Source organism: Hevea brasiliensis, chromosome 1, assembly GCF_030052815.1.
Source record: "Hevea brasiliensis isolate MT/VB/25A 57/8 chromosome 1, ASM3005281v1, whole genome shotgun sequence".
Classification (NCBI taxonomy): domain Eukaryota; kingdom Viridiplantae; phylum Streptophyta; class Magnoliopsida; order Malpighiales; family Euphorbiaceae; genus Hevea; species Hevea brasiliensis.
In genome coordinates this window covers 13,285,479-13,357,567 of record NC_079493.1, presented here as the reverse complement: position 1 = coordinate 13,357,567, position 72,089 = coordinate 13,285,479, and positions in this window count along the sequence as shown.

Genomic DNA, 72,089 nt, shown 5'->3' with positions numbered 1-72,089 from the left:
TACGTGTGATCTTATTGCTAGCATTTTGAAGTTGATGACTATGTCTAAAATACCAAACAAGTAACAGACAAATAACTTTTGCAATTAATGCGCTTATGCATCGCACTAACATTTTATTATGTTGATTATTTTGATCAACCATTTAAAATAAAATTCAATTAGCATCACAAATAATAATTAATTCATATATATTAACACAAGAGTCAAGAAATATGTGTGTGTGTGTGTGTGTGTTAGGGTCACAAGCATAAAACCATATTGGTCCCGGAAGTATCAAATAAGAAATTCAAACAAAAAAAAAAGGCCAAAACAAGTACATAAAATATACTAGAACTGAATTAAAAAAAAAAAAAACACACAGAATGGTATTCCTGGACTCTACACTCATTGGACTTTAGATCTTAAGAAGGAAGCTCAGCTCCATTCTTTCGTTAAGCCTATCAAATCTAGCCCAAACTATAGATAAAAATGCAGAAATCAATTCTGCCAGTACATAGGTTGGTATTTTAGGGGTAATTCTTTATAGAAAATTCAAAAATGAATGATCTTTACATTTCCAGAAACCTTATCCATAGTGCTACAACTTTCATAAAGACACCTAAGGCTGATTATTTTGTTAAGCTAAATGAATTTTGGTCTGAAGATAGAACTCAAAATGGGCAGGGCTGACTGAACCAAATTCCATTTTTCAATGATAACTCACAATCTACTGATTAGATTTAAGTCTATGATAACAATATGGAAAGAGGATAGAATTTCCTATAACTCTCATGAGACCACCAGACCTAATTGTGTAGATTTACTAGGATTAAATGAGTAGGAACGCATACTGTATGACAGACTCAGGTGAAGCAGGGCTGACTGAACTAGATTTTGTTTTTCAGTGATAATACACAATTTACTGATCAGATTTAAGCCTATCATAACAATTTGGAAAAAGGATAAAATTTCCTACAACTTTCATGAAAACTGTCATGACCCAACCTATGGGCCGGACCGGCACTAGGACCTGGGCCAGCCTAAAGCCCCCGAGGCCCGTAGTAAGCCTAACTATTCCTTAACCCAACTCTGAGGCCCATTTGGGCCCAATTTCAAAAAATCAACCGGACAGAGTCCGGTCATAAAATGGACCTACTAACGGGGAGTTTTTGACTCACCCGACCTGTAAACACAGTAAATACTCAATTGGGGAGCTCAGCTCACCCTCCACATACTCATCAGCATAAAAATAAATGGGAGCTCAGCTCCCTCATCCAATCCATCAAACATGCATATAATATTAAGATTACAGGTCCAAAATAATAATTTAGTTTACAGACCCATATCAAATAAACATTTTTAACACATGTGGAAATTCTAAGATTTAACAAGTTTATACAAACATTAATAATCGACTTGCGAGGAAGAAAGCAGGTTAACCTCAAAAAAAATATCCTCCTCTGGCCTGGAAAAATATTGAACAGGAGTGAGCGTTCGACTCAGAGAGTAAAATATCAATTTTAACCATAATCTCTATAACAATCTAAAACTAATGCACCCTGTGGAGTGAAATGCAGCATCAGCAATAAATTCACATCATGATATCAAAAAGGTCATTTGGAGCACTCACGCACCCGGTAACATCAATCATAATATATATGGGAGCTGATCCCCTAAACAGCTCTCTTAATTCCAACTGTGCCAGCGAAGAACTCAGCTCGGACTTCCACTTAATAACCAAATTGGGGTCCCAGCGAAGAACTCAAGCCGTGTTTACCCCGAAGGACTGAGTCCCAGTGAAGATCTCAAGCCGTGTCTACCCGTCCTATCCATAGTCCACACCACATCACACGCACGCCAACGCACGCACACTGCTCCAAATTACCACAATAACATACATGGCACTTTCACAGTTATGAATGCAACATAAATCGTGCCTAGAGTTTAACTACATAGATACATACATATAGGTGATGCATGGGCATGCCTGAACATATAATAATATCGAAATTACAATTAAAATTAATATTTTACTCACAGACTTGACAACGGTCACTGTGGCGGCTGGGCGGAGGAAGAAGGCTGTCCCGGCTCACCTGACAATTACATTACAATTATTTAATACAAATGACTCAATACAAATCAAGAAAAGACCAAATTCATCCTAAGTCGTGCCGAAAATCCGGTAGAGTCTCCCCTATACCTAGGACCTACTCAACTTGCAAAAGGGCTCAAAACACACTTCTATATTCACAACCCATATATCCACAACTCAATCTCATCACACAGCCCCTCCTGGGCCCATCAAATCAATCATCCATCACAATATGTAAAATTTCAATTTAGTCCTTATAATTAATATTTTTGCAAAAACTACACAAACAAGCTCTAAAAATTCTAAAACTTTGCCCCGCGGTCCTTAGCAATATTACTAGTCTATTGCAAAAAGAATCATAATTTTCTGAGCTACCACGAATATTTTATGGATTTTTAATTCTATTTAAGCACTAGAAAATTACGAAAAAGCAAGGTTCGGGTTTACCTTTGCTGATTCCGACTCTGGGGACGCGCTCGGGACGTCTGACAATGGGGGGGTAGCCAAAACCTCGGTCCAATTCGGAGACTTTTCCAGAACGTCTGTTTAGCCAAAAATTCACGGACTGAGCAACAGCGTCGAATTTCTGCGAATTGAAGATACCTACACGAAGCCCACAACACGGGGGTTAGTACATAAATTTTTCAAAATTTTCTAAGCTCATTTTATGCTCGGAAAGACACTGCGAAGTTCCGTGGGACCCACCGAAAAACGGTGTCGGAAAAATTTGAAATTTATGTCGCCGAGAAGCTCTCGACGAGTGGAGCACTCTGGTACTCTCGGTTTTCTCGTGAGGTTTACGGTTTGTGAGAAATCTAGCCCGAAAGTCAAAATAGGCTAAAACTTCCCAGGCAAAAATTGGACAAATCGCTCAATGGATTTCGGTGTTCTTGGTGTCTATGGAAAGCTCTAGACGAGTAGATGAGTTTAGACACAAGACCCGGTCCGATTGGTGGCTGGATCGGCCGGATTTTGGCCAGGAAGATGAAAGGTCGCGTGCGCGTGTCGCTTCTGGAGCCATTTTCCGGCGTTCCAGGCGGCGGCCGGCCGTGGGGGAGGGCTGAGGAGGCGCGCCGGCGAAGTGGGGTGGCAGGGGAGGCGGCGGCGCGGCAAGGGGAGGAGGGAGGAGAGAGAAAAAGAGAGAGAAAGGGAGAGGGGTTGGGCCTTGGGAGGAGAAAGAAGAAGACCGTCCGATTCGGCCAGTCCGATTCGGTCGGCTAGATTCGATTCAGGATATAAAATTTTGAATTTTTACTCTGCCTCGGGACCGAAAACGAGGTCCAAAAATTCTGAAAAAATTTCAGAAAACTCAGAAAAATTCGTAGACTCCAAATATATTTTTAGTTTTGTCATGTGGTCTTTAAATTAATTTTTTAAAATCATCTAAATTTATATTTTTGGAAAATCGAACCCGATTTTTAAAATCCGAAAAATCTCAAATAATTTCTTAAAATTTAAATAAAATTAAAATATCAATAATACTCATAAAATAATAAAATTTAAAATTTTTGGGGTGTTACATTCTTCCCCCCTTATAGAAAATTCGTCCTCGAATTTTACACAAGGCAGAATAAAGTACAGGATTACACATTGAACAGATAAGGGTACTTGCTACGCATGTCCCATTCTGACTCCCAGGTGCACTCTTCCACTGACTGACTCCTCCACAAAACCTTAACCATAGGGATTTGTTTTGATCTCAGCTGTCTCACTTGGTAGTCCACTATGGCTACAGGTTGCTCCTCAAACGTCAAGTTCTCTTTTAGCTCTATTACATCCGGCTGTAGTACATGAGAAGGATCTGGAATGTATTTTCTGAGCATGGAGATGTGAAATACGGGATGAACGTGAGAAAGGTTGGGTGGTAGCTCCAACCGGTAGGCAACTGCTCCAACTCTATCAGTAACCTCAAAAGGTCCAATATACCGAGGTGCCAACTTGCCCTTCTTTCCAAATCTCATCACTCCCTTCATCGGAGAAACCTTCAGGAATACATAGTCACATACTGCAAACTCCACATCCCTCCGTCTGGGGTCTGCATAACTCTTCTGCCTACTGAAAGCTGTTTTCAATCGTTCCCTGATTAAAGGAACTACTTCTGAAGTGTACTGCACTAGATCTACATCATGCACCTTCGCTTCTCCCATTTCCGTCCAACACAGAGGAGACCTACACTTCCTTCCATATAATGCCTCATAGGGTGCCATCCCTATGCTGGAATGGTAACTGTTGTTGTAGGCAAACTCCACCAAAGCTAGCTGATCATCCCATTGACCTCCAAAATCCAAAACACTCATGCGAAGCATGTCCTCCAGTGTTTGGATTGTCCTTTCGGACTGTCCGTCTGTCTGAGGGTGGAAAGCCGTACTAAAGTTCAACTGTGTGCCAAGTGCCTCCTGCAACTTCCTCTAAAATCGAGAAGTGAACTGGGGCCCTCTGTCAGATATTATGAAAGCCGGAACTCCATGCAATCTGACTATTTCTCGACTGTAGAGTCGGGCATACTGTGCCACAGAGTACGTAGTCTTCACAGGCAAGAAGTGAGCTGATTTGGTTAGACGGTCTATAATTACCCATATCGAATCATATCCTCGCGTGGTACGAGGCAACCCAGTCACAAAATCCATAGTAATCATTTCCCACTTCCATTCTAGGATAGGGAGCTCTTGCAGCTTCCCTAACGATCTCTGATGTTCAAACTTCACCTTCTGACAAGTCAAGCACTTGGACACAAAGTCTGCTATGTCTCTCTTCATGCCATTCCACCAGTAGTTATCTTTCACATCATGGTACATCTTGGTGGAGCCTGGGTGGACACTGTACAGTGTATAGTGTGCCTCTCGCATGATTTCATTTCTGAGATTGTCCACATCGGGCACACATATCCTAGAACCCTGTACTAGGGTGCCATCATTGGCAAATCCAAACTCACCACCTTCACCTTGTTGTACTCTTTCTATGATTTTTATCAATTGTTGGTCTCTGTGCTGGGAAACTCTAACTCTGTCTCGCAAGTCTGGCCTCACTGAAAAATGAGCCAATAATGCCCCCTCATCAGAAAGATCTAGGATTAAACCTTGATCCATTAACTCATGTACTTCCCGAATCAACGATCTTTTCTCTGCTGAAATGTGCGCCAAACTGCCAGAAGATTTTCTACTCAAAGCATCTGCTACTACATTGGCCTTCCTAGGGTGGTACTGGATAGTGCAATCATAATCTTTCAGAAGCTCCATCCATCTCCTCTGTCTCAAGTTTAAATCCCTCTGTTGGAAGATGTACTTCAAACTCTTATGGTCGGTGTATATCTCGCACACTTCACCATACAGGTAGTGTCTCCAGATTTTTAGTGCAAAGACTACAGCCGCCATTTCCAAATCATGGGTGGGGTAGTTCTACTCATGCCTCTTCAGCTGTCTTGAAGCATAAGCCACTACTTTTCCATTCTGCATCAAAACACACCCTAGGCCAACTCTGGAGGCGTCACAGTACACGGTGTATCCTTCACCACTCATAGGTAGTGTCAACACAGGGGCGGTGGTTAGACACTCCTTAAGCTTCTGGAAGCTCTTCTCACAGTCATCTATCCAAATGAATGGAACATTCTTCCGAGTTAACTTAGTTAGGGGAGCCGCTATCCTGGAAAAATCTTGCATAAAACGCCTATAGTAGCCAGCTAGACCCAGAAAACTTCGCACCTCAGTGACTGTTGTAGGCCTAAGCCAATCAGTTACAGCTTCAATTTTCTTGGGATCCACTTGAATACCTTCACTAGAAACCACGTGTCCCAAGAATGAGATGCTTTCTAGCCAAAATTCGCATTTCGAAAATTTGGCATACAGCTGGTGCTCCCTCAAAGTCTGCAACACCATCCTCAAGTGCCACACGTGTTCTTCCTCTGTCCAAGAGTATACCAAAATGTCATCTATGAATACGATGACAAAACGGTCCAAAAATGGCTTGAACACCCTGTTCATCATGTCCATGAAGGCTGCTGGTGCATTAGTGAGTCCAAAAGACATCACCAAGAACTCATAATGACCATATCTTGTCCTGAATGCCGTTTTGGACACGTCCTCATTCCTGATTCTCAACTGATGGTAGCCTGATCGCAGGTCTATCTTGGAAAAGAATCTAGCCCCTTGAAGCTGATCAAACAGATCGTCGATCCGAGGAAGTGGATACTGGTTCTTCACAGTCACCTTGTTCAGCTGTCTGTAGTCAATACACAACCTCAATAACCCATCCTTCTTGCTCATTAATAGAACAGGAGCACCCCAAGGTGAAGTGCTCGGACGTATGAAACCTTTGTCCAACAGCTCCTGTAGTTGCTCCTTTAACTCTTTCAATTCTGCTGGGGCCATCCTGTAAGGTGGCATTGATATGGGGCTTATACCCGGAACAACATCAATGCAGAACTCTGTTCCCCTTTCTAGTGGCAACCCTGGAAGCTCTTTAGGGAAGACATCCATGAATTCTTTGACAACAGGAACATTTTCCATGTTGACACCTTTTACAGATGTATCTCTCACCAATGCCAAATACCCTTGGCATCCACGCCTCAACATTTTTCTAGCACTAATTGCTGACACCAAGTTATATGGAGCCACGCTCCTGTCACCATCAAAGCTAAACTCTTCCACACCAGGTATGTGGAAATGCACCTTTTTGTTCCTGCAGTCTAAAGTGGCATAATGAGTTGCCAACCAGTCCATTCCCAAAATTACATCAAAATCAATCACTGGTAGAGGAACCAAGTCAGCTGGGAGGATCTTTCCATCCATCACTACTGGGCTACCCGGAAAAACCATATCTACATCTATGTTGTCACTAAGTGGGGTAGTTACCGACAAAGGACATTCTAAGGTTGTAAGGTTTCTACCCAACCTCATGGCAAACACAGGGGAGACAAATGAGTGCGTAGCACCCGGATCTTCAAAACATGAGCCTCATAGGAACAGACAAGAAGAATACCTGCCACAACTGCATTTGAAGCTTGAGCATCCTGGTGGGTCAGGGTGAAAACCCGAGCTTGACCCCTACCCTGAGTGGCGTAACTCGACATCGACTTCTACCTCTGACCGCCTCCAAATCCATGCCCCCTTGTCCTCGGCCTGTTGAATCGATCACTGCCATCTTTGGAAGCACCCGGATACAACTGATGAGGAACATTTGCAACAGAACCCTGTGACCCCATCTGTGGCTCACTGAACACGGGGCATTCCCTAGCAAAGTGACCTGGTTGGCCACACCTGAAGCATACTCCTAAACCCATCACACAAGGTCCTGAATGTCCTCTTCCACACTATGCACAAGGTGCCAAGGAGGATCCTGAACCAGACCCAGAACTGCTGTACCCCGAACTGTGACCACTGCTGGATCCGTACCCTGGTCTGAACCCTCGGGATTTGTGTCTAAAACCACTCCTCTTATTCCTGCTTCTTCCTCTGTAAATAGTCTGGCCACCACTATCCGTAGTACCCATGTGGGGAACACCTGAAGAACCCTCTGCTCTGTTTTTCTTTGCTCTTCCGCTGTCATCCACAGCATAGCTAATCTCTATCTGTCTGGCTCGATCAACCACCACATCAAAAGACTGATCCGACATCATGGCCAGGTTTGCATACCTCCTGTCAAGCCCCTTTAGGAATCTCTTCACCTTCATAGTTTCTGTAGCTACTGCTGTAGGGGCATACCTGCTCAACTCAAGAAATTCTGTAGCATATTCATCTACAGACCTGCCATTCTGTCTTAAGGCCTCAAAGGCCCACTGCTTTTGATCCCTGAAGCTTTCTGGCACAAACCGATTGATGAACAGTTCCACAAACTGAGTCCACAATAAACCCTCCATCCGAGGTAATATGTAGTCATTCATCCACTGTCTAGGCATAGGCCCCATGACATGCTGCATACACTCTACAAGTCTTCTATCAGTCAACTGCAACTCTGTTCCTGCCTGTCTGCAGGAATCCAAAAACCGATATGCATCGTCTGACACATCATAAGTACCAGGCACTAACTTCTTGAAATTTATTATCTGTTTGTAAGGTTCCCCTCTTAGTGCGGTGGACTGCTGCTGCTGTGGAGGGTAGACCATATATTGCGCCATCATATCGATGGTTCTCTGCAACCCAGCTAGAGTAGCTGCCATGGGGTCCATGGGACCCTGTGCCATGAAAGACTGATCTCGAGCGTTGGCGTTGCTCTTCTACTTGAGCGACTCTAGGCCTCTACCTCGCCCCTGGGCGGCGCCTCATCTGTCTGACACCTCGTCAGCACATCCAGTTACAGTGCAGTGCGGCTCTCACCTTCTACGCATTTTCCTGAAATTCAGCAGCATTAGCCCACAAAATTCAAAACTAGTCATTACACAGCTCTATAGACTCATATTTACACACAATATATAAAGCAGAAACTAGAAGCAAAGATGACAATGCAAGAAAAATGTGGACCCTATTCTATTTTTTTTTTTCCGCATGTGACTCCTAGTAGACTCTTCCCAACACTTAGACAATTTTTCCCTATGAATCTGGAGCCTAAGCTCTGATACCACATTTGTCACGACCCAACCTATGGGCCGGACCGGCACTAGGACCTGGGCCAGCCTAAAGCCCCCGAGGCCCGTAGTAAGCCTAACTATTCATTAACCCAACTCTAAGGCCCATTTGGGCCCAATTTTAAGAAATCAACAGGACAGAGTCCGGCCATAAAATGGACCTACCAACGGGGAGTTTTTGACTCACCTGACCTGTAAACACAGTAAATACTCAATTGGGGAGCTCATCTCACCCTCCACATACTCATCAGCATAAAAATAAATGGGAGCTCAACTCACTCATCCAATCCATCAAACATGCATAGAATATTAAGATTACAGGTCCAAAATAATAATTTAGTTTACAGACCAATATCAAATAAACATTTCTAACACATGCGGAAATTCTAAGATTTAGCAAGTTTATACAAACATTAATAATCGACCTACGAGGAAGAAAGCAGGTTAACCTCAAAAAAAATATCCTCCTGTGGCCTGGAAAAATATTAAACAGGAGTGAGCGTTCGACTCAGAGAGTAAAATATCAATTTTAACCATAATCTCTATAACTATCTAAAACTAATGCGCCCTGTGGAGTGAAATGCAGCATCAGCAATAAATTCACATCATAACATCAAAAAGGTAATTTGGAGCACTCACGCACCCAGTAACATCAATCATAATATATATGGGAGCTGATCCCCTAAACAGCTCTCTTAATTCCAACTGTGCCAGCGAAGAACTCAGCTCGGACTTCCACTTAATAACCAAATCGGGGTCCCAGCGAAGAACTCAAACCGTGTCTACCCCGAAGGACCGGGTCCCAGCAAAGATCTCAAGTCGTGTCTACCCGTCCTATCCATAGTCCACACCACATCACACGCACGCCAACGCACGCACACTGCTCCAAATTACCACAACAACATACATGGCACTTTCACAGTTATGAATGCAACATAAATCGTGCCTAGAGTTTAACTACATAGATACATACATATAGGTGATGCATGGGCATGCCTGAACATATAATAATATCGAAATTACAATTAAAATTAATATTTTACTCACAGACTTGACAACGGTCATTGTGGCGGCTGGGCAGAGGAAGAAGGCTGTCCCGGCTCATCTGACAATTACATTACAATTATTTAATACAAATGACTCAATACAAATCAAGAAAAGACCAAATTCGTCCTAAATCGTACCGAAAATCCGGCAGAGTCTCCCCTATACCTAGGACCTACCCAACTTGTAAAAGGGCTCAAAACACACTTCTATATTCACAACCCATATATCCACAACTCAATCTCATCACACAGCCCCTCCTGGGCCCATCAAATCAATCATCCATCACAATATGTAAAATTTCAATTTAGTCCTTATAATTGATATTTTTGCAAAAACTACCCAAACAAGCTCTAAAAATTCTAAAACTTTGCCCCGCGGTCCTTAGCAATATTACTAGTCTATTGCAAAAAGAATCATAATTTTCTGAGCTACCACGAATATTTTATGGATTTTTAATCCTATTTAGGCACTAGAAAATTACGAAAAAGCAAGGTTCGGGTTTACCTTTGCCGATTCCGACTCCTAGGACGCGCTCGGGATGTCTGACAATGGGGGGGTAGCCAAAACCTCGGTCCAATTCGGAGACTTTTCCGGTAACGGGTCTGTCTGGCCGGAAATTCACAAATCCGGGCAACTGTCGAATTTCCGTGAATTGAAGATACCTACACGAAGCCCACAACACGGGGGTTAGTACATAAATTTTTCAGAATTTTCTAAGCTCATTTTATGCTCGGAAAGACACTGCGAAGTTCCATGGGACCCACCGAAAAACAGTGTCGGAAAAATTTGAAATTTATGTCGCCGAGAAGCTCTCGATGAGTGGAGCGCTCTGGTACTCTCGGTTTTCTCTTGGGTTTACGGTTTGTGAGAAATCTAGCCCGAAAGTCAAAATGGGCTAAAACTTCCAGGGCAAAAATTGAACAAACCGCTAGATGGATTTCTGTGTTCTTGGTGTCTATGGAAAGCTCTCTACGAGTAGATGAGTTTAGACACAAGACCCGGTCCGATTGGTGGCCAGATCGGCTGGATTTTGGCTGGGAAGACAAAAGGTCGCCTTGTGGCCGCGCGTCGCTGGAGCCGTTCAGCGTTCGGTGGCGGCCGTGGTGGGGAGGCGAGGCGGCGCACCGGCGAGGTGGGGTGGCAGGGGAGGCGGCATCGCGGCAAGGGGAGGAGGGAGGAGAGAGAAAAAGAGAGAGAAAGGGAGAGGAGTCGGACGCGCGTGGGGAGGGGGAGAAAAATAAGAAGACCGGTCCGATTCGACCGGTCCGATCCGGTCCGGTTCGATTCAGCCTGTTCGATTCAAGATACAAAATTTTGAATTTTTACTCTGCCTCGAGACCGAAAATGAGGTCCAAAAATTCTGAGAAAATTTCAGAAAACTCAGAAAAATTCGTAGACTCCAAATATATTTTTAGTTTTGCCACGTGGTCTTTAAATTAATTTTTAAAAATCATCTAAATTTATATTTTTGGAAAATCAAACCCGATTTTTAAAATCCGAAAAATCTCAAATAATTTCTTAAAATTTAAATAAAATTAAAATATCAATAATACTCATAAAATAATAAAATTTAAAATTTTTGGGGTGTTACAAAAACCATTAACCTAATTCTATAGATTTACTACGATAAAATGGGTGGAAAAGTAGACAATGTGATAGACTCAAGTGAAACAAGGTAGACTAGACTAAAATGTCAATAACTCCTCCATCCGAAATTAAAATTCGATTCCACAAAGTGCTACAAACTCAACCTAACTAACAAGAAAAGGCCAAACTCAAATTCACCCATTTGTTGGTATGGAACTCTAACGAAGAGAAGGTACCACTAAGTGACTTTATTTTTCTAAGTGAGAGGTTTGGTATGTTTTTAAAGCATACCCTCTTCTGTTGGTTTCCATACTCAAATTTAATATTGAGGACAAATCTTATTAGTATAATTCAATGGGAAATTGACCTCAATCATCTCATCAAATTCCCTTAACCCAAAGGCACCCCAATCACACCCCTAACACACATACTCATGAATATGTTACCATTCCCCATGTACCAATAATGAAATATTCAAATTAGGAATGCCACAAAAACATATGCTATAGTTTTCAATAGTTATAGATAAATAGATGTCTCAAATCAAGGAACTTTCATGTATTATAACAATATTTTTCACTATTTCTTTATTTACAAATGCTTCGTTAAGATAGACAAGCTTATCCTAGGCTCCTAGCTAGTGTGTGCAATGGAACCTATAGACTTCAATGTTTTGATTCCAGTGGAAAATGTTAGCAAAGTTAAAAGGGTCTCAAGTTAAATTTCCACATCAAAATTTCAAAATAGAAACACCAAGATGCATAATATATATACAAAGTCAAATTTCTTTGACAAGCATTATATTGACAAGATGAATAATATATTACAATTACCTTTAAGAGGAAAGGAGAGTGAGGCAGCAAATTCTTTGAAAATTCTAGCAAATTTTTATTAACTTCACTACACAAAAAAGAAGAAAAAAATGAAAATAATTACAAAAGAAGACTGGCCCGAAAAATAGCATATTTTTGTGGTAAATAAAAAGATACAGAAATCAAAATAAAAAAGGAAAGAAGAAAGAAAATTACCTAGAAGAAGAGGAGATCCAGTCGATAAATAGAAAGGTAAAAAAAATGAAGAAGAGGGGAGGCGAGAGATTGGGGTAGAAATTTGAGAATGAGCAGTGAAGAAGAGAAGATTCAAGAAATTGGGGTGGAAATTTCAGAGTGAGCAGTAGCCGATAGATAGGGTTTCAAGGGACAAAAAGATAATTTTATTAATTATGTATGGGTAATTTTGGAACAAAAATATATGAAACCATGCTTACCTACCGACTTGGTGGTTTCAAAAACTTAGCAAATCTCATGGTTTTTAAATAATGGAAAAACCATAAAATACCATGACCATGACTTGCCATTCTTCCCAAACACAACTGAGAACCATATCCTACATTAATAAACCTTGGCTTACCATGATCCAAATAGGGGGTTAATGATTAATCATAGGGCATTTCACTCTTTTCACAAAACTCTAATGACAAATCTACTTTAAAATAGATGGAGGGACTATAATGTTAACAGAGAATAATGTTTACAAATGCTTCATTAAGATAGATAAGCTTATCATAGGCTCCTAGTTAGTGTGTGCAATGGAACCTATAGACTTCAATATTTTAATTCCAAGAGAAAATGTTAAGAAAGTTAAAAGGGTCTGAAGTCAAATTTCCACATCAAAATTTCAAAATAGAAACACTAAGATGCATAATATATATACAAAGTCAAATTTCTTTGACAAGCATTACATTGCACAAGATGCATAATATATTACAATTACCTTTAAGAGGAAAGGACAGTGAGGCAGTGGACTCTTTGAAAATTCTAGCAAATTTTTATGAACTTCACTACACAAAAAAGAAGAAAAAAATGAAAACAATTACAAAAGAAGACTGGCAAAAAAAAAAAAGCATATTTTTGTAGTAAATAAGAAGATACAGAAATCAACATAAAAAAGGAAAGAAGGAAGCAAATTACCTGGAAGTATAGGAGATCCAGTCAGCAAATAAAGAGGAAAAAAATGAAGAAGAAGAGAGGCGAGAGATTATGGTAGAAATTTGAGAATAAGCAGTAGAAGAGAAGATTCGATAAATTGGGGTAGAAATTTCAGAGTGAGCAGCAGTCGATAGATAGGGTTTCAAGGAATAAAGAGATAATTTTATTAATTATGTGTGTAATTTTGGAATAAAAATGAGTAAAACCATGCTTACTTACCGATTTGGTGGTTTTAAAAACTTGACAAATCTCATGGTTTTTAAATCATGGAAAAATCATAAAATACTATGACCATGACTTGACATTCTTCCCAAACACAACTGAAAACCATAGCCTACATCAATAAACCATGGCTTACCATGATCCAAATAGGAGGTTAACGATTGATCATAGGGCATTTCAGTCTTTTCACAAAGCTTTAACGACAAATCTACTTTAAAATGGATGGATGGACTATTATGTTAACAGAGAAAAATGTTAGGGATGTTTTAATGAGTTTTTCAAAATACGAGTATTAACTTGTTAATAATGGAAATACCTAGGGAGTAAATCATAAATCTCCCAAAAGTCATTTTATCCTATCAACTTTAAGTTCATCTTTTTACCCCCTAAACTTTTAAATTATAGAATAATTTAACCCCGGCAATTTGTGTACCCATGGGCCTAATATTCACACACATCCACGTGGACCTAAAAGCTGACATGTGCCAGTACTAACTATCCATGTGTCATTCCCAATAATCTTATTTCTCTCTCATTCCTTTCACCAAAAACGACCATCTTTTTAAGCAAGGGTGGTCGCATCTAAAAGCATAGAGGGAGGAGAGTCGGAAGCATGTAGTTTCATCGAGTTGGGTCACTAGACAACACCGGAATGGTCGTAAGAAGTTCCTACGTTGATTTACTTCCTCATGTCACTCCAACCACTGCCAACCATCGAAAATGCTACTCATCATTACCTGCTTACACCTTAGTCTTCAAAGTCCTCTAATCTCACTAATGGAAGGCACTTTGGCTGGAAAAATATGAACAAAAAAGGAGATGGAGGAAGAAGGTTGTTGGGGAAGTAAGCATAGTAAAAGGGGTTCTCACACATAGTGCTATTAAACTTGGAATAATGAACCAGATAATTGAACCAGTGAATCATTGAATTGGACCCTTAACGGGTCTAGATTTCTAGTTGAACTAGTTAGGAAGTGACCTGATTGAGCCGGTCGGTTGGATCGGTGTGACCCAGCTAATTCAACTAATCAATAAAACAAAAAAAATTTTTTAGTGCTGGTGAAAAGAATTAAACCGAAAACCTCATAAGAGGTCTTTAAAATCACAACAATTGAGCTAACTCGATAATTGTATGTTTATTATTCAAATATATATATATAGCAATAATAAGATAATAAATTTTATAAAATAATATGTTTATTTATTTTTTTAATATAAAATTAATATTTTATAAATATTAAAAATATAACTACACATTTATAAAATTTTATTTATTACTCGTAAATATTAAAAAATAATTATAATATTTAAAATTAAATTATTAAAACTTAATTAATTAGATTTATTTATATTAATATGTGTTATATTAATTAATTTTTAATTATTATATATATTTAATTAATTTTCATTGGCCCACTAATTGAGCTATTGACCTATTAGTTGAATCATTGACCTGTCCAGCCGGTCATTTCATTGGGTCAATCCTGAGCTGAGTTTAATAACACTGCTCACATGTGATTGGCTGCTTTCTCATGTTACTCTCGCCACTGCCAGCCACTAAAAACGTAGCTGCCCCATACTTGTATTACGCATGGGTCTTTGAAGTCCTCTTGTCCCACCAGCAAAAGGCACGTTGGCTAAAGAAACATGAATTAAAAGGAAGAGGAAGGAAGAATGCTATTAGGGAAGTGGACACAATAAGGGGTTCTCACACATTATTGGTCGAAATTCAAAATTTTTCCTTTTTTTCCATATCATTATGTTTAATCACCTTCATTCCCCTAATGGCGCATACCATGACCTGTTTTGTTTACTAGGAATATAGGGATTAAATTATTCCACAATTGAAAAGTTTAGAAGTAAAATAGATGAACCTAAAGTTGAGGGGTTAAAATGAATTTTTTTTTAACAAAAAAAAAAGGTAAGGGGACAAATTATGCATTCAATCAATTCTTTTTATTTTAGAAAAAAAAATAAATTTATTTTGTCCAGTATATTTTATTTTTTAAATAATTTAATCTTTATTTTTTTAGGCTATATTATTTAGGTCCACATAAAAAAGGAGTATTTGTAGAATTAGAATTTGTTATAATAGGATGTTTTTATAAGAATTTTATGTAAATTATAAATTTATTATTATAGATTTTCATAAAAGTTTTATATGCGTTAGGAATATGATTGATAAATAAATTTAATCTTTTATTTCATATATTTTCATGTATAATTTTATAAAACATGGAATCACTATTAAAAAAAAAAGCTAAACTTAAAACACATTTGTTGTTTAATTAGAGTTTTTGGCCAACAATTATTAATTTATTAAAGATAAATAATACGTAATGTGCTGTTGATCACATTACTTTGTAGGAATATTCAATAATTATTTTATTATTAATTTACTTAGACTTCGTTTATTTTATAGAAAATATTTTTCTGAAAACTATTTTTTATATTTTTTAGTGTTTTGAAATATTTAAAAAAATAAGTAAGCGAAAAATATTTTTTTAATTGAAGTAAAAATTAGAAAATGAAAATTTCTTTATAATCATTATGTGCATTAATTATGTGTTAAAAATAGTGTATAAATAATTTACAGTTACCTTTAATATTATTATAATTTTATATTATTTATTATTTTAATTATTAAAATTATATATAAAAAAATATAAAATTATATATGTACTTATTAATAAATTATGCATAGACATATTTTTATTTTAAGAAAATATAAAATAAGATTAACATATAATTAGTCTAAATATAAAATAATTAATTAATAAAATTACATTTAATGCTATTTTATATTTAGTAGTCAGAAGCACTCGAAATTTATGTAATATCTATCTTGTGTTGATATTATATAAAATTTTTGTCGCGATAACAATAGTTAAATATCAAAACCATTTATTTTTGTTAGTATTTTATTTAAAAATATAATTTAATATTTAATAGTTTTAAAATCATACTATAAAAATTATACTAACGATAAAATTTTTTCAATTTCTGAGATGTTATTCCTATTTTTTTTTTATTTTTCAATTTTAATTTTTCTAAAAATATAAATAATTTTAAGTATTTTAAAAATATGCAAATTGATATTTTATTATTAAAATATTAAAAAAAACTATTATTTTAATTATTTTGATAAAAAATTGAGTTGATTTAAACTAAAATTAAATGTTTCTTATTAATTTGAACAAAAATTTAAAGATGTGTTTTATGTGGACATATGCTAAAAGTTTAAGGGTAAAATTAAACTTTCTTCCATTGAATTAATATTATATGTCTTTGCTAGGCCTTTAGAAAGTTTTATTTTTGTAAAGTATATCTAGGAACTCTTTGAAATTGAGATTAAAGAATTTTAATAAAAAGTTTTAAATTGCAATTTTCTGCAAATGAAAAATGCAAGTGTTCATTCAACGCTAACCTTGCAGGCTTTTCTTGAGCGTTTTGGTTTGAATATTTGAGGAGGCTGTGAAGACCCAAACCGACTAAGGTAGATTTGTTTGGTTTTAATTTTCATTTTGGCCAAAAGCTATCTTGAGTTTTGATTAAACGTTTCTATCTGTCTCATTTCTTTGAATATGAAAACTTGGCCGTGATAGTTATATTTTACAAGGTTTTCAAACTCGGATCCGTAATAGAACCAAGGAAGGTTGATGATTAAAGGCTTAAGTGAGCAAGGGTTCCCACATCATGGACGGGTGTGGGTAAAGAAGTTAGTCTATAGGACAGATGGTAAAATAGATAGTGAAACAAAACATAAGATAGACATAGAAAACAATAGAATATATCATAGAAAGAGACCAATTAGGAAGGAGCAAGTTAGGAGGAGGATCAGGGTTGGTACTTGGAATGTTGGATCACTTACATGAAAATTAATGGAGCTTGTGGATACTTTAGAAAGGAGAAGGGTGAATATTGCTTGCATTCAGGAGACTAAATTGGTAGGAGAGAAAAGTAAGGAAGTGGGTAATTCAGAGTATAAACTGTGGTTTACTGGAAAGGAGAGAAATAAGAACGGAGTGGGCATAATCATAGACAAGACATTGAAAGACGCAGTAATAGCTGTGAAAAGAGTAGGAGATAGAATTGTACTAGTAAAGCTAGTACTAGAAGGAGAAACAATAAATATAGTTAGTACTTATGCCCTACAAATAGGACTAGATAGCGAGAGTCAACAAAGGTTTTGGGAAGATATGGATGATTTAATACAAAGCATACCGAATGAAGAGAATGTTTTCATTGGTGGAGATTTGAATGGACATGTAGAAAGTGATAGACAAGGTTATGAGAATGTTCATGGAGGTTTTGGTTTTGGAAGTCGAAATGAGGAGGGAAAAAGCATCCTGGATTTTGCTATGGCATACGACCTAATGCTAGCAAATACCTACTTTATAAAAAGAGAGTCACATTTAGTGACTTTCAAAAGTGGGCAACATAGAAGCCAAATTGACTTTCTCTTAACCAGGAAGACAAATAGAGCTTTATGCAAGGATTGCAAGGTCATTCCAGGAGAGGCTTTAACAAGTCAACATCGGTTGGTGGTCTTGGATGTCAAGTTTAGGAACAATTCAAGTAAGGTTAGAAGAAATAGTGTAGCTCGAATAAAGTGGTGGGAGTTCAAGGGAGTAAAGCAAGTGAAGTTCAAAAATGAGCTTCTCGAGTCCGAAGCATGGAAGCTGGATATGGAGGCTAATGATATGTGGATACAGATGGCATCAAAGATTAGAGAAGTAGCTAGAAAAGTAATTGGAGAGTCTAAAGGACATGGACCACCCTCAAAAGAGAGATGGTGGTGGAATGAGGAAGTACAAAAGGCAGTGAAGAGAAAAAGGGAATGGTATAAGAAATTACCTAAATGTGATAATAATGAGGCATATGAACAGTACAAGATAGCAAAGAAAGAGGCAAGAAAGGCAGTTAGTTAAGCAAGAGCACACGCCTTTGAAAAGTTATATGAGAAACTTAGAACTAAAGAAGGGGAGAAAGATATTTATAGATTAGCAAGGAGGAGAGAAAGGAAATGTCAAGATCTCAATCAAGTTAGGTGCATTAAGGATAAAGAAGGAAAAGTGTTGGTGAAAGATGAGGACATTAAAGAAAGATGGAGAAATTATTTTAATGATCTCTTTAATAATAGTCAAAATGGTAATAGTGTGAATATAGATTATAGAACAATAGAAAAGAATGTGAATTATACTAGAAGGATTAGATATTTAGAAGTAAAGGAAGCACTTAAGAGAATGAAAGTGGGTAAAGCCTGTGGATCCGATGAAATACCAATTGAAGTGTGGAAGTGTTTGGGAGATATGGGAGTGACATGGTTAACTAAATTATTTAATAAAATTCTAAACTCAAAGAAAATGCCTGATGAATAGAGGAGAAGTATCTTAGTACCTATTTTTAAAAATAAGGGAGACATACAGAGTTGCTCAAACTATAGGGGAATTAAACTCATGAGCCATACTATGAAGTTGTGGGAGAGAGTTGTGGAGTATCGACTACGTCATGATACTTCTATATCTCTCAATCAATTTAGTTTCATGCCCGGTCATTCAACTATGGAAGTGATTTTTCTCATTAGAAGCATGATGGAGAAATATAGAGATTTGAAGAAAGATCTGCACATGGTTTTTATTGATTTGGAGAAGGCTTATGATAGTGTTCCAAGAGATGTCTTATGGAATGTGTTAGAACAAAAGAGGGTATCTATTAGGTACATACAAGTGTTGAAAGATATGTATGAAGGAGCAACTACTATTGTACGTACGGTGGGAGGGGACACAAGAGATTTTCCGATCTCAATTGGATTACACCAAGGATCACCCATAAGCCCTTACCTTTTTACATTAGTTTTAGATGAATTGACGAAACATATACAAGAGAGTATTCCTTGGTGCATGATGTTTGTGGATGATATTGTTCTGATAGATGAGACACGAGAAGGAGTCAATAGAAAGTTAGAGCTTTGGAGAAGTGCTCTAGAGTCAAAGGGTTTTAAGTTAAGTAGAACGAAGACAGAATACATGCATTGCAAGTTCAGTGAAGGCCAAACTGGTGATAGGGAAGGAGTTAGTTTGAATGGAGTGGTACTGTCCCAAAGTAATCACTTTAAATATCTAGGCTCAGTCCTTCAAGTAGATGGAGGATGTGAGGAAGATGTTAGTCATAGGATTAAAGCCAGATGGTTGAAGTGGAGACGTGCCATGGGAGTTTTATGTGATCGTAAGATTCCCAATAAGTTGAAAGGAAGATTTTACCGTACAGCCATACGACTGGCTATGTTCTATGGTAGTGAGTGTTGGGCACTGAAAGAGTCATGTGCGTCTAAGATAAGAGTTACGGAGATGAGAATGTTAAGGTGGATGAGCGGCCATACTAGATTAGATAAAGTCCGTAATGAGAGTATTAGAGAAAAGGTAGGAGTGGTACCAATTGAAGATAAGTTGAGAGAAGGGAGATTGAGGTGGTTTGGTTATGTGAAGCGTAGAAATACGGAGGCTCCAGTTAGACAAGTAGAGCACATTAGGTTAGAGGATAGAAAGAAAAAAAGGGGTATACCTAAATTGACTTGGAGGAGAGTAGTATAACATGACTTAGAAGCATTACACATTTCTGAGGATTTAACCCAAAATCATTTAGAGTGGAGAAAGCGAATCCATATAGCCGACCCCAAATTTTTGGAATAAAGGCTTAGTTGAGTTGAGTTGAGTTAATAATATTTCATTGTAATAATACTTTTATATATTTTATAGATAATTATTAAAATATTTAGTTAAATTTAATATGTAATTTTTTAAAAAATATTTTAGATATTTAATTATATTTTTAAATAATAACATTTAATTATTAACAACCAAAAAATTTTAAAATTGAAAATTTTTTATAATAATTTATTCATACTAATGAAAAACAAAATTAATAAATTAATTATTATTATTTTATATATATATATATATATATATATATATATATATATATATAACATTGGTGTGGTTTAGTGACTTGTTTGTGAGAAAATGATTGTTTTGTCCTTTGTCACCCATTGTAAAAAAATTTTGGCCTGATTTTCAAAACTATGCTATTTTATTTTAATCATAAAGTTTAGTAAAATGTACCTTTCAATATATCAAACTTTAGTGTCCATTAGTTGAAAAATTATGAATAAAAAAATAAAATTTTCAATTTTTTTTTACTCTTATTATTTTTGGATGCTTGAAGAACTTCTGCCTGTTTTTTTAATAGGAAAGTGAAAATTAAGAGAGACAATAATAATAAAGAGTTGAGAGATTTTTAATAAATTTGACAATAAAAATTTATTTGTTATTTATAAGCAAACTAGAAATGAGTCTGCGTGCGATAGATGATGGGCAATCATTTGAAGAAAGAATGATGCGCCATATCAATCAGATCAACACATAACTAAGTGTTTGTAGCAACATTCAAATGAAACTATTAAGCATTGGCATTTTTAAAAGTTGGAATTTGTTCCTTGGACAAATAGAAAGGGAGTGAAAAAACAAAGCAGAGTAGTTTTGAAAGAAAGATAATGCAATCAAAGAACAAAAGCACCCTAAAATGAATCAAGTCTTAGTTAAACAAAATTAAAGGAGCATCCAAAACATGCAATGCAAACTAACATAAAAATAACAAATCAAACTAAAGATAAAAATATAAATTTCTAAAAAAAATAAAACAGAAATAAAATTACCTAAAGATGACTTAACACAAAACAAAATAGAGCATTACATATTAGCTTTTCTTTCCCTGTTCTGTCTCTTCTCAATGCCCTTTTGGATGTTTTGTATGTTATAAATATCTTTGTTAGTATAGGAGCAAAAGTATGAAAATTATCAGATTAGAATATTGAATTCAAAAATTTTCTTCTAGGGTCTCATGCATCATGTAAGATTTCAATATTCAATTGCATATTAAATTAATTTGTTAATTCTAAAATCTTAAATGACAAATATAGGTCCTAATAAATATTAAAACCCTTTTAATATGTATTAGGATCTATATTTGTCATTTAAGATTTTAGAATTAACAAATTAATTTATTAGAATCCTAGATTAATTCAAGAACATGTACACTAACCTTTTGATGCACTGTTGATGTGTTTGGTACCTTTGTGAGGCACCTAAGACCCCAGATGTTGTCCCTCTAGCTTGTCTACACCAAGATCACCAATGGCAGCCCCTTGAATAGCTTCTCAAGCCTTGCCAACCAATTAGAAATTAGGGATTTGCCTTTAGAGAGGTTGTAGATGTATACAGGACACTAGAAATAATTTCTAGCAATTTTAATTCAAGAGAATATGGGCAATTCTCTTTGAATTGATTAGAGAAGAAGAAGAAGAAGAAGAGAGGAAGAAGGCTTCAAGGGTGGCAGCACATTTTGATAAAAATCAGAATGTTCTTTCATTCTTTCATAACATCACATTATATAATTAGGTCATCACTTCAAACCCTTGCCACATGTCATCTTCTGATTGCACCTTAATTTTAATTGACCTAATCACATTAAGCCAAGTGTCAAAGCTAGGTTTAATCTTGACTTTGATCATCTTACGTGATTGGAAGACAAATGGCAAGCTTATATGGTGCCGTGTGTCACCATCTCATGGTGCCACATGTCACCCTGTGAAATGACCAAATTACCCTTGTGTTTCAATTTTGAGTTCTCAACCCAAAATAATTATTTCTCCTCTTCTAATCAATTTATATCAAATATAAATTAATTAATTAATCTTTATTAATTAATATCTCATAATTAAATTCATATTTAAACACTTTAAATATAAATTTAACTTATACTATACATCCAATAACCTAGATTTGGTTTCAAGCCATGCTAGGGACTTTGCAATCTAATTGCAAACCAAACCTATTTAATTAATCAATTAAACTCTTTAACTAATTAATTAAATCACATTTAACTTGGTGATTACTTGTGTGTGTGTGTGACTCACTAGGCTTATCACTAATTGGCAATGAGATATGATATTAGCTCTTAATATTATCGGAACTCTTTCTTACCATAAATGATTTCTCTAAGTCATTTTAGGCATCTCATAGACCATGGTTAACACCTAGCATAGCATGCCATGGCCACCCATTAAGTAATAAGGAATATCTTAAATGAACATTTTATCATATGTTACCATGCACTAGAATCTCTCTGTTACAAAATCTCAATTCGAGCTGGAGTCATGGTTTATGTCAAACCCCATTTGCTATGAATATTATGTTCTCTTTTAATTTTAATTCTTGATTAAAAATATTTTCTCATCAGAAACTCTTTTCTGAATAAATCTATCTGTCCTGGCTAAGAACTTGAAACATCAAGAATAATTAAATGAACATAGGATTTTATCCCTATTTACTTAGGGTAACAGATTCCATCTTGATCAACACCTACCTCCATATATAACTAGTAGGAGTCAACACATGCCTATATACCCATACATAGTACAAGTATGAAGGCAGTATCAAACTCAAACCACCTATATACAAGATAACTGTGTTATCTCAGGTCTAAAGATTATATGCACTAATATGATTTATGACAATACATTGACAAGAGTAAACTCCACGTGCATGTCATAAGTGTCACTGGTTCGGCCTACTTATCATGCATAAGTGCCTATCATGTTTGTTATATGGCATGAGACTCGCCATTCCATCTTATTTATATCTCATATAAATAACTTGGGAACAAACATGATTACAATCTTTCTGGATAAGTCATGTCCTTATTATGAAGTATCCTCGATTGTGAACCACGTTATGATACTTTATACTAGAAATACTGTCACTCATATTCTGAAGAACTTAAGAATAGAATTTCTAGCAAAATATCAATAGACCTTTTCTATTACACATAAATATATTATGTAAACGGAAAAGTGAAAATGCCTTTTTATTAATAAAACATGTACAAGATACATACTAAATGATATGCTCTAAGGCATACTACTAACAATCTCCCACTAGCACTAGAGCCATTCATTACAATATCTTAGACCCATCTTCTCAAGATGTCAGTCTAACTGAGCTTGTGACATACGCTTAGTGAATGGATCAGCTGGATTTTTAGCTGATGCTATTTTTTGCATAGCTACATCGCCTCGCCCAACTATCTCTCTGATAATGTGATAGTGCCTTTCTATGTGTTTGGATTTCTGGTGAGACCGGCGTTCCTCAGCCTGTATGACTGCTCTATTGTTGTCACAGTGGAGTGAAACTGCTGACTCAATGGAAGGAACTATTGCAAGTTCTGTCACAAACTTCTTTATCCAAACAGCTTCCTTTGCAAAGATCTCGATGCAAAGAATATACTCAAATTTCGGTAGTGGAATCTGCAGTCATACTCTGTTTAGAACTTTTCCAACTGACTGCACCTCCATTACAAATGAACACATACCTAGAGGTAGACTTTCTATCATCGATATCTGATTGGAAATCATAATCAGTATAACCATCCAATTGCAAGTCACCACCTCCATATATCAAGAATAAATCCTCAGTTCTTCTCAAGTACTTAAGGATATTCTTGACAGCTATTCAGTGTTCCAAACCTGGATTGGATTGATACTTGCTAGTCAAACTAACAGCATATGCTATATCCGGCCTAGTACACAACATTGCATACATCCAACTTCCAATAGCCGAAGCATATGGAATCCTGGCTATTTTATCTCTTTCTTCAGGTGTCTTTGGAGACATCTCTTTAGAAAGGTGGATACCATGTCTCATTGGTAATAATCCTCTCTTGGAATCAAATATGTTAAACCTCTTTAACACCTTTTCCAAGTATAGACTTTGGGATAAACCAATTATTCTTTTCGCTCTATCTCTATAGATGCGAATCCCAAGAATATAGGTTACCTCCCCTAAGTCTTTTATGGAGAATGTATTTGACAACCATACCTTTACAGCTGTCAACATACCTGTGTCATTACCCATCAACAAAATGTCATCCACATATAAGACAAGGAAAGTGATAGCACTATCACTAACCTTCTTATATACACATGGCTCATCCTCATTTTTGAAAAAAATCAAATGACTTAATGGCTTCATCAAAACAGATGTTCCAACTCCTCGAAGCTTGTTTTAATAAATAAATGGATCGTTTTAGCTTGCATACTTTGGAACCATCTTGGGATTCAAAACCCCTAGGCTATTCCATGAAAATGTTTTCTTCAATGTATCCATTGAGAAAAGCTGTTTTGACATCCATTTGCCAAATCTCATAATTATAGTATGCAACAATTGCTAATAGAATCCTAATTGATTTAAGCATGGCAATAGGCAAGAAAGTCTCCTCATAGTCGATTCCTTGCCTTTGGTGAAACCCTTTCGCTACTAGCCTTGCTTTATAGGTCTTTACCTTTCCATCAGAACCAATTTTCTTCTTGAAAACCCATTTGTTCCCTATAGGTACAATACCTTCAGGTGGGTCAATAAGATCCCAAACTTGATTCTTATACATGGAATCAATCTCAGATTTCATAGCATCAATCCATTTTGAAGAGTCTATATCTGATATAACTTCTTCATAGGTAGTGGATCATCTCCATGATCTACTTCTTCATGAGTAAACAACTCTTGTTCTTCTTCATGAAGAAAACCATATCTCACTGGTGGGTGAGATATCTTGGTTGATCTGCGAGGAACAGCTGTAGATGTTTCATCAATAGGTGTAGGTTAACTAGATGGATCTATATCTATTTGATATATTGGTTGGTCAGAATTCTCCAATTCTAACTCTATTTGCCTTCCTTTGCCTCCTTCTTGAACAAACTGTTTTTCAAGAAATGTGGCCTCTCTACTTACCACAACCTTTTGTGATGTATGCAAATAAAAATAATATCCAAAACTCTCTTTTGGATATCTAACAAATCGACTTTTTTCTGATCTAGTTTTCAATTTATTAGTGTTTAGCTTTTTGATATAAGCTGAACAACCCCAAATCTTAACATGCTTAAGACTTGGTTTTCGTCCATTCCATATCTCATAAGGTGTGGAAGATACTGATTTTGATGGAATCCTATTCAGAATATGTAAAGCTGATTCTAATGCAAATCCCCAAAAGGAGATTGGTATATCAGTATAGCTCATCATACTACATACCTTATCCAATAGGGTACGATTTCTCCTTTCAGATACACCATTCAGTTGTGGTGTCCCTGGAGGAGTTAGTTGGAAAACAACGCCATGCTCTTTCAAGTATTCATCAAATTCAGTAGTCAAGTATTCAGCTCCACGATATGATCGAAGAGCTTTAATACTTTTTCCTATTTGATTTTCTACTTCAGATTTAAATTCTTTGAACTTTTCAAAGGATTCATATTTATATTTCATCAAATACAAATACCCAAGCTTTGATTTATCATCAGTAAACGTAATAAAGTAATGAAAACTGCCTCTAGCCATTTCTTTAAATGGACCACATACATCACTATGTATTATCTCTAAAATATTTTTAGCTCTTAGTCCTTATCCTACAAAGGGTGATCTAGTCATTTTGCCTTGAAGGCAGGATTCACAAGTTGGAATAGGTTCAAAACCCAATGAGGATCTCCCCATTTTCTCTAGTTTTGCAATCCTATCTTCTGCAACATGACCTAACCTTAAGTGCCAAATATATTTTGAACTTAAATTGATTTTCATCATGGCGTTGCATTCTTTTAGATTGCTTGCATTCATTTTGTGTTTATCATTATTATCCAAATAATAAAGACCATCATGCATATAACCCGAGCCAACATATTTATTTCCAAAATAAATATTGCAAACATCATCTGTGAACTGAAATTTATAGCCATTTCTAGTCAAACTAGATATAGAAATGATGTTCTTAAAAGCATAAGGTATATATAAGATATTATTCAAACACAAAACATATCCAGACATGTAAAAATATTTAGATCCTATGGCTAAAGCTTCAATAGTTGAGCCATTACCAATCCGGAGTCTAACATCTTGAGAACGCAAGCTGCTATTGTTTTCTAGTTCCTGCATATCATAAGAAATGTGAGAACGGACACCAGTATCTATGTAACACCCTCCCCGTAGCAACTCCGTACATTCTACTGTTCCGGTGACCGGTGTCGGTCCGGACAGCTAAAACGTCCGGAAAAATATTTAAACTAAAGTCAGGAACCATAATTAACTCAAATATTAATAAGAAAAATTTAGTAAAAATTTTAGAAATAAAATACAACCAAGTAAAACGAGCCGGTGCCCAAGCGATGGGTAACCGTAGGGAAGTTGTGGTTCTCGCAACGAGGAGCCCTAGACCCGGGGGAAAAATTATGAAATAATTTTTGGGACTCCAGAGAAGGGTTATTGAGGTTCCCATGGCATTAGAATGCCAAGAAAATACCTAGAAAAATTTTTCTATCTAAGACACAATTTTGGCCCGTTGAGCCAAGCGGATGGCATTTTGGTCATTTCGCCTGAGAGGTGATTTTTGGCCGACTTGTCCAGTTAAGTAAATAATTATTATGATCTAAAATGTGAATAAATATTGTTGAAAATTGAATTGAAAATGATTAGAAAAGAAAAGGAAAGAAAAATCCATAAAAAGCAATTTATGACATCTTTATGATGTCACTTACAAGTCCCCACCAATTGCATTCAAACAAGCATTTTTAAAACACTTAAAAGAGACTAAAAAATGGACTAAAGGGAAAGAAAAAACGTGAGCAGCAGCCATTCTTCTTCTTCTTCACCAAAACGTGACTTTCCCCTCCCTCCATTGATGAGCTTGGCAAGCTCATGAAGCCCTAAACTCCCACCATATTTCCTCAAGTTCTCAACACAAAAATTTATTCTAGAAGCTTGCTAAGGTGTTTGGGAGCAAAAGGGAGAAGAGAAATTAAAGTTGGCAAGCTTGGAGATTCTTCAAGTTGAGGTTAGTGCAACTATAAACATAAAACTCTTAAATTTCATGATTTTGGACTTGAAATTTAGTAAGACTTGTAATTTAAATGAACAAAAACCTATGTGTATGAGCTCTTGAATGTTGGCTGCCCTAGAAAAGGAATATGTAGGAGTATTTGATGAGCTTAGAGTGAAATAGAAACCATGTTGAAGTTATAAACATATAAGCAATGCATTGGTAGTTACTAAGATACATGGCATAAACCATGAATTTGAATTAGGGTTTGGAAAGGTGAAAATGTGACTTGGCTTAGGAAATTATTAGAGAGCATTTTAATGGTCAATTAGTGACCATTTTAGGTAATTTGAACAACAAATGGACAGAAAAATGAGATTGCAAAGTGAGGATTGCAGTCGCCCTAGAAGAAAGATAGGGACTGAAAATTCAGTCCCTTTGCACTGCCATAACTTGGGCTGTGTTAGTCCAATTGATGTTTGGCCAATTGGACATGAAACTAGGCTTATAATGGCACATTTTTGCTGAAGAAACCATGCCCAAAAGACCAAAGCAAGAGGACCAAAACTTGGCCCCAATCCGAACCACAGAACTGCCTCTCTGAAATGACCAAATGAATAGTAACTGTTCATTTGGCCATAACTCACTGTAGATTTGGTCAATTGACCTGAAATTTTTACAGCAACAAGTTAAGACATAGACAAACAACTTTCATGAAGAAACCTACCCCAAATTATGACCAGAACCTAGCCCAAATGGCAGTCACGATTCTGTTCAAACTCGCAACTCTGCAGATTTTCATTTGAGCAGCAATGTTTGGAGGACTATAACTCTCTCTAGAAAACTCGGATTTAGGTGATTCTTGAACCGATAGAAACCTAAGGTATGGTAGAACATTTCATAAGAAGAAAGTTAGACCAAATTATGAACTTAACTTGATCATATTATCGACCAAAGTTGGACCAAAAATCTGCGGACCAAAATCTCAAAGATGAATTGCGTGAGCAAGAAACTTATTTTAGCCATAACTTGAGCTACAAAACTCCAAATGGAGTGATTCAAAAGGAAATTCAACTAGACAAAATAAGGAACAACTTTTATGTTTTACATTTCTTTAAATTCCAACAAGAATGATGTCTAATGGAGCAGTGAAGTTGACTCACCAAACCGAAAATTCGCTTGTGTTGGTTTAAACTTAGAAATGGTATTAACACTTAATGCCAATAAGTTTTGAATGCCAAATGTGGTATATTGGGAGTGCCAAAGTCAATGTACATATTTTCTATCAAAAATTCAACTTTCTTGTTGACCAATGAGGTGAATAGTGACACCAAAACCAAAAATTGGCAATTTTGCCAAAATGACCTAAGCTTTGAGAAAGTGACCAAAACTAACAATTTATAAATGCAAAATGGTGTACATTGGGAGTGTTAAAAACAATGCACCTATGTTCTATGCAAAAGTCAACTTTTGTTGACTATTGAAATGAATAGTGACATAAAAACTTGAAATTCAAATTAATTGAAGAATTCAAAAGTATCAAATGCCCTAGTAGGCCTAATGTGATTGGTTTGGATAGGTTGGCATGCCAATAGGGTTACGATAGCGATCTGCGTATGATATATGGCTTCATTGCCATTCGTGATGTGATAGCCTATGGCTATACCGATTATAATGTTTTACTTGGCTTTATGCCTTATTGCTTATATGGCTTATTAGCCATTCTGTTTGCACACCGGAGACACATTGTGACCGATGGTGTGACGTACCCGAGGTACTGTACCGGTGCTAGTTTACCCGTTTATCCATCGGTCAATTTGTATAGGTTACTTGGGCATGGAAAAGTATAAGCGTAATTGAACTGATTGTTAAAGAAAATACGAAAACTAAATATCGTGAATGATTACGATAGAATACAAAGAAACTTAAAAGTCATGAAGAAGTTAATATCATAAAACAAGATTAGCCCTCGACTAAACACTAAGTTGGTAATTATTTAGTTCTCATGAACACAATGGCTAAGAAATTATGATTTTTATTTGCATATTATTTCTTTCTATTTTATTATTTGCACCACTAAGCTTTATGCTTAGCGTCGCTTTGCAACGCTGTAGTCTTGAAGATTGGACAGAGCGCCAGTAGACTACAGATTCGGTAAGGCAGTTCACAGTTCTGCATAGTGTCTGTGTCACCTCACTGTCAGCAGTGCATTGGTAGGACCCTAGATGTCATTTTGGTATTTTGTAATTGATTTTATTTTCTCATATGTATTTGAAATTATGTAATATATTTTGATATTCATGTAAATAATGAAAAGTGTGGTTGTAAATGGAAAAGTGAATGTTTATCTATGATATATGCATGGTATCATATGAGATGGATGAATGATTGAGAAATGAATGGTTGACAAATGTTGAGAACTGAAATTGAGAAATATTGATGAGATTTTGATATTGGAGTTTGGAAATGATTGAATGTGAATATTGGAAGTGTTTTTCACAGTTCAAGAACTGCTTTTTCTCCATTTTTAGCGTACTCACGGATTTTCCATAAAATTTTGAACCTCAAATAAATTACAAATTCAATAAATGAATTATATTTCATAAGTTATATTCAAAAGGAAAATAAAAATGAATTAAGATAAAATAGAGTGTTCGCATAATCGAGTGGCATAACTTGCTTGGCTACACCGTAGTCGGGTAAGGGGTGTCACATTTAGTGGTATCGAGCACGGTTTAGGCATTCTGGCCTAGATTGAGTCCATACCATGCATTGCATTTGTAAGAGTCGAGGTGACACTAACGCAGATCTGTTTATCTTTTATTTTGAATAGGATATGGATCCTCCATCTCGAGAGCCGTTGAGGAGGAAGTGGAGAGTCATGCTCCACTGCGGCGGTGAGGCCCGGGGCATGAGAGAATCTGCTCACGACTCAAGCGAGCCTGCTCAGCCTCCACAGCCATGTTTCACAAATGGCCGATTTCTTTAGACAAATGGCGGGGTAATGCCAAAGACCACCACCACCACTCCACACAGTAAATCACACTGGAAAGGCTAAGAAAGTTTGGAGTGTGGATTTCTATGGCAAGAGAGAAGATGACTCATTGCGGTAGAATTGGTTGAGCAGGCAGAGTACTAAAACAACTTCACCGCACTCGAGCAAAACCTGAAGTCGCCATATCTCTTGCAAGATGATGCTTATGAGTGGTGGGACACCGTGTCGATGAAGTGCAGCCGAAGTTATGACATGGGACTTCTTTCTCCGAATTTAAGAAGAAATATGTGGATCTGTATACCTAGAAGAGAGAAGAAGGAATTCATCAACTCGAGGCAGAGACAGGTTGTCGATGGCAAGTATAAGAAGGAATTTGTTCGATTAAGTCGCTATGGAAGGGAGATAGTCCCTAATGAAGCTGAAAGATGTAAGAGATTTGAAGAGGGACTAAATGACAACATCAAGATCCAGCTCACTGCCTTGGGAATCACTGACTTCACTAAGTTAGTGGAAGCTGCATTAAAACTGGAGAAAGTGATAGTAAATGAACAATATAGGAAAGAAAGGCAGCCTAAGAGAGAATATGGACCAGGACAGTCAAGTATACCAACTGATAGTAAGAAGTTTAAGGGTCCCGATTCACAAGATCGGATCTGAGAGGCCACAGAGGCGGATGGGAATATCTATAGCTAGTTCTCCGGACACAATAACAAGGGGATCAACCCCAGTGCCTGAATGTATGCATTGCGGTAGGAGACACAGAGGGGAGTGCCGACTGTTAACTGGAGAGTGTTTTAAGTGTGGGGCTACGGATCATTTCATAAGAGATTGCCCTCAGAGGAGTGGTTCAATAGCTCCGGTACAAATTGATAGACCTTCCCCTGTAGTTTAAAGGGGTAAAAGATCGGGTAGAGCAGAAACGGCTGATATTTCACAGAAGATTATTTCTGAGACCATTGAAAAGCCCGAAGTCAGGGTGGCACCACAAGTATATGCAATGGAAGCTCAGGTAGAGCCAAACCCAGACACTGATGAGGCGATACAAGGAAGTGAAGAAACAAGGAGGTAGCAATTCCTCGATTACTTAAGTTAGGTAAATTTTGAGGACGAAATTTAAATAAGAGGGGAAGAGTTGTAACACCCTCCCCGTAGCAACTCCGTACATTCTCTTTAGGTGGATCGGTGTCGGTCCTGACTAAAACGTCCGGAAAAATATTTAAACTAAAGTCAGAACCATAATTAACTCAAATATTAATAAGAAAAATTTAGTAAAAATTTTAGAAATAAAATACAACCAAGTAAAGCAGTAGGTGCCCAAGCGATGGGTAACCGGAGGGAAGTTGCGGTTCTCGCAACGAGGAGCCCTAGACCCAGGGGAAAAATTATGAAATAATTTTTGGGACTCCAGAGAAGGGTTATTGAGGTTCCCATGGCATTAGAATGCCAAGAAAATACCTAGAAAAATTTTTCTATCGGTACAGACAATTTTGGCCCGTTGAGCCAAACGGAGGGCATTTTGGTCATTTCGCCTTCAGAGATGATTTTTGGCCGACTTGTCCAGTTAAGTAAATAATTATTATGATCTAAAATGTGAATAAATATTATTGAAAATTGAATTGAAAATGATTAGAAAAGAAAAGGAAAGAAAAATCCATAAAAAGCAATTTATGACATCTTTATGATGTCACTTACAAGTCCCCACCAATTGCATTCAAACAAGCATTTTTAAAACACTTAAAAGAGACTAAAAAATGGACTAAAGGGAAAGAAAAAAACGTGAGCAGCAGCCATTCTTCTTCTTCTTCACCAAAACGTGACTTTCCCCTCCCTCCATTGATGAGCTTGGCAAGCTCATGAAGCCCTAAACTCCCACCATATTTCCTCAAGTTCTCAACACAAAAATTTATTCTAGAAGCTTGCTAAGGTGTTTGGGAGCAAAAGGGAGAAGAGAAATTAAAGTTGGCAAGCTTGGAGATTCTTCAAGTTGAGGTTAGTGCAACTATAAACATAAAACTCTTAAATTTCATGATTTTGGACTTGAAATTTAGTAAGACTTGTAATTTAAATGAACAAAAACCTATGTGTATGAGCTCTTGAATGTTGGCTGCCCTAGAAAAGGAATATGTAGGAGTATTTGATGAGCTTAGAGTGAAATAGAAACCATGTTGAAGTTATAAACATATAAGCAATGCATTGGTAGTTACTAAGATACATGGCATAAACCATGAATTTGAATTAGGGTTTGGAAAGGTGAAAATGTGACTTGGCTTAGGAAATTATTAGAGAGCATTTTAATGGTCAATTAGTGACCATTTTAGGTAATTTGAACAACAAATGGACAGAAAAATGAGATTGCAAAGTGAGGATTGCAGTGCCCTAGGGCATGACATAGGGGAAAATTCAGTCCCTTTGCACTGCCATAAGTTGGGCTGTGTTAGTCCAATTGATGTTTGGCCAATTGGACATGAAACTAGGCTTATAATGGCACATTTTTGCTGAAGAAACCATGCCCAAAAGACCAAAGCAAGAGGACCAAAACTTGGCCCCAATCCGGAACCCTGAAACTGCCTCTACAGAAATGACCAAATGAATAGTAACTGTTCATTTGGCCATAACTCACTGTAGATTTGGTCAATTGACCTGAAATTTTTACAGCAACAAGTTAAGACATAGACAAACAACTTTCATGAAGAAACCTACCCCAAATTATGACCAGAACCTAGCCCAAATGGCAGTCACAGTTACTGTTCAAACCTGCAACTCTGCAGATTTTCATTTGAGCAGCAATGTTTGGAGGACTATAACTCTCTCTAGAAAACTCGGATTTAGGCGATTCTTGAACCGATGGAAACCTAAGGTATGGTAGAACATTTCATAAGAAGAAAGTTAGACCAAATTATGAACTTAACTTGATCATATTACTGACCAAAGTTGGACCAAAAATCTGCCAGACCCAAAATCTCAGCATGAGCGATTGCGTGAACAGTAAACTTATTTTAGCCATAACTTGAGCTACAAAACTCCAAATGGAGTGATTCAAAAAGGAAATTCAACTAGACAAAATAAGGAACAACTTTTATGTTTTACATTTCTTTAAATTCCAACAGTAACAGTGTCTAATGGAACAGTGAAGTTGACTCACCAAAACTGAAAATTCTGCTTGTGTTGGTTTAAACTTAGAAATGGTATTAACACTTAATGCCAACAAGTTTTGAATGCCAAATGTGGTATATTGGGAGTGCCAAAGTCAATGTACATATTTTCTATCCAAAAGTCAACATTTTTGTTGACCAATGAGGTGAATAGTGACACCAAAACCAAAAATTGGCAATTTTGCCAAAATGACCTAAGCTTTGAGAAAGTGACCAAAACTAACAAGTTTTAAATGCAAAATGGGGTACATTGGGAGTGTTAAAACCAATGCACCTATGTTCTATGCAAAAGTCAACTTTTTGTTGACTATTGAAATGAATAGTGACATAAAAACTTGAAATTCAAATTAATTGAAGAATTCAAAAGTATCAAATGCCCTAGTAGGCCTAATGTGATTGGTTTGGATAGGTTGGCATGCCAATAGGGTTCTGATAGCAGTACTGCGTATGATATATGGCTTCATTGCCATTCTGTGATGTGATAGCCTATGGCTATACTGATTATAATGTTTTACTTGGCTTTATGCCTTATTGCTTATATGGCTTATTAGCCATTCTGTTTGCACACCGGGAGACACATTGTGACCGATGGTGTGACGGCCCGAGGTACCTGGTACCCAGTGCTAGTTTACCCGTTTATCCAGTCCGGTCAATTTGTATAGGTTACTTGGGCATGGAAAAGTATAACTGTAATTGAACTGATTGTTAAAGAAAATACGAAAACTAAATATCAGGAATGATTACGATAGAATACAAAGAAACTTAAAAGTCATGAAGAAGTTAATATCATAAAACAAGATTAGCCCTCGACTAAACACTAAGTTGGTAATTATTTAGTTCTCATGAACACAATGGCTAAGAAATTATGATTTTTATTTGCATATTATTTCTTTCTATTTTATTATTTGCACCACTAAGCTTTATGCTTAGCGCGTCGCTTTTGCAACGCGTAGGTATCGAAAGATTGACAGAGCGCTTGATAGACTACAGTTCGGTAAGGCGATTCACGATAGTGTCTGTGTAATTATCATGTCACCGTATGATGCATTGGTTGGACGCTAGATGTCATTTTGTTATTTTGTAATTGATTTTATTTTCTCATATGTATTTGAAATTATGTAATATATTTTGATATTCATGTAAATAATGAAAAGTGTGGTTGTAAATGGAAAAGTGAATGTTTATCTATGATATATGCATGGTATCATATGAGATGGATGAATGATTGAGAAATGAATGGTTGACAAATGTTGAGAACTGAAATTGAGAAATATTGATGAGATTTTGATATTGGAGTTTGGAAATGATTGAATGTGAATATTGGAAGTGTTTTTCACAGTTCAAGAACTGCTTTCTCCATTTTTAGCCAGACTCTGCGGATTTTCCATAAAATTTTCGGAACCTCAAATAAATTACAAATTCAATAAATGAATTATATTTCATAAGTTATATTCAAAAGGAAAAATAAAAATGAATTAAGATAAAATAGAGTGTTCGGCACACTGAGTGGCATAACTTGCTTGGCTACACTGTAGTCGGGTAAGGGGTGTCACATTTAGTGGTATCAGAGCACGGTTTAGGCATTTCTGGGCCTAGATTGAGTCCATACCATGCATTGCATTTGTAAGAGTCGAGGTGACACTAACGCAGATCTGTTTATCTTTTTATTTTGAATAGGATATGGATCCTCCATCTCAGAGAGCCGTTGAGGAGGAAGTGGAGAGTCATGCTCCACCTGCAGCAGCTGAGACTGGGGGCATGAGAGAATCTGCTCCGCCAGCTCAAGCGAGCTGCTCGGCCTCCACAGCCATGTTTCACAAATGGCCGATTTCTTTAGACAAATGGCCGGGGTAATGCCGGACCACCACCACCACCACGGCTCCACAGTAAATCACACTGGAAAGGCTAAGAAAGTTTGGAGTGGATTTCTATGGAAAGAGAGAAGATGACTCATTGCGGTAGGAATTGGTTGAGCAGGCAGCGAGTACTAAAACAACTTCACTTGCACTCGAGCAAAACACGGAAGGCGCCATATCTCTGTTGCAAGATGATGCTTATGAGTGGTGGGACACTGTGTCCGATGAAGTGCGACGGAAGTTATGACATGGGACTTCTTTCTCTCCGAATTTAAGAAGAAATATGTGGGTACTGTATACCTAGAAGAGAGAAGAAGGGAATTCATCAACCTGAGGCAGAGACAGTTGTCAGTAGCCGAGTATAAGAAGGAATTTGTTCGATTAAGTCGCTATGGAAGGGAGATAGTCCCTAATGAAGCTGAAAGATGTAAGAGATTTGAAGAGGGACTAAATGACAACATCAAGATCCAGCTCACTGCCTTGGGAATCACTGACTTCACTAAGTTAGTGGAAGCTGCATTAAAAGTGGAGAAAGTGATAGTAAATGAACAAAATAGGAAAGATAGGCAGCGTAAGAGGGAATTTGGACCAGGACAGTCAAGTATACCAACTGATAGTAAGAAGTTTAAGGGTCCCAGTTCACAAGATCGAATCTGAGGCCACAGAGGCGGATGGGAATATCTATAGCTAGTTCTCGGACACAATAACAAGGGGATCAACGATTGCTGAATGTATGCATTGCGGTAGGAGACACGAGGGAGTGCCGATTAGCGGAGAGTGTTTTAAGTGTGGGGCTACGGATCATTTCATAAGAGATTGCCCTCAGAGGAGTGGTTCAATAGCTCCGGTACAAATTGATAGACCTTCCCCTGTAGTTTAAAGGGGTAAAAGATCGGGTAGAGCAGAAACGGCTGATATTTCACAGAAGATTATTTCTGAGACCATTGAAAAGCCCGAAGTCAGGGTGGCACCACAAGTATATGCAATGGAAGCTCAGGTAGAGCCAAACCCAGACACTGATGAGGCGATACAAGGAAGTGAAGAAACAAGGAGGTAGCAATTCCTCGATTACTTAAGTTAGGTAAATTTTGAGGACGAAATTTAAATAAGAGGGGAAGAGTTGTAACACCCTCCCCGTAGCAACTCCGTACATTCTCTTAGGTGGCCGGTGTCGGTCGGACAGCTAAACGTCGGAAAAATATTTAAACTAAAGTCAGAACCATAATTAACTCAAATATTAATAAGAAAAATTTAGTAAAAATTTTAGAAATAAAATACAACCAAGTAAAAGCAGGTGCCCAGCGATGGGTAGCAGGAGGAAGTTGCGGTTCTGAACGAGGAGCCCTAGACCGGGGAAAAATTATGAAATAATTTTTGGGACTCAGAGAAGGGTTATTGAGGTTCCCATGGCATTAGAATGCCAAGAAAATACCTAGAAAAATTTTTCTATCTATGCAGACAATTTTGGCCCGTTGAGCCAAGCGGAGGCATTTTGGTCATTTCGCCTTCAGAGATGATTTTTGGCCGACTTGTCCAGTTAAGTAAATAATTATTATGATCTAAAATGTGAATAAATATTATTGAAAATTGAATTGAAAATGATTAGAAAAGAAAAGGAAAGAAAAATCCATAAAAAGCAATTTATGACATCTTTATGATGTCACTTACAAGTCCCCACCAATCGCATTCAAACAAGCATTTCTAAAACACTTAAAAGAGACAAAAAATGGACTAAAGGGAAAGAAAAAACGTGAGCAGCAGCCATTCTTCTTCTTCTTCACCAAAACGTGACTTTCCCCTCCCTCCATTGATGAGCTTGGCAAGCTCATGAAGCCCTAAACTCCCACCATATTTCCTCAAGTTCTCAACACAAAAATTTATTCTAGAAGCTTGCTAAGGTGTTTGGGAGCAAAGGGAGAAGAGAAATTAAAGTTGGCAAGCTTGGAGATTCTTCAAGTTGAGGTTAGTGCAACTATAAACATAAAACTCTTAAATTTCATGATTTTGGACTTGAAATTTAGTAAGACTTGTAATTTAAATGAACAAAAACCTATGTGTATGAGCTCTTGAATGTTGGCTGCCCTAGAAAAGGAATATGTAGGAGTATTTGATGAGCTTAGAGTGAAATAGAAACCATGTTGAAGTTATAAACATATAAGCAATGCATTGGTAGTTACTAAGATACATGGCATAAACCATGAATTTGAATTAGGGTTTGGAAAGGTGAAAATGTGACTTGGCTTAGGAAATTATTAGAGAGCATTTTAATGGTCAATTAGTGACCATTTTAGGTAATTTGAACAACAAATGGACAGAAAAATGAGATTGCAAAGTGAGGATTGCAGTCGCCCTAGGGCAAAGATAGGACTGAAAATTCAGTCCCTTTGCACTGCCATAAGTTGGGCTGTGTTAGTCCAATTGATGTTTGGCCAATTGGACATGAAACTAGGCTTATAATGGCACATTTTTGCTGAAGAAACCATGCCCAAAAGACCAAAGCAAGAGGACCAAAACTTGGCCCCAATCCGAACCACAAATCGCCTCTGAAATGACCAAATGAATAGTAACTGTTCATTTGGCCATAACTCACTGTAGATTTGGTCAATTGACCTGAAATTTTTACAGCAACAAGTTAAGACATAGACAAACAACTTTCATGAAGAAACCTACCCCAAATTATGACCAGAACCTAGCCCAAATGGCAGTCACGATTCTGTTCAAACCTGCAACTCTGCAGATTTTCATTTGAGCAGCAATGTTTGGAGGACTATAACTCTCTCTAGAAAACTCGGATTTAGGCGATTCTTGAACCGATGGAAACCTAAGGTATGGTAGAACATTTCATAAGAAGAAAGTTAGACCAAATTATGAACTTAACTTGATCATATTACTGACCAAAGTTGGACCAAAAATCTGCCAGACCCAAAATCTCAGCATGAGCGATTGCGTGAACGATGAAACTTATTTTAGCCATAACTTGAGCTACAAAACTCCAAATGGAGTGATTCAAAAGGAAATTCAACTAGACAAAATAAGGAACAACTTTTATGTTTTACATTTCTTTAAATTCCAACGATACTTGTCTAATGGAGCAGTGAAGTTGACTCACCAAAGCTGAAAATTCGCTTGTGTTGGTTTAATCTTAGAAATGGTATTAACACTTAATGCCAACAAGTTTTGAATGCCAAATGTGGTATATTGGGAGTGCCAAAGTCAATGTACATATTTTCTATCCAAAAGTCAACATTTTTGTTGACCAATGAGGTGAATAGTGACACCAAAACCAAAAATTGGCAATTTTGCCAAAATGACCTAAGCTTTGAGAAAGTGACCAAAACTAACAAGTTTTAAATGCAAAATGGGGTACATTGGGAGTGTTAAAACCAATGCACCTATGTTCTATGCAAAAGTCAACTTTTGTTGACTATTGAAATGAATAGTGACATAAAAACTTGAAATTCAAATTAATTGAAGAATTCAAAAGTATCAAATGCCCTAGTAGGCCTAATGTGATTGGTTTGGATAGGTTGGCATGCCAATAGGGTTCTGATAGCAGTACTGCGTATGATATATGGCTTCATTGCCATTCTGTGATGTGATAGCCTATGGCTATACTGATTATAATGTTTTACTTGGCTTTATGCCTTATTGCTTATATGGCTTATTAGCCATTCTGTTTGCACACCGGGAGACAAATTGTGACCGATGGTGACGGCCCGAGGTACCTGGTACCCAGTGCTAGTTTACCCGTTTATCCAGTCCGGTCAATTTGTATAGGTTACTTGGGCATGGAAAAGTATAACTGTAATTGAACTGATTGTTAAAGAAAATACGAAAACTAAATATCAAGAATGATTACGATAGAATACAAAGAAACTTAAAAGTCATGAAGAAGTTAATATCATAAAACAAGATTAGCCCTCGACTAAACACTAAGTTGGTAATTATTTAGTTCTCATGAACACAATGGCTAAGAAATTATGATTTTTATTTGCATATTATTTCTTTCTATTTTATTATTTGCACCACTAAGCTTTATGCTTAGCGTCGCTTTGCAACGCTGTAGGTACTCAAGATTGGACAGAGCGCCGAGACTACAGATTCGGTAAGGCGATTCACGATTCGCATAGTGTCACCTCACCTCCGTCAGCATGCATTGGTAGGACGCTAGATGTCATTTTGGTATTTTGTAATTGATTTTATTTTCTCATATGTATTTGAAATTATGTAATATATTTTGATATTCATGTAAATAATGAAAAGTGTGGTTGTAAATGGAAAAGTGAATGTTTATCTATGATATATGCATGGTATCATATGAGATGGATGAATGATTGAGAAATGAATGGTTGACAAATGTTGAGAACTGAAATTGAGAAATATTGATGAGATTTTGATATTGGAGTTTGGAAATGATTGAATGTGAATATTGGAAGTGTTTTTCACAGAGTTCAAGAACTGCTTTTCCATTTTTAGCCAGATCACGGATTTTCCATAAAATTTTCTAACCTCAAATAAATTACAAATTCAATAAATGAATTATATTTCATAAGTTATATTCAAAAGGAAAAATAAAAATGAATTAAGATAAAATAGAGTGTTCGGCACACTGAGTGGCATAACTTGCTTGGCTACACTGTAGTCGGGTAAGGGGTGTCACATTTAGTGGTATCAGAGCACGGTTTAGGCATTTCTGGGCCTAGATTGAGTCCATACCATGCATTGCATTTGTAAGAGTCGAGGTGACACTAACGCAGATCTGTTTATCTTTTTATTTTGAATAGGATATGGATCCTCCATCTCAGAGAGCCGTTGAGGAGGAAGTGGAGAGTCATGCTCCACCTGCAGCAGCTGAGACTGGGGGCATGAGAGAATCTGCTCCGCCAGCTCAAGCAGAGCTCGCCACCTCCACGTGCCATGTTTCAAAGAAATGGCCGATTTCTTTAGACAAATGGCCGGTAATGCCAGCACCACCACCACCACCAGCTCCACAGCAGAAAATCACACCTGGAAAGGCTAAGAAAGTTTGGAGCTGTGGACTTCTATGGCAAGAGAGAAGATGACTCATTGCAAATGAGAATTGGTTGAGCAGTAATGTGCAGAGTCCTAAAACAACTCCACTGCACTCCAGAGCAAAACCTGGAAGCTGCCATATCTCTGTTGCAAGATGATGCTTATGAGTGGTGGGACACTGTGTCCAGTGAAGTGCAGCCAGAAGTTATGACATGGGACTTCTTTCTCTCCGAATTCAAGAAGAAATATGTGGGTACTGTATACCTAGAAGAGAGAAGAAGGGAATTCATCAACCTGAGGCAGAGACAGTTGTCAGTAGCCGAGTATGAGAAGGAATTTGTTCGATTAAGTCGCTATGGAAGGGAGATAGTCCCTAATGAAGCTGAAAGATGTAAGAGATTTGAAGAGGGACTAAATGACAACATCAAGATCCACTCATCGCCTTTGGGAATCACTGACTTCACTAAGTTAGTGGATTCTGCATTATAAGTTGAGAAAGTGAGAGTAAATGAACAAATTAGGAAAGATTGGCAGCGTAAGAGGGAATTTTGACCAGATACCAAGTATACCAACTGATAGTAAGAAGTTTAAGGGTCCCAGTTCACAAGATCAGATACAGGGCCACAGAGGCCAGATGGGAATATCTATAGCTAGTTCTCCGGACACAATAACAAGGGGATCAACCCCAGTGCCTGAATGTATGCATTGCGGTAGGAGACACAGAGGGGAGTGCCGACTGTTAACTGGAGAGTGTTTTAAGTGTGGGGCTACGGATCATTTCATAAGAGATTGCCCTCAGAGGAGTGGTTCAATAGCTCCGGTACAAATTGATAGACCTTCCCCTGTAGTTTAAAGGGGTAAAAGATCGGGTAGAGCAGAAACGGCTGATATTTCACAGAAGATTATTTCTGAGACCATTGAAAAGCCCGAAGTCAGGGTGGCACCACAAGTATATGCAATGGAAGCTCAGGTAGAGCCAAACCTGCACAATCGATGAGGCGATACAAGGAAGTGAAGAAACAAGGAGGTAGCAATTCCTCGATTACTTAAGTTAGGTAAATTTTGAGGACGAAATTTAAATAAGAGGGGAAGAGTTGTAACACCCTCCCCGTAGCAACTCCGTACATTCTACTGTTCCGGTGACCGGTGTCGGTCCCATACCTAAAACGTCCTAAAAATATTTAAACTAAAGTCAGAACCATAATTAACTCAAATATTAATAAGAAAAATTTAGTAAAAATTTTAGAAATAAAATACAACCAAGTAAAGCAGCCGTGCCCAAGCGATGGGTAATCGAGGGAAGTTGCTTTCGCAACGAGGAGCCCTAGACCCAGGGGAAAAATTATGAAATAATTTTTGGGACTCCAGAGAAGGGTTATTGAGGTTCCCATGGCATTAGAATGCCAAGAAAATACCTAGAAAAATTTTTCTATCGGTACAGACAATTTTGGCCCGTTGAGCCAAACGGAGGGCATTTTGGTCATTTCGCCTTCAGAGATGATTTTTGGCCGACTTGTCCAGTTAAGTAAATAATTATTATGATCTAAAATGTGAATAAATATTATTGAAAATTGAATTGAAAATGATTAGAAAAGAAAAGGAAAGAAAAATCCATAAAAAGCAATTTATGACATCTTTATGATGTCACTTACAAGTCCCCACCAATTGCATTCAAACAAGCATTTTTAAAACACTTAAAAGAGACTAAAAAATGGACTAAAGGGAAAGAAAAAAACGTGAGCAGCAGCCATTCTTCTTCTTCTTCACCAAAACGTGAATTTCCCTCCTCCATTGATGAGCTTGGCAAGCTCATGAAGCCCTAAACTCCCACCATATTTCCTCAAGTTCTCAACACAAAAATTTATTCTAGAAGCTTGCTAAGGTGTTTGGGAGCAAAAGGGAGAAGAGAAATTAAAGTTGGCAAGCTTGGAGATTCTTCAAGTTGAGGTTAGTGCAACTATAAACATAAAACTCTTAAATTTCATGATTTTGGACTTGAAATTTAGTAAGACTTGTAATTTAAATGAACAAAAACCTATGTGTATGAGCTCTTGAATGTTGGCTGCCCTAGAAAAGGAATATGTAGGAGTATTTGATGAGCTTAGAGTGAAATAGAAACCATGTTGAAGTTATAAACATATAAGCAATGCATTGGTAGTTACTAAGATACATGGCATAAACCATGAATTTGAATTAGGGTTTGGAAAGGTGAAAATGTGACTTGGCTTAGGAAATTATTAGAGAGCATTTTAATGGTCAATTAGTGACCATTTTAGGTAATTTGAACAACAAATGGACAGAAAAATGAGATTGCAAAGTGAGGATTGCAGTCGCCCTAGGACAAGAAAGATAGGGACTGAAAATTCAGTCCCTTTGCACTGCCATAACTTGGGCTGTGTTAGTCCAATTGATGTTTGGCCAATTGGACATGAAACTAGGCTTATAATGGCACATTTTTGCTGAAGAAACCATGCCCAAAAGACCAAAGCAAGAGGACCAAAACTTGGCCCCAATCCGAACCACAAATCGCCTCTGAGAAATGACCAAATGAATAGTAACTGTTCATTTGGCCATAACTCACTGTAGATTTGGTCAATTGACCTGAAATTTTTACAGCAACAAGTTAAGACATAGACAAACAACTTTCATGAAGAAACCTACCCCAAATTATGACCAGAACCTAGCCCAAATGGCAGTCACAGTTACTGTTCAAACCTGCAACTCTGCAGATTTTCATTTGAGCAGCAATGTTTGGAGGACTATAACTCTCTCTAGAAAACTCGGATTTAGGCGATTCTTGAACCGATGGAAACCTAAGGTATGGTAGAACATTTCATAAGAAGAAAGTTAGACCAAATTATGAACTTAACTTGATCATATTATCGACCAAAGTTGGACCAAAAATCGCGGACCCAAAATCTCAAAGATGAATTGCACGTGAGCAAAGAAACTTATTTTAGCCTTAACTTGATCTTAAATACTCCATATGGAGTGATTCTAAAAGGAAATTCATCTAGACAATATAAGGAACAACTTTTATGTTTTACATTTCTTTAAATTCCAACGAATAATGTCTAATGGAGCAGTGAAGTTGACTCACCAAACCGAAAATTCGCTTGTGTTGGTTTAAACTTAGAAATGGTATTAACACTTAATGCCAACAAGTTTTGAATGCCAAATGTGGTATATTGGGAGTGCCAAAGTCAATGTACATATTTTCTATCCAAAAGTCAACATTTTTGTTGACCAATGAGGTGAATAGTGACACCAAAACCAAAAATTGGCAATTTTGCCAAAATGACCTAAGCTTTGAGAAAGTGACCAAAACTAACAAGTTTTAAATGCAAAATGGGGTACATTGGGAGTGTTAAAACAATTGCACCTTTGTTCTATGCAAAAGTCAACTTTTGTTGACTATTGAAATGAATAGTGACATAAAAACTTGAAATTCAAATTAATTGAAGAATTCAAAAGTATCAAATGCCCTAGTAGGCCTAATGTGATTGGTTTGGATAGGTTGGCATGCCAATAGGGTTACGATAGCGATCTGCGTATGATATATGGCTTCATTGCCATTCTCAGGATGTGATAGCCTATGGCTATACCGATTATAATGTTTTACTTGGCTTTATGCCTTATTGCTTATATGGCTTATTAGCCATTCTATTTGCACACCGGAGACACATTGTGACCGATGGTGTGATGCCCGAGGTACACGGGTACCCAAGCTAGTTTACCCGCTTATCCATCCGGTCAATTTGTATAGGTTACTTGGGCATGGAAAAGTATAACTGTAATTGAACTGATTGTTAAAGAAAATACGAAAACTAAATATCAGGAATGATTACGATAGAATATAAAGAAACTTAAAAGTCATGAAGAAGTTAATATCATAAAACAAGATTAGCCCTCGACTAAACACTAAGTTGGTAATTATTTAGTTCTCATGAACACAATGGCTAAGAAATTATGATTTTTATTTGCATATTATTTCTTTCTATTTTATTATTTGCACCACTAAGCTTTATGCTTAGCGCATTGCTTTTGCAACGCGTAGGTACTGAAGATTGGACAGAGCACCAGTAGACTACAGATTCAGTAAGGCAGTTCACAGTTCTGCATAGTGTCTGTGTCACCTCACTGTCAGCAGTGCATTGGTAGGACGCTAGATGTCATTTTGGTATTTTGTAATTGATTTTATTTTCTCATATGTATTTGAAATTATGTAATATATTTTGATATTCATGTAAATAATGAAAAGTGTGGTTGTAAATGGAAAAGTGAATGTTTATCTATGATATATGCATGGTATCATATGAGATGGATGAATGATTGAGAAATGAATGGTTGACAAATGTTGAGAACTGAAATTGAGAAATATTGATGAGATTTTGATATTGGAGTTTGGAAATGATTGAATGTGAATATTGGAAGTGTTTTTCACAGGTTCCGAAGAACTGTTTTCTCCATTTTTAGCCGGTACTCTGCCGGATTTTCCATAAAATTTTCGGAACCTCAAATAAATTACAAATTCAATAAATGAATTATATTTCATAAGTTATATTCAAAAGGAAAAATAAAAATGAATTAAGATAAAATAGAGTGTTCGGCACACTGAGTGGCATAACTTGCTCGGCTACACTGTAGTCGGGTAAGGGGTGTCACAATCTAAAACCCAAGCTATAGATGAACTATGAGTATCATCAGAATCTAAATAATAAGATATGGTCATACCTTCCGAAGGTGTATCCTTCTTGTCCTTCAGAGAAGCAAGATATCACAGGCGATTCCTTTTCCAAAGGCCCATCCTGCTGGCAGTGGAAACACTTTCCTTTGCCTCCATCAGCTTTGGTCTTCCCTTTCTATTTATCTATCTTCTTGGAAGGACTAGGAATTTGAGGTTTCTTTTTCTTATTGCCCTTCTTCTTGTTAGACTTTCCAGTAGAAGAAGATGCAATCAAAGCTACCTCTTTTCTTTTATTGCTCGGCATATTCTTTTGGGTAATAACCAGCATGTTAAGTAGACTAGCCAATGTGTATTCCTGCGTAGTCATATGGAAATTTGTCACAAAATTCCCAAATGACTCAGGAAGGGACTGAAGGATCAAATCCATTTACAGTTGAATCCATGTTAAAGTCAAGATGTTCCAGCTGCTCAATAAGTCGAATCATCTTGTGGACATGATCCCCAACATTCTGTCCCTCAGACATCCTCATTCAAAATAGCTGCCTAGATATCTCATACCTGGTATTCCTACTATGTTCACCATATAACTCTTGTAGGTGAAGGAGGATCTCACTTGCACTCTGCATGTTCTCATGCTGCTTCTGTAACCCATTACTCATAGAAGCAAACATGTAACACTTGGCTCTCATATCATGCTCCTTTTACTTGTCCAAAGTATCATATTCCTCTTGAGTGGCCTCTGGAGGTAAGGGACCAGAAACATTTGAGTTTAGAACATATCTATATGTTCAAGGTTCAGGACAATTTTCAAATTTCTTAGCCAATCAGAAAGATTAGGTCCTGTCAACCTATTGTGATCAAGTATGCTCGCAAGGATATTAGATGGTGATGGTTGTGGTGTGGTCATTATTATCAGAAAATTAACTACAGAAAATAACTAGATTAATTAGTAAATGTATCATGTATTTAACTAAAATGATTATGGTCTTTTAATCAAATTGGTTCTCCCACTAACTTAGCGAATCCTACACTTCCAAAGTAGAAAATGGAAATCCTAGTTGGATGGATTTCTATTGGGTGATTGAATCCTTATTGTCTTATGGATCATCCTCAGGCGCATCCATTATTGGAATTACAATAAACTGTAAGTGAGCAACTCCTTGCCCATCACATCTCATGTGAGGTTCAATCATTTACCTAGCCCCTAATGCTCAAAATCTCAGGCACATCCATTATTGACTTATCTTGCATTAGTTAAGTTGATCCCATTGAGCCAGTAAACATGCAAATAATTTTAATGTCCTCAGGCACATCCATTATTGGCCACCAAACCATTTACTTATTTACAACATCTCATGCTTAACAATTATCTTTAAGAAAATCTCTTAAATTAATTACATCATATGCAAGTATTTAAAATTCCTTAAAATAATTGCCTCAATGGAGGGCCCATGATATAATTACCTTTAATTATACCATTTCCAACTTAATCATTTATTTGGAAGATTTTGTGGTCGGCTTAATTACTATTATGGTCTCACTTTGCACAATATCCAATTAGCATGCATATATCATATACTTGCATACATTCCCATACATCTCATGCATTCATGGATAAATATATAAATATGGTATGATCATGGACTTTCTAAGGGATTCAATTCTGAGCCACCAAGAATTGAATCAGGGCATTCCTAAGTGCATTTCATTCATTCATATTATAAGAGTTGCTGAAGGAGTATATAATCAACACTTGATCTTGAATTCCTCCCACTGGTCCCACCAATGCTCTTGACCTCCTTGATCTTCTTGCAATCCATTACATTGTAATCCTTGGCATATCAAAGCGAATTTACAAGAACCAAATAAATGAAATTACAACCCAAAAATATTACAACCTTTATAATACATGCCACTAAAATAAATTAATTAATTTATAACCCAAAGAAACATAAAAGAAATAAATCCAATTACATTGGTCTTTTATTGTCCATGATCATCCATCATGCATATCACCATTTAATAATTAAATAAAACATATATACTAAAATTAAATTGAATATCTCATATTCAACTTAAGAATCCAGATTCGAATCTCATTCAAACAAATTTAAAATTCAGATTTGAATCACATCCAAACAAATTTAAAAATTTAGATTTGAATCACATCCAAACAAATTTAAAAATTTATATTTGAATCATGTTCAAATAAATTTAATTGTGTGATTATAATTCTAATTAAACAATTTAATTAGATATAGACATAATTATGGGCATCAAACATACAACAATTGCACAATTGAAGTCCATACCATGCGCACCATTGAGGTGCTCTTGAATCCGCCACCTATGGTGACTCCCCATGTGTGCCGCCACACATGGACATCCAACCATCAATGATCAATCAATTTTTGATCAAATGACACAATTAAATTTCATATTAAACAATCTAAATGGCAAATATAGTGGCTCTGATACCAATTGTAGGAGTGGAAGCATGAAAATTATCAGATTAGGACATTGAATTCAAAAATTTTCTTCTAGGGTCTCATGCATCATACAAGATTCATTATTTACCTAATTGATTTCAATGTTCAATTGCATATTAAAACCCTTTTAATATGTATTAGGATCTATATTTGTCATTTAAGATTTTAGAATTAATAAATTAATTCATTAGAACCCTAGATTAATTCAAGAACATGTGCACTAACCTTTTGATGCACTGTAGATGTGTTTGGTACCTTTGTAAAGCACCTAGGACCACAGATGTTGTCCCTCTAGCTTGTTCACACTAAGATCACCAATGATAGCCCCTTGAACAGCTTCTCAAGCCTTGCCAACCAATTAGAAATTAGGGATTTGCCTTTAGAGAGGTTGTAGATGTATACAAGACACTAGAAATAATTTCTAGCAATTTTAATTCAAGAGAATATAGGCAATTCTCTTTGAATTGATGAGAGAAGAAGAAGAAGAGAGGAAGAAGGCTTCAAGGGTGGTTGCACATTTTGATAAAAATCAGAATGTTCTTTCATTCTTTTATAACATCACATTATATAATTAGGTCATCACTTTAAACCCTTGCTACATGTCATCTTCTGATTGCACCTTAATTTTAATTGATCTAATCACATTAAGCCAAGTGTCAAAGCTAGGTTTAATCTTGACTTTGATCATCTTACATGATTAGAAGACAAATGTCAAGCTTATATGGTGCCATGTGTCACCATCTCATGGTGCCACATGTCACCCTGTGAAATGACCAAATTACCCTTGTGTTTCAATTTTGAGTTCTCAACCCAAAATAATTATTTCTCCTCTTCTAATCAATTTATATCAAATATAAATTAATTAATTAATCTTTATTAATTAATTTCGCATAATTAAATTCATATTTAAACACTTTAAATATAAATTTAATTTATACTGTACATCCAATAACCTAGATTTGGTTTCAAATCATGCTAGAAACTTTGCAATCTAATTGTAAACCAAACCTATTTAATTAATCAATTAAACTCTTTAACTAATTAATTAAATCACATCTAACTTGGTGATTACTTGCGTGTGTGTGTGACTCACTAGGCTCATCACTAATTGGCAATGAGATATGATATTAACTCTTAATATCATCAGAACTCTTTCTTACCATAAATGATTTCTCTAAGTCATTTTAGGCATCTCATAGACCATGGTTAACACCTAGCATAGCATGCCATGGCTACCCAATTAGTAATAAGGAATACGTTAAATGAACATTTTATCGTATGTTACCATGCACTATAATCTCTCTATTACAAAATCCCAATTCGAGCTGAAGTCATGGTTTATGTCAAACCCCATTTGCTATGAATATTATGTTCTCTTTTAATTTTAATTCTTGATTAAAAAGATTTTCTCATCAGAAACTCTTTTCTGATTAAATCTGTCTGTCCTGGCTAGGAACTTGAAACATCAAGAAAAATTAAATAAACATAGGATTTTATCCCTATTTACTAAGGATAACAGATTCCATCTTGATCAATACCTACCTCCATATATAACTAGTAAGAGCCAACACATGCCCATATACCCATACACAGTACAAGTATGAAAGCAGTATCAAACTCAAACCACCTATATACAAGATAACTATGTTATCTCAGGTCTAAAGATTATATGCACTAATATGATTTATGACAATGCATTGACAAGAGTAAACTCCATGTGCTTGTCATAAGTGTCACTGGTTCAGCCTACTTATTATGCATAAGTGCCTATCATGTTTGTTATATGGCATGAGACTCACCATTTCATCTTATTTATATCTCATATAAATAACTTGAGAGCAAACATGATTACAATCTTTCTAGATAAGTCATGTCCTTATTGTGAAGTATCCTCGATTGTGAACCACTTTATGATACTTTGTACTAGAAATACTGTCACTCATATTCTTAACAACTTAGGAATAGAATTTCTAACAAAATATCAATGGACCTTTTCTATTACATATAAATATATTATGTAAACGGAAAAGTGAAAATGCATTTTTATTAATAAAACATGTACAAGATACATACTAAATGATATGCTCTAAGGCATACTACTAATAGTTAGGTGATACAACAAATTAAAGTTCCTATTTTTTCTTCTTATTCTTCTTTTACTACTACTTTTCCATTTTTACTACCTTTCATAATAATTAGTCATCAACTCCCACTTCAACCACAATCCTTCATGTAATGAAGAAAAATAAAATAAATTCATGAGCAACATTAAATTTTTTACTCAATTCCATCAATATGTCTAACCTAAAGTGACTCTTAGTTTATTTATATTGCACTCAGCTCAAAATGATTTGAATTTAAATGAATTATAAAATTAAAGTTAAATTCAATTGTCACACCTTACCCCTCCATAAGGCATAAAATGATCCCGTAGTATACCTAATGAATTACTAAACTTCGACTACTGATAACCCATTAAATACACTACAAAGGATTTTAAACCTTTTTTTATTTCTTTTTACAGTGGTGAGCACTTTTGACAGGTGTTAAAATTTTTTTTAACTGAAGTGAAACCAAATAACAAATCTAAAGTATTAATAATTTTTGTAAAAATTTCGGCAGAGTGCCATCTGTATTTAGAGCAAAACAGTTCTTCAAAAACCTGTAAAAAGCACTTCTAATATATTTGTTCAATCCCAACTCCAATATGGCTCAACTCAAATTAATTTTCTCAATATTTGTCAAACTCAATTTAACATCAATTTTCAGTATTTCCAAAAATAGACTACAAAATGACTGAGTAGTTTAAAAGCTAAGATAATAGAGATATATTACAACTTTAGTTTACAACTGCTCAAGACCAAATAAAATATCTACATACAGTGCACATACACTACAACAAAAATTACAAAAAGCTGGTATACTCAATATACTCGGCAGAATCTCAAAATGTAGTACAAGCAGCCTACTATGTTGCTCTTTCTATCTGTCTACCTGCGACAGCAATGAAAAAGCTATCGCTGAGTAAAATTTACTCAGAGATGCACAATAACAATTTAAAATGTGGTATAAAAAACATTTATTGATAATTCACAATTCAAATGATTCACAATTTCATGTCACAATTTTCAAAGCTCATATAACTCAAAGTTAATCAAACAATTGAATAACACAGTGTTACCAATCAATAACACAACTTAGGTCATGACACAAGTTTTCTGAACATGCCGTGTTGTACACCATGACAAGACATACTCACCCCACTAATCGAAATCAATGAGGGAGGTGGCTAGCTAGCTAATGAGTACTCATCCATACTCACCTCAGACTGGCAAGTCAAAGAGAGAGAAATATAGTCATACTCAACCCATAAATGGAGGAGGAACATAATGATATTACCATGCCAAGTGTGAATAAAAAATAATTTCAAATCATAATATTTAAATATTTCTTACAAACCACAGTTCGCATTTTATCTCAAAATTTCCATTTACAAAAGTAGGCAACACAATAATTTCCAAATAAAATTCTTAAAGCCAAAACAATAAAAAATTATTCATAACTCATTTCTCTAAATAAATTTTCTAGTAAAAACAGTGAATATAAAAAGTATTGTGCACAGACCTGATTTGAGTCACTTCTAGGCCTTGACTCAATGTTCCTTATGCTTTTCAATATCCTTTTCAACTGAAACACATAATTTAAAGTGTTTCAGTACTCAGTTAAATTATTTCTAACAATAAAATCCAATATCTAAATTTTCTTGGTACTATTCCCTTCAATTCATTTCATTAGTCAATCTATAATTTTGACCATTAATACACACTAGGTGAATTAATTTTAATGTTCCTAATTTGTCATATTTAATAGTCTCTAAGTGTTGGTATATGTTACCAATTTCATTTTAAAGCTTATTGTATTTTATTGCCATTTTCCAGATTTCATGGCCAATGTTTACTGTCTATTGAACCAAGCTACAGTGTAAATTTAACAGATTTCTCTTCATTAAATTGTTTTTCATTGTGTCTTCTTTAATTTCCTTTTTGAATCACTCCATTTGGAGTTGTATAGCTCAAGTTATGGTTAATTAACCATAACTAGGTAAAATCTAAATTTTAGTTTCCTTTTTAGGCATTTTCGGTTCTGAATTTACTAATTTATTTGGACTATTTGTAATCACATTGAGGTCTAACATTCTTCATAAGTATTGTTGCCCTATGTCTTAGGGACAATCAGAAATTTTGCTTGCCATTTTTCAAGTCTTATAGAATTCTTTATAGACAAATTGTTAACTTGGACTCAAAGGTCCTATATTGGCATGGTCCTCAATTAAGTCAATAACTTTGACCTTAAATTATGACCTTATACATTTATAATTTGAGGAAGTTGTCTAAAATAATGTTTTAGGTCTCTTTCTTAGCTTTCCAGATTGGTATGACTCATTTAAATTGGACACTTTTGGTGAGAGATATGCTTATTTGAATTTTCTGGATTTTATGGTCAAATGTGCTAATTCCAGATTTAGTGTGCCAACTTAATCAAGTTAATTGACCTAGTTTCCTTGATTTTTGGGTTTTGGTCAAATTACCAATATTGTAGATCTATGTCTTATTGAAATTTTGGGACTGATTTCATGTCATTTGGAGTTCTATGGACCAAGTTATGATCATTTTACTATTGCTGGTCAAGTTGCACTTATATTGCATAGTTTAGGTCATTTTTAGGTCAAAGTCAATTCGGCCAGTTTTTGTAACCCAATTGGTAATTGGCATTTCTGAGCTTGGTGGTCTTCACCAAAGTTGTAGCCCTATGTCTAAACATTTCAACCATATAAATTTCAGGTCATTTGGATCTGTTTTGAGTGAGTTATGGCCAAAAGAATGGCTACTGTTCAAATGGTTAATTTCAGGGTTTGCCAAGTTACCAATTTCGGATTAGGTCAAGTTTGAGGTCTTTTTCTGGATAGAATTTTGGCAAGCTTTCTGCATGAAAGTTGGTCCATATTGAGTCTAATTTTACCTCCAATTAGCCTCATACCAATTGGAGTCACAACTTTACACTTATAACCTAATTTATACACTGCCAACAATCACAACCTGCATAAGAGAATTTACACTCTCAATTTGGTAATCCTCCTCCTCCAATTACTTCAATATTTATTCATGGCACTTCTATATATATTCAACACAATTCTAGTAAAGAAATTTTGGGTAGAATACATCAAGAGTTCAAGGCACACAATACCCATTAATGTTCAACATCTAATTCAACCCAAGTTCAATATACATCAACACTTAATTTACACATACACTTCCATATCAATTTCACCTACTGCCCCCAGTTTAACACCATCATAATTCATAATAATTTCATAAAATCATACACAATTTCATGAGCTTAAGGGCCGCCAATAATGGCAGTTTGCTAAGGTATTAAATTCCTCTTTCAAACCCTAAAATCAAATGCTCAATAACACATACATAGAGATTAATTTACTAACAATTCAAATTGACTTATTCAACACTAATTTCCATCAATTACATGTAGGAAAAACTCAAGCAACTCACCTTCCATGGCTGCCAAAAATGGATAGTCCCATAACCATTTCTTCTAATTTCTTCACCCAAAATACTACCCACAACCTCAACACAAGTTTTAATTAAGCAAGGGAAGAAAATGGACACTTACCTCTTGTTGGAGCTTGCTAAAACTTCTTCAAATCCTTCCCTTTTTACTCTCAAAATGCTGCCCAAGGTGTGTACTCCAACTTTAATAAAGACTCTTACAAGAAATTATTGCTTGATCATGGAAGCACGAAGCTCAAAAGTGGGATGGCAATGGTGGTTTTGGGATAGAAATTGGGTTTGGCAATTGTGAAGGTTAAGTGGAGATGATGAAGTGCAGAATATTAGTGGAAGATTTCTGGTTTCTAATGCTTTCATATGGTCTATAATTCTCCACTAACATAATTTAAATAATAAGATAAGTAAACTTTTAATTATCCAAAATTTTACCCCTTAATTTTTCTTAATTATGCATCATGTATGGTTTCTAATTTTCCATAGCATTTTCAAAATTTAACACTATTTATTTTCCATGGACATTTAGGTCAAAAGCCAACTCTAGGTATCAATTGACCAAAATGCCCCTCTTCAAGTTGTATTCCCGATTTTTTGGTAACACCGATTTTTGTCGGTTTCTCAATTTTTTTTCGTTTTTTCTTTGTACTAATTCATTAATTTTTCTTAGACATTTCTAATGTCAATTATACTTCAATAAGTCTTTAATTATGTCTCGAAACTTAATTCCGAGGGTTCTCCACAGTCCTAGGGTCGGCTATTGCCTGCGCTGTAACTTCCCCGTGCGGTCACCCATCGCTGCTCTGCTGGCTCGTTTAACTTAGTTTCATTTTCTCTCTTTTATTTTTCCTTAATTTTTCTTGTATTTTCCTCTATTGTATTTCATTATTTCATGTCTCCTCATTAATATTTAAGTATAATTTTAGGCATCCTAGCTGTCTGGACAGATATCGGTTATCAAAACAGTAGAATGCACTATCGAATATAGGGGTGTTACATCAATAATATGTAATTCTTAATCCAAAATAAATTCAGAAAGGAGCATCGAGTCCATTAGCAACTTAATAGACAATATACCAAGGAATTCATAATTTTTACCAATGATAATTAGCACCTATCCTAGAAAGGGAAAAGACTTCCCAAAGTGTTGAACCACCACCCAGCACCTAAAAGAGAAAACAAGTCAACGTCAAAGTAAAAATAGTAAAGAGAAGAAAGAAAAACATTAAAGAAACAATTAACAATATAACGTGATAAAGAAACTTCTAAATATCCATATGAATTATTCTAAGTGCAATAAAGGAGAATAAAGACTGTACCAATTATTCCTATGAAAAAATAAGCTATATTATCATTAGACCCTCAGTTGGACCACTAATTGTAGGAAGAATAAGGTATTTTTAAGAAGAATAAAATTATTTGTAAAAAAGTTGGATCAAAGGAAGCCAATATTCAAATTATCAACACAATATCACAGCAATGAAAACCTAAGCTATAAACACAATTAAAATTAAAAAAAAAAAATTCAAGTCAACAAAAGGAATCAAATAATCTTTGGTTTGAATAAAAGGAAGAGAAATGAAATAAAACTCAAGCGATAGGATACCATTCGTTGAGCTTATACAAAAAAATAAGTAGCAAGCATGTTAAATCATTAAATATTCCCATGTTGCACAATAAAATGAAATAGCTGAAATAACCCAAAATCAAAAAGTGTCTCTTCCACACATTATTGTAGTGCTATCAAAAGCCATGCTTTTAAAGGGAGAAATACTAAGAATAAATGCAAATATTAAGAAAACAATACTAAATAGAGTTAAGAACCAAAGATGGAAAATACATACTGCAATGCAAGCACATCACATCATGCAAAACATTAGAAGAACCAAACAAAATATGCTTCAGCAACATTCAACAATATTTAACTACTAAAAAATGGGAAATCATGCACTAACAGAAATTACCATGGTCAAAAAGTTCTCCTGATGGACTCAAAGAGCTTGTATGTCGTGCTTGCTTCCCATTAACAACACTCAACTACAATAGAAAGCAACTTCAACAATCTAACAAGTATAACCTACTATGCTGCTAAAGCTTTTAAGGAAGAAAAAATAATTCCAAGATAAATAAATAGAATTCAAAATGCTTTTACAACTAACTTTATAGAAATTCATAGTGCAAATTGCATTTAGCTCTAAAAAGTAGATGCAAGTATTGCACTTCACCTAACTCCATATGTGATAAAAGTGTAAGCATCACCTGCCAGAGTAAAGGACTTACAGCCCTTTAATGAAAAAATAAATGTCAGGAGAAATTTGAAAAAGAGCTTCACTTCTATTTAGCTAATAATTTGTCCAAATCAATAATTTCTATAAATTGATGCATCAATAATACTTGAGAAAAGCCTCTTTTGTCATATCAAATTCGCGGTAAGCAGATTCTTTAATTACTAAAAAAATATTCCCATGCTTACCATTGGCAATGACTTGACAGAGAAACTTGCTTATAACATATTGATCCACCCCTTTACTGAGAGTATAATGTCACATATCTACTTTAAATCTTTTGAATTATGAATTTTTAATTATATATAATCACCAGTGTAAAAGACTTCGAAGCTTATATTAAGTGGCATAGTTGTCGACACCATATTTTGGCCGATCCCCAGAATCAATAAATTTCGAAATCGATCCCCAGCACTAAATCTCCCTTTGCCAGCCAATGACATTTCCGATCTCTCTTTGCCGGACAATGACATTTCCGATCTCTCCTCAAAAGGAATCGAATCAATACTAAGTCCCCATGTCATTTAAAGCCTCACCGACCCCTCAAACCAATTGTCAAATCTCCTGACTAGTCAATTACATTCCCGATCTCTCTTGTCAAACGAAATTGAACCAACACTAGATCTTTATGTCACCAGTTTTATTGTCGATCTCCCTTTTAAAAGTTTAGGAATAATCAAGTTAAGGTTCCAATCCAGTTTAATGATGATCCCGATCTTAAGTGTTCAAGCTAAATTTCCAATTTTAATCAAGTCCCGTTTAGCGTTGGTCCCCTGCCGATCTCATGCTTATTGTGTTTTCTGATCTCTTACACTTAGATTAATAATCACTTTTAGTTTTTTTAATATGCTCAAACAATCAAGTGCTTAATTAATTTAGAGATTTTCCGATCACATCCATTCACTGAACAAAAAGGGAATTTCATTTCATATTAAAATTTGTACAAGTCATTCGGCTGGAGGATTACCCCCAGCCTGATCTACATTTTGCTCACTTCCTCTCTCACCCTCAGCCTCCTCCTCGCTTTCCTCTTCGTCTTGGGGAGCCAGGTCGACCATCCAAGAGAAGTCATCCTCGGGATAACGCTTCTTGAGCTCAGCCAAGAGATCCCTGTGAGCATTTACATAAGCGCCGGCCTCCCTTGTTACCGCCTCTTCCTCTTTCGCTTTGAGCTCCTCAGTGAGGTGAGCAACTTCACTGGCCCGGAGCGCCTGAACTTCCTCAAGAACATGATCTCGCTCGGCCAGAACATGAGCTTGCTCGGCCAGCTTGTCCTCGTAGAACTTCATCCGCCCCTTAATTTCAGATATGTAGTTCTGAGCGGATGAGAGTTGGGATCGGAGGGAAGCCACTTCATGACCCATATTCTCGACCTCCTTACCCAGGCGGTGAGCCTTCTCCCGGACAATGTGCTGATTCACCAAGCACTCCACGTTCAGGCTCATGGATCGGGTCAGGATGTCATCAAGATTGTCTAGGGAAAGCCTGTTCCGATCCTCCCGAAGGCAGATAGAAGCCCCCAGAACCTTAGCCAAAACCCGGATTCTCCCAAACAGTTCGGTTCTTCTCCAGGGAATGGATCAGCACCTGAACACCGCGGGAGAGGGTCCTTGAGGTAGGTTGGGAAGGACCCCCTTCCGCACTCGAAGCAACTGGAGGAGGTGGAGGCTGCTCTTCTTGGCGAGGAGGAGATCGGATCACTTCTACCTCGGGGATCGGTTGCCTCGAAGGTTGAGATGAGCCCCCTTGCATTTCCTCAGCTTCATGCCTGGGTGTCTGGAGCAGCTCGGATCACTTCATCTCTCGCACTTTCCGCGAGACCTCTCTTTTTCGCTTCCGGCTCTCCTTGGAAGCTTCGTCGCTTGCCATACCTGCACAAAGAAGAGGTCAGTGAGATCGCTAAGGTCCAAAGATCTGAGATATAGAAAATACCGATGCCGAGGTCAGAGAGCTGAAGCCCGCGATCTTCGCCAGTGATCAACTCCATTGTCCAGTGATGCAGTTCGGCAGTCACTGCATCCAAACAAGAGAACTTCTCTCTGGCCGCCTGATCTTTCAGCTCCATCACCATCAGGCCTTCTTCCCTATTTAGGGTGAGGCGCTTCGGAAGTAAGGGGCCCTGGTGCAGCCAGCTGCGAGGGAAACCTTCAAAGTCGTTCAGAATTTTGCTCCTAAGGATAAAGAAGCGGTTCTGCCAATTCTTCAGGGAGGAAGGCAGATCGGTAAAAAGCCCACAATGTGGCTTCGCCTGGAAGAACCAATACTCGTCGTCCTTTCGACGAGTTAATCTATGTAGTTCGGCCAATACTTTAGCTGTAGGACGGAGTCCCTTAGCTCGGCAGAGGCCTCGGAAGGCTACTAGGATCCGCCACGAGTTTGGGTGAACTTGGGCGATGCACACTTGGTGAAATTTTAGGACTTCCTTGAAGAAGTCATCAAGAGGGAACCGCAATCCGGCTTTTAATTGCTCCCCGTATACCATGATCATGTCGTTCTCTTCGAAGAAGTGATCGGCTCGAAGATCGCCATGACACTTAATGAGTTCGAATGAATCAGGATGAATGTTGTATTCTTGGCTGAACGATTGTAGGTCGGTTTCTTGAAGAATTGATGGCAGCTCGTCCATGAGAAGATTTTCTCTCCCTGAAGAAGGTACATGCCTTGATGGTGCTGCTTGCCCCCGAGCTGGAACAGAGACCCTAGGAGGTTCAGGTCGCACGCTTGGTCCAACCACCTCCATTTCATCAGACGACCATGAGATTTGAATGGAAGGAGGGCTCGTCGCTCTCTGACCCTCGGCGCTGCTCATTTTCAAAGGAAATAGAAAATTTAAACTAAAAGAAGGATCAAAACCCTTACCGGAGCTTGATCGGTGTCGGAAAAACTTGAAAAATTGAGAGGATTTTGGAACCGCCATGGATGCCAAAATGACATAAGAGAGCAACTGGCTGACCCGTCCCCTATTTATACCCGTCTGAGCATTTAATGCTCACAGTGTTCCAGGCGGTGCATCGGTTAACGGGATTCGCTAGCTTTTCTGACACGTATCACGAATATTCCAGAAATTCCATCGGCTAGTTATAGATCGGTGAATTAAGGCAGATCGGTTAAGGGTTGTTCAGTTAGGGACCGGATCGGATAAACACATCAGAGATCGGAAAATAGTCAATGCAACAATAATAAAAATGATAGTTGTCAAAATAAAATTTTATTTCCGAAAAGGTCGGATTACATCATTTGGGCGATCTCTAGGGATCGGATTACATTAAAGATCGGATTACATCATTTGGGCGATCTCTAGAGATCGGATTACATTGAATGTCAAATTACATTATTTGGGCGATCTCTAGAGATCAGCAGTACATCCTATCTAATAAAGACCTATGTCAAAGCCTAGTCTCGTGGCTGAGTCAAAAGATGTGTTTGATCAAGAGACCGGCCATTGACATCGGATAGATGTACAGCTCGGAGGGGGTGATTATGACTCATGAGGGTGAAGAGTCATCTCCACTGTCATCGACCAGAACCGAGCTGTAGCCGGAATGCCCAATGTAGTGAGGAGCCAAATGAACTTCAAGGGGCAATCACCAATGTTAAGGGAAATATTAGCAGTTTTCTCGCCCGAAATCGGTTCGCCGATTATATCAATCGAATGACTCGAGATCGACACGATCGAGGTCCTCGATCGAGATCGGTTAATTAATCCGGTTCTCTCACTGTCATCAGATAGGATCATCATGATTCTTCGATCATCGAGATCGTAAACTTTCAGATGAGGGACAAAGATGACAATCGAGAAAAGATCAAAAGTGGCCACCATGGCCGCAATTGTTGCCGGGGCAGCTAGAACAAGAAAAGTGAGAAGGAAAGAGGAGAAAGTCAAATGAGGAAGGGTTTCCTGTCGAAGGTATATATATAGGGGGAGTCTGAGCATTTATTGCAAGTGGAAAACGATGCGAATGCCTCGGAAATCGAGGGAATAAATGCTTTGACTGAACCGGACCTGATAAAGAAAAGACCAAAGTAGGAGAGGTCGGAAGAGGGGAGCCCGGCATGAGGGAGCGAAAAAGGAACATGTTGGAAAGATCAGAAGGGAGGAGAGATCGGAAAACAAAGAGAATAAGATGCCTACCGCTGTCGTCATAATCAGAGCCGAGGTAGTTAAAGCGTTGCAGATGAAATCTCTACCGCACGCCCTAGAATGGCCCGCATTACTGACATGTGCCAGAATATGTCATGACAGTGCTGTACATCCTAATCTCCACCATTGATCTGACTTATAAGGACAAGCCCGGAGCCCTTGGATCAAAGAAGAAGACGACAAGACCAGCACCTTTCACACCTAGCCCTCGGATCGCCCTTGACAAGAAAATTTTGGGCCGTCAGATTAGAAGAGAGAAAGGACAAATATTCTGAAAGGAATCTCAGCCGTTCGTTCTGATTCTCTTTAATTCCTGAGCCTCAGATCATGTCCTTTAAAATCCTGACCCTCCATCTCCCTCAAGATAAATCCTGACCCTTCATGGGGAGCACCCGGTTCCTATAAATACCTGCATGAAAACTGTTCAAGAGGGGACGAAATAGTGAACATAGTGGAAGGACTCTGAAACTTAATTCAGCTCGTTACTCTGCTATTTTTGAGCTTTCATAAGAAAAACTTTTGAAACCAGTTTTCTGAAGTATTTTCTTGCAAAGGAATTTTTGAATACTGAAACTCTCCATTTTCAGTTCGTTCATTATCCTGTGACACTCTCGCTTTCTGTCTTTGTTATCTTTATTTCCACTCCCATTGTCCAAGCTCAACTTCATTCAAACTCGGTTATAATTTTGATCGGACTGCATTTTAGCAAGGTATCCTTTATTTCAAGGCGAACCTTAGTCCTCAGGTTATCAGCCCGCAGCCCCATTACGTTTTGTGATCCCGTAGTTAGTTCAATAAATTCGGCTCCCTACAGGTGAGTGCTTATATCGCTGATTTATCAAGTGCTCGTTTTCATTTTACGTATTTCCTTTATTTCTGTGTTTGTAATTTTCACCAAGTTTATATTGCGTTAAAAAACGCATAGAAGGTTATTCCCGAGTTTACTTCTTTGTTGATCAATCCATTCTTTTTGTCAATCTTCGTTACTTCTAAATGCAAGAGTCCTAGTTGGATAAAATGTAGGTAACTGTATCTAAAATGTTTCTTTAAAAATGAAAGGTCTGAATAATAAGTCAGGAAAATAGTAAAGTTGAATCATTAGGCTAACACAGAAGACGATCGGGTAAGACGCTATAAGGCAGAATAAAAACCAAATCTCAGATAAATAAATAGAACAGATCGGGTATCAAAAGGTACTGGCTAGGCGACCACATAGGAGGTCGGTAAAATTTAGTTCGGTATCCCCTGTCCAGTCACAAGGTACCAAGGAGTTAAAAGAAGCCTTATTCCGATCCCCGGCATCTTTGAATGTCAGAACCCTTAGTCTTAGGCTCTTATGATGTGTGGTTGTAATCAAATTCCGATAGGTCGGAAAAGTCCTTATTCGACTCCCATTAAAATAAAAGAGATCGGAGGAGAGTTCTTATCCGACTCTCACCTAAAAATTTTAACAAATATTTAAAAAGAGATCGGAGGAGAGTTCTTATCCGATTCTCACCTAAAAATTTTTAATGAATACTTAAAAGAGATCGGAGGAGAGTTCTTATCCGATTCTCACCTAAAAATTTTTTAATGAATACTTAAAAGAGATCGGAGGAGAGTTCTTATCCGATTCTCACCTAAAATTTTTTTTAATGAATACTTAAAAGAGATCGGAGGAGAGTTCTTGTCCGATTCTCACCTAAAAATTTTAACAAATATTTAAAAAGAGATCGGAGGAGAGTTCTTATCCGATTCTCAATCCAAAACTCTAATAAATACTTAAAAGAGATCGGGGGAGAGTTCTTGTCCGATTCTCAATCCAAAATTCTAATGTAAAAGAGATCGGAGGAGAGTTCTTATCCGATTCTCAAATTGAATTCTAACAAATATGCAAAATGACCCCTTAAACAAAACTGATATGCAACAGTAACTCACTAAGGGTCGACCCATTTATTTATGTATTTGGGTAACTCGAATTGGTGAAAAATCAAATATTCCCTTTTACCAAGAGGATTAACATCTTCGTTCGAAGCTCCTAACTATCAATTCTAGTTTGTAAAGAGCTTGAAGTTAAATCTACTTACCCTCATTGAGGGACGAGGTGGGGTGCTTAACACCTTCCCCACCCGTTTACGGACCCCGAACCTAGAATCTCTATTTTTGAAGTGGTTTCATTTTAATTTATTTTCGCAAATGGTTTTCTTTAATTTTTCTCAAAATTAAAGTGGCGACTCCTCACTCTTTCCCACTTCGGTGAGGGTTCGTTCAGGCGACCGCAAAACCCCTTGCGACAGCTTGGTGACTCCGCTGGGGACCGAACTTTTCTTTAACCTCGGCCTAGAGGTCCAAAAGCAAATTTAATTTTATGTTCATATAAACTAGAATTATATTTAAATAGGTACAATTTACGAAACTCGAAAACCTTAGTCTATTAATGTTTATTATTTTCGCTAACCGCTTTGTTTATTTTTGTTTTATATCCTACAGCATTCTCCGTCTAAAAAGGAAAAATAAAAATCCCCCTGTATTGGGAAGAGGTAAAGGTGTCCCTTCACACACTGAACACTCACACGATGTCCTCACACACTTCAGCCCTATACCCGAGCTTTCTTACCCTTTTAGGAAAATAGGAGGGGGTCATGTAGCGGTACCCGTGGGTTTTACCCCGTTAGTATTCGTGAAGGCTTCTGCTCAAATTGAAACTCGTCCTATCTACTGTGATACTCGTGGAACTTTCCCGACAGTATCATGGGGGATAGAATGGGGCTCTACTGTTTATAGTAGGGGCAATTTGGGAACCTGTGGCTTTTAGAAAATTAGACCTTAAGCTAAACTGTCACGATAGCTGGAAGCCGTAGCAAGCTACCTTATAAGATAGAACTATCCAATTAGGTAGCACCTAGCTGGTACTAGGACTCTCCTTATTTTAGGACAGAAGGGGCATACTTACTCTTACCCTATTCCGTTTGTGTTTATTTTGTTCTTCTTTTTAAGGGTGATCTTGAATCATACTGTTAAGAAAACCTACACACTTTCCTACTTTGATAAATGTGTAGGTGTCACTCAGCCAACAGTATGATTCAAGACTACCTGAATTTATCCTGCTAACAAATCTTTCCTGCAGGCATCACCAAAATAAGGTCTGTAAAAGGATAAGCATCATTTTTAATATGGCATCCTCGAGTCAGTCGGCAGAAGAAGTTCTTAAATCAGAATAGAATGCTAAACCATGGCCCAAAACGCCTAATAGTCCAATGCCTCCACAAAGTGATAATAGCTCATTACCTCTATTGGACCTGAGCAAAATTGAGGTCAGAATGAACAGTCTCGAGGGTCTGGCTAATGGTTGGAAGTCATTTCCTGATCAGGTCAAAGCACAATTTGAGAAGAGATATGGGAGGATTGCAACCTTGATATGAGTTAAAGTTCAAGTCCCGGCATTAAAGGCCATGTTTCCAGTATGGAATCCTAAGTATGGGGTGTTCTCTTTCAACTATATCGATACTGCTCCCACTATGGAAGAATATCAAGCATTGCTAGAAATTCCTTATGCAGCGCAGAATCGGATCTACCTACACCTCGAGCATAGGTAGACCTGGAAACGGTTCGCACATATGCTGGGGATTCCACCAGAAGAAGCAAAGGCGAGGGAAACTGTCAAAGGGAACACGCATGGATGGTATTGGACTTATCTCAAGAAGTGGTTGGATCAATGCATCCAAGATGAACAGTGGAATCAAGCTTCATTGATGCTCGCTTTAGCAATCTACGACCTGATCTTATTCCTTGGACCTTTCGGAATCATAACCTGCGGCGTTGTGGAAATGTTCTTGACAGTAGAGAAACAGAAAGTCAACCCGATACCAGCAATTCTTGCAGAGACTTTGTTGACTCTCACCTATTGTAGACGACGAGGCAAGGGATCCATTAAATGCTGCCCTCAATTATTATACCTCTGGATCATCAATCACATATGTCCTGTAGAGACGAAGGGATTGACTTGGTACCTTGACCAGCCTCTCATTGGGAAAATGACCAGACTAGTAATCAACCCAAAGGATGAGTTGCAGTGGTAAGAACGGATCTTGAGCTTTAACAGCCCTGATTACTGTTGGAGGAAATTATGGACGTCGGGTCAACCCATTTTGATCAGCACAGGGGATAATGAATCAGTATCCCTAATCGGAGTGACTGGATACACAAGTTACACTTCGGCATTAGTGATGAGACAATTCGGCTCGACACAATTCAGAGTCAACATTGAAGAATACCATCAAGGACATTTCTACCATGAGCTCAAGGAAGATGAAGGGTTGAAAATAGCTCGCAGATCTTGGGAAAACATCACTCTAATGGAGAGGTCGCCTAAAGGCCCGAGTGCCACAGGCGATTATCTTAAATGGAGGGCTGACAGAGATCAAGAACACTTGACTACAAATCCAACAAAACCCAAAGACAGGAACCCTTGCCGAAACACCCTTTCAGAAGAAGATGGTGATCGTTTAGCCGACTCCCTACAAAAGGCAAACACTGAAAACTCACAACTGCAAGAACAAATAAAAAAATTGGAGGACCAACAGCAGATCCTCAAAAGAAAAGTAAGAAGACTCAGGGAAGAGGCAAGAACTGAAAAGATAGGGTTCGAAGAGCAAGAGATACAGTGGGAAAAGGAAAAAAGCTCTCTCCAAGCTATAATAAAAGAAGCAGAAATACAGAATAGCAAGCTTCAGGAGAAATTGAAATATCAGGAAATACTCATAGAAGAATATAAACAAGAAAGCAAAAAGAAGAAGCTTGAACTGAAGGAACAAGCACTGCTTATCAACGATATTCTGAAAGAATGTGCTAAAGAAAGGAAGGAAAAAGAGACAAGTCGCTCTCTATCAGAGTGAAAGATAATGTTGACCAGCTTGAGAGAATGATAGCACAGGGATAACAAGTACTCCTACAGAATCCGAATATGCTCGAAGTGTTCAACCACGCTGACAGGAAGAAAGGTTATATGAGTATCTCAGAAAATGTCATCTCATTATAAAGAACCTCCCTGAGCCTAGATCGATGTAAAGAATGCTGTGTATGAATTATTCAGTTAATAGAATGATTTTTGGGCCATTGTTTAGCAAAATTATGAATGAATAGTAAAACTCCTGTAGGAACCCCCTCGCTAGGGTTATGCGAAAAATTGGATGTGCCATATAGACAGGTATCATAGATGCGCATTCAATCCAGTCATTCACAGTCAGACTATCGAACGATGCCATGATAAAATTGATGCAATTATCCTTCTGCAGATTTCATTTTTGCTCCCAAATGCCACTGTATCCTTTGTCCGAACCAAGACCTTTAGTTTTTTTTACGAAATTCAAAATTCATTAAAAGCTTTTTTTACTTCCCTACAGAAAATCAACATTGCTTCAAACAGAGCAAGTCTGACCAGACACGCAGTTCAACCCAGACGAGTGTACTTAACAAGATCACGAACAAGAAGGCTAAGGGAAGACCAGGAACAAGTTTAGAACCTACAAGGACAAGTGTCTGAGCTGAAAGATCAGGTCTCAAAACTTATGAGACTAATGAGGGAGATGTCCCAGAATAAACCTGCTTCAGAACCTAACTTACCACTACCTCCCCCGCCACCTGCAACAATCGATCCTCATCAAGCTTCAACCTCTTTCACCTTTCAGTCACCTATCCCGGATCCGACAATCACTGTCAACCCGGCTACCATAAATAATGACCTACCTTTCTCCCATTACCCAGCCGTCTCAAATGCCGACCCCTACCCTTCAATACTAATTCCTCCAGTTCACTCCACCCCTCATCTTCCAACTGGGGGAGCATTTCATGCAGTAGGAGGAGAAAATAGGACCAGGAAAAATGAGAAGCTGTCTACTCTAGAGGAGAGATTGAGAGCAATAGAGGGGCTGAACATGTATGGTTCAGTCGACGTGGCGTCACTGAGATTGGTGCCAGACGTGGTGGTGCCGCCCAAGTTCAAAATCCCAGACTTTGACAAGTACACTGGGAACTCAGACCCCCGTATTCACCTGGCAACCTACATTGCCAAAATGTCTGCCTTAACAGAAGATGACAGACTTCTCGTCCATTTCTTTCACGAGAGTCTCTCCGGGGTAGCCCTGAGGTGGTGCATACAGTTGGACAGGAGCAAACTGCGCTCCTGGAAGGATTTGGTTGATGCTTTCCTGAAGCAGTATAAATTTAACTGCGATGTAGCACCCACGAGGAGAGACCTCCAAAACCTGGTGCAAAGAGATAGGGAAAGCTTCAAGGAATATGCCCAGAGATGGAGAGAAAAGGCTGCAGAAGTATATCCTCCGGTGACCGACAATGAACTATGCTCCCTGTTCATCGAGACATTAAAGGCTCCTTATTTCAATCTGATGATTGGAAATACCTCCAACAGCTTCTCAGACATCATCCAAGCTAGTGAGAGAATAGAGGCCAACTTAAGGATGGGGCGACTGCAGGAGTTGGCCGAGAACCCTGCGAAGAAGACCGCCAGTTTTGGCAAGAAAAAGGAGGGTGATGTGCATTCCATCACCCAGTAGAACAATTACTCCCCGCTTCTTCAAAATAACTACCGGCCATATCTTCCCCCTCATGGCCAAACCATTGCAAATGTTCCACCCCCTTTCCCAAATTATCCTCACCCATGCCCACAGTATCTACCACCTACAAATTACCAGCCCAGACCACCTCCTCCTCCTGCTCAACCTAGACCACCTCAAAACAACCCGAGACCACCAAGAAACCGTGATCCATCTCTGCCCCTCCCACTCAGCAAAACATACCGATACCTCATCGGTATAAACCAGATAGTACCGGTTCCCCTTGACCCAATTCAGCCACTATACCCCAGGTGGTATGATGCCACTGCTCGTTGTGAATATCATGGAGGGGCACAAGGGCATTCAACTGACAACTGCGGGGCACTCAGAGGGAGAGTGCACGCTTTAATCAGGAATGGGTGGTTGAAGATTGAGGGAAATGGTTCCCTCCCCAATGTTACCTCAAACCCGTTGCCCAATCATAATACGGGCAATGGTGTAAACATGATAGAGTCAGACGGAGGGGGGTCGGCACCAGAAGTAGACTAGCTGATTCCTCACTTTGAGGAAATTTTTACAATGGCAGTAAGGGAAGGTTACCTCCACCCTCAAGCCCCAGAACCTGAGGTTGAAACAGGATGCCCCTATCATGGAGGAGCAGCTGGCCATGAGCTGCAAAATTGTGAAGAATTTAAGCAAGAGGTCCAGAACTTATTGTCTTTCAAAGTTTTGAGATGCCAGGCAAGATCTAAAACGGAGGAAGGAGTAAATACAGCCCGACTTAGCCAAAACGCCTCCACCCCTAATCACAGAATCACCTTCTCACCCCCAGTATCCTCACCTCTAGTGACAATCATTCGAACCCCGCCTCAGCTCTCCGTCACAAATACCCATGCCATACCTTGGAATTATAACTTCCAAGTTTTCACCCAAGGAGCGTCAAGCAGTACATCGGCTCCTAATCTTGCTTCACCTTCAGCACCTCCGAAACTGTGCTTCACTCCTCATGAGCATTTTAAGATGACTTATGCCGGACCTACCAGCAGTACTACTCCCCAACCTAATCCTCAGCCCGCCACTGCCACAAAATCTTCCCCGCTTGAATCAGAGGTTGAGTTTATAACCAGAAGTGGGAGATGTTACGGGTATGATGAAAAAGAAAAGAAGAGAGGGAAAGTAAAAATGGGAGAGTCACAGAAGAGTACAGAAGAGGAGGTTGAGAAAACAGAGGAAGTAGAACCTACCGGACCAAGAGAGGAAGAGGAGCTATTGCTTCAAATAATGAAGCAAAGTGAGTATGATGTGGTGGAACAGTTGAGAAAGACACCTGCTCGTATTTCATTGTTATCCTTGATTTTGAGCTCTGAGGTGCACCGTCAAGCCTTGCAGAAAATCCTGGATCAGGCCTTTGTGAACCCCGACATCACACCGGGGCAGTTCGAGAAAATAGTGGGACAAATTCAGGCATCCAGTTTTGTCACCTTTTCTAAAGAAGAGATAGACCCTGCAGGCTTAATGCACACTAAAGCTCTGCATGTGACGGTGAAATGTAAAGGTTGTATAGTGGCCAAGGTCCTTATTGATAATGGATCGGCGCTCAATGTACTGCCTAGTGCCACCTTGGCCAGGCTACCGGTTGACCGATCGAATATACGTCAGAGTGCTATGGTGGTAAGAGCCTTTGACGGTACAAGGAGAGAAGTGCTGGGAGACATTGACTTACCCCTCCAAATTGGCGCATGCACCTTCAACGTCACATTCCAAGTGATGAACATTGAACCTGCCTATACTATGTTGCTGGGGAGGCCTTGGATCCATTCAGCAAATGCCGTTCCTTCGACTTTGCACCAGAAGATAAAGTACATTATGGACGGCAAAATCATCACTGTGAGAGGGGAAGAAGCCATATTGGTCACCAAGCCACAATCACTTCCTTATGTGGAAGCTGTTGAGGAGTCGTTGGAAAGCTCCTTCCAAGCCCTCGAATTACAAGAAACTATCTCAAAAAATGAAGGGGCTATGGCTATGGTAGGCAAGGTGATATCGAGGAATGGGTATGAGAGGGCAAAGGCCTAGGCGCCGTATTGCAAGGGATTGTCGAACCTATACCGGCTATCCAAAAGGTAGGCCGTTGCGGTTTGGGTTATGAGGAGGACGCCCTCATGGATGGGCGATTCTGGATGAGAAATCAACTTCGGGATCAAAGATTTGATAAGAAAATCAGGAGGATGAAGGTAGTCCCGAGAATCACGGAAGTACTCACTAAACCGGTCATTGAAAATCCGGCAGAGGTTGAAGAATCACCTGATGAACCATCCATCGATGTCATCCACTTGGATTCCTTATATGGGGCTCTAGTCTCGCCAATAGCTGAGGGGCAAGAACTGGACAACTGGACAGCAGAGGATATCCCTGTACTTAATTTCGAGTAAAGTACTTTTGGTTATCTACACTTGATCATTTTGTCCATGGTGGCAAGTGTAATATTGTAAATGGACCATTTTCTTATGTCATAAATGTTAATGAATTAATAGCGCATTTTATATCCAATTCTCTTTCTTTCCTTTTGAATTCCAATTTTATAATATATTCCATTTTCGTTCATTCAGAACCATTTATCAATTAGCACCTAATAATTCAATAGACTCAGAAATTCCTCTGGTTAATTTTGAAATCCCCATAACTGCCATTACTTCAAATGATTCTGAGGTGGAACTCACAGAGGAAAGGGATGAAAGAGATGAACCTTCCCTAGTGCCTTGTGGAGACGAAACGTACACCATAAACTTAGGCACGGAAGAAGTAAAAAGGGAACTTAAGGTTGTGGAGAGTGAAGAATTAGAAGATATGATCAGTTTGCTCAAAGAATTCCTAAACGTGTTTTCCTGGAGCTATGATGATATGGTTGGTTTGGACCCTCATATAGTGACGTACAAAATTCCCCTAATTCCGGGGACAATCCCAGTAAAGCAGAAATTAAGAAGAATGAATCCTGACACACTGCTCAAAGTTAGGGATGAGGTCAAGAAACAATATGATGCTGGATTCCTAGAAGTGGTCAAATATCCCCAATGGATAGCTAACGTTGTCCCGGTAATGAAGAAGGACGGGAGAGTCAGGGTGTGCGTTGATTACAGGGATCATAATAAAGCAAGCTTGAAAGATGATTTCCCTCTCCCTCACATTGATGTGCTAGTAGACAATGCTGCGGGATTGGGCAGGTGTTCGTGTATCGATGGGGCATCAGAGTACAATCAAATCCCAATGGATGAGGAAGACAAGGAGAAAACCGCTTTTATCACTCAATGGGGGGTATTTTGCTATCGAGTCATGCCTTTCGGGTTAAAGAATGCTGGAGCCACCTACCAACGCGCTATGGTCACATTATTCCACGATATGATGCATAAAGAAGTAGAGGTGTACGTGGATGATATGATCATCAAATCTAGGAGAGAAGAGAGTCATGTGCAGGTGATGAGGAAAGTATTCGAGAGACTCAGGAAATATCAGCTGAAACTGAACCCTGCCAAATGCATATTCGGAGCTAGATCTAGGAAATTGTTGGGATTCATAGTGAGCGAGAAAGGAATAGAAGTTGATCCAGACAAAGTCCGAGCCATTCAAGAGATGCCATCCCCAAGAACAGAAAGGGAGGTGCGCAGTTTCCTGGGGAAGTTGAACTACATATCAAGATTTATTTCCAATCTCACCGCTAAAGCTGAGCCTATTTTCCGACTACTCCGAAAGAACAACACCACTCAATGGGATTCGGTTTGTCAAGAGGCTTTTGAGAAAATCAAGCAGTACCTGTCAAACCCACCAGTATTGGTTCCACCAGTGGTGGGAAGGCCTCTGATTCTGTATATGGCGGCCCAACAAAGCTCAATGGGATGTGTTTTGGGGCAACATGATGATACCGGCTGAAGGGAGAGAGCTATTCATTACCTGAGCAAAAAGTTCAATGAGTGTGAGTCAAGGTATTCTTTCCTAGAGAAAACTTGCTGCGCGTTAGCCTGGACAGCGAATCGCCTTAAGCACTACATGTTGAATTACAAGACATGGCTCATTTCCAAGATGGATCCTATCAAGTATGTATTCGAAAGCCCATTCATGCCAGGAAGGATAGCCAAGTGGCAGGTCATACTATCGCAATATGACATTGTCTATATGACCCGGAAAGCAGTCAAAGGTAGCGTGATCGCCGATCTCCTAGCAGAAAACCCTATCCAGGATTATGAAGCTCTGGATTTTGAGTTCCCCGATGAGCATATTAACGAAGTGGACTGTGGAGAAGAAGAGCCAGCTGATGTATGGGAAATGTATTTCGACGGAGCTGTCAATTTGTCCGGTAATGGAACCGGAGCTATATTGGTATCCCCGGATGGGAAACACTTTCCGATAGCTATCAAGTTGAGATTTGACTGCACCAACAACGTCGCAGAATATGAAGCTTGTGTAATGGGTCTACAAGCTGCTATCAAAATGAAGGTCAGGAAGTTGGAGGTATATAGAGACTCAGCCCTGATCATTTATCAAGTCAAAGGAGAATGGCAAACCAAGGATCCGAAGCTAATCCCATATCAGAAATACTTACTGGAGCTGATTAAGAAGTTCGAAGAAATCTCTTTCACTCACCTTAGTCGAGACAAGAATCAATTTGCAGACGCCTTGGCCACCTTGGCTGTTATGGCTCAAATGGAAGAAGGGCAGACGACTCAGGTATTAAAGATTAAAGCAAGGAGTGAGCCAGCTTACTGCTTCATGATCGAAGAAGAACCTGATGGTAAACCTTGGTACCATAACATCTTACTTTATATCAGAACCAGAGAATTCCCCTCAGGGGCGAGCAAAAACGAAAAGAGGATGATTCGGAGATTAGCATTGGGATACTTCCCCAGTGGAGAAACCCTATAAAAAGGAGCTCCAACGGCGAATTGTTGAGATGTGTGGATGCAAAAGAGGCGAAGAGAATCCTTTTCGAGACTCATGAGGGAAACTGTGCAACCAATGCCAATGGGCATATAATGGCTAAACAAATCATGAGACGAGGATATTTTTGGACTACCATGGAAAAAGATTACATTGAGTATTTCCGAAAGTGCCATAAGTGTCAAATCTACGCAGATCCAATAAACGTTCCACCTCACCAATTGTTCAATCTCGTTTCACCATGGCCTTTCGCAATGTGGGGCATCGATGTGATTGATCCCATCAACCCTAAGGCATCCAATGGGCACAGGTTTATCCTAGTAGCAATCGACTATTTTTCTAAATGGGTCGAAGCAACATCATATGCTCACATTACACAGAACACATTTCTTAAATTCCTCAGAAATAATAATATCATGCGCAGACGGCCTCCCAATGAAATCGCATCGATAACGCTAAAATTTGAATGGTCCGAAGATTCAGAAATTATGTGATCAATACAAGATCCGACATCTCAATTTCTCCCCATACCGTCCCAGATGAATGGAGCGGTGGAAGCCGCAAACAAAAATCTCAAAAGAATAATCCGGAAAATGACGACCACTTATAGGGATTGGCATGATATGCTCCCCTACGCCCTTCACGCATACCGGACTTCCGTAAGGACATCAACTGGTGCAACTCCTTACTCACCGGTTTATGGGATGGAGGCTGTATTACCTATCGAAGTTGAAATTCCTTCCCTAAGGATTCTGAAGGAATCGGGGATTGATGAGTCAGAGTGGATCCAGTCGAGGTTGGATCAATTAAACTTGCTGGACGAGAAGAGGCTAGCAGCAGCATGTCATGGGCAGTTATACCAGAGGAGAATGGCCAGGGCATATGACAAAAGCATTCGCCCACGCGAATTTCAACCCGGGGACCTAGTTCTGAATAAAGTACTTCTGAATCAAAACGATCCCCGGGGTAAATGGTCACCAACCCACGAGGGACCCTATGTGGTTAAAAAGGCATTTTCTGGTGGGGC